General features: G+C 40.8%; 1 protein-coding gene across 1 annotated transcript; it reads right to left on the reverse strand.

Moving 5' to 3' along the window:
• Positions 1–17,080: 17,080 nt before the first annotated feature.
• LOC117283195 (adoMet-dependent rRNA methyltransferase SPB1-like) lies at positions 17,081–45,717 on the reverse strand. The gene is made up of 12 exons (XM_033755874.1): positions 45,619–45,717; positions 39,309–39,385; positions 35,335–36,193; positions 34,507–34,585; positions 32,107–32,315; positions 29,585–29,686; positions 29,087–29,188; positions 28,298–28,397; positions 22,261–22,469; positions 19,664–19,762; positions 17,995–18,096; positions 17,081–17,188 (listed from the first exon to the last, which is right to left on the reverse strand). Exons 1-12 carry the CDS (start codon positions 45,715–45,717, stop codon positions 17,081–17,083), a joined length of 2,145 nt encoding a protein of 714 aa, XP_033611765.1.
• Positions 45,718–72,089: the final 26,372 nt, after the last annotated feature.

Raw genomic sequence — 72,089 nt, forward strand, 5'->3', positions numbered from 1 at the left:
ATCGCACCAAAATTGAAAAAAACATAAATCTAAATGTAAGCCTCCAAAACCCAACTGAAGCGGTTGATGTATTAACAAACTTAACAACTACTCTCACAAAGGCTGCAGAACAGGCAACCCCTAAGCTGCGAACCCATAATCAAGCCTCAAATAACATCTCAATCGAGATAAAAATCTAATAGCAGTTGAAAGAAAAGCAAGAGTCAAATGACAGCGAACACCGCAAGATAAAACAGCCCTAAATAGAGCAACAAATCAGCTAAAAATTAAAATCAAAGCAGAAAAGGACAGGTCATTTCACGATTATATCACCAGTCTTAATAGATTTGACAACACTATCTGGAAACCAATCAAACAACAAAGAAAACCTAAACATCAGGTACCCCCAATAAGAGATGAAACGATACCCAACCCAAATTGGGCCAGAAGCGACGAAGAAAGACAATGTTGTTCGCTCAATATCTCGCAAAGTTATTTACACCAAACGAGACTGAAGTAGATACTGAAGTAGAAGAACAACTGTCAAATATCCCCGCGAACATACCGGGAATTAAAAAAATCACCACAAGGGAAGTACAAAAAGAAATATACAACTTAAAACTACGTAAAGCTCCAGGCATAGACCAAATTACCTCAAAAATGATAAAAGAATTGCCACAAAACGCCGTACTGTTAATTACTTTTATCATCAGTGCTATCTTTAGAATAAACTACTGGCCGAAACAACTAAAAACTGCTGAGAAAATCCTAATTCACAAACCAGGCAAAGACCCAACCAAAGTTGATTCTTACCGACCTATAATCTTACTCCCAGTTATTGCCAAACTCCTCGAAAAACTCCTCATTCAAAGAATAAACAACGATCTCCACACAGAAGATTGGTTACCACGACATCAATTTGGCTTTCGAGAACTACACTCAACTGTACAGCAAACACACAGAGTAGTCTATACCATAAACCAAGCACTCGATCATAAAGAATACTGTACCTCCGCATTCCTAGATATAAAGCAGGCCTTTGATAAAGTTTGGCACACAGGACTACTATATAAAATTAAACAGAAACTCCCCATCACATATTTCAAATTGATGAAGTCCTACATCAACGACAGGAAATTCAGAGTCAGAATCAACCAAGCAAGATCTACTACATTTACTATAAAATCTAGGGTACCGTAAGGCAGTGTACTAGGACCACTCTTATACCTCCTCTACACGGCGGACCTACCAATCGATGAAAACACCATCACCACAGGAACTTTTGCAGATGATACAGTCATCCTAGCAACCCATGCAGATCCAGCAAAGGCCACCAGTATCCTACAAAACCACTTAAACCAAATACAAGCATGGCTACTGAAATGAAAAATTAAAATAAACGAGACTAAATCTGTCCAAGTACACTTCACGATAAGGCGAGAGCACTGCCCATAAGTAAGACTGTATAATAACAATATCCCACAGTCGCCAAGCGTTAAATATCTCGGAATCCATATGGATAGCAGACTCACCTGGAAAGACTACGTAATCAAAAAACGCAAACAGATAGAATTAAAAACCGAGGAGCTAAACTGGTTAATTGGAAGAAGATCCAACCTAGCCATAGAAAACAAAGTCCTGCTTTATAAGACAATAATCAAACCAATCTGGGCTTACGGAATCGAGCTCTGGGGTTGTGCCAGCAAATCAAACATATCAATAATCCAGAGAAGCCAATCCAAAATACTCCGAATTATAAGAAAGGCACCCTGGTACGTAGGCAATCAAACGTTACTCACAGATCTAAATATACCATACATCAAGGACGTCATCAGAGAAAAAAGTACCTCACACCACAACAAACTAGCAAATAACCCAAACGACATCCTACAGCCACTCCTAGAAAAGTAGAACAATCGAAGACTCCGAAGACACTGGCCAGCTGACCTAAAAGAAAACTAATGAGGAACCTCCCACTGGGGAAGGGACTCACCACGTCATTAAAGAGCATCAAGCTCTTACGCCAGCAAACTAGCTTATAGAATTGTAGATTCTGATTGCTTAATAAATAAATAATAAAAAACTCTCCCTACCAATATGACCCTTTTCTCCAGCCGAAGTCCATATCAACTCCTTTAAACGCATTCCCACAAAGCTCCGGGATTCGACCTACTAGTAGGCGTCATACTTAAAACACCTTCTCACAAAAGCAATAGTACTCCTTACAACGATATATAATTGTGTGTTAAGACTTTGTTACTAGTTAGTTAGTTAGTTATTGGAGAGGGTGGGTTTCCCCATGCACTTAGACCAGTATTGGTCCATTGTTCTTCCCTCTATGTTATTCTACCAGTCTCTATACCCTACCGATAAATGGTGCGTACCATCAATCCCGACCGAGCCAGCCAGTTCTCAACTGGCTTGGCGGTGTCTATAATGCTCCCCCCAATCTATCAGAGGCCTTAGAGACTGCTGTTGGGAGGGAAACGTCCTTGAATTTGGCTCAGTGATCTCCTTTGGAGATATGAGGTTCTTTTACGTGCCCTAAAACTACGACACGGGACCCACAGCTTAAAGTCTCTCCAGGAGGACTTGTTCCCTGAATTTTTCCGCTCTTAAAAATTCGACGACCTCCGCCGGGTATTTGAACCCGTGTACTACGAGTCATGAGGTGGGAACGTTACGTCTAGACTGCGGAGGCCGCTTTGTTACTAACCCATACAATGGAAGTTCGCGCAAGTAATTATGATTGCTAAGCCCGGTAAACCACCAACCGAAGCTTCTTCCTATCGGCCAATCAGTCTTTTACCTGTGATGTCCAAGACTTTCGAAAGAGTACTATTAAACAGAATAAAACAAATGATAGCAATAGAAGACATCATTCCCCAATACAGTTCGGATTCAGACACCACCACTCAACAACTTGCCAGTGTCATCGATTGATTAACAAAATAAAGGAAACCCTGGAGGACTAGATGTGTGCATCTGTATTCTTAGATACCCAACAAGTCTTTGATAAAGTATGGTACCAAGGATTACTATACAAATTAAAAAAAAATATCGTGCCTTGTCAAATCTACCTGTTGATAAAATCTTACTTAACTGATCGCCATTTTCAAGTCAAAATTGGAAATACACACTCTGGCTACCACTCCATCAATTCGGGCGTTTCACAGTGTAGTGTTCTTGGCCACTTTTTATATCTAATCTATACATCTGACATGCCCCAAGCACACGGCATAACATTGGCTAAGTTTTGCAGATGGCACTGGAATTCTGTCCTCCAATAGAAACCCTAATAGGGCAGCAAAAAATACACAGTAACACCATATCCGGGCCAAGAGATTACAGCTATCAACAAAAGTGAGAAACATGAGCTGGTTAATTGGCAGAAAATCCCACTTATCTTTTGAAAATAAACTTCTCATTTTATAAGAATATACTCACACCCATACGGACGTACGATATAGAACTGTAAGCCATCAAACACCAAAATCCAACAAACATTCCAGTCAAAAACTCTACGTTACATTACATTACTTACGCTCCATGGTTCGTATCAAATCAGACTCTCCACGATGATCTTGGAGTTCCTTATATAAATGAGGTCATAAACAAGCAAATCACCGGTCACGATAGCCAAGCAGTCTAAGACATGTACTGTCTTCCCTCGCTCTGAACCCGGAATCGTGGGTTCGAATCCCACTCATTGCATGAATGTTTCGTTTGTGTGTCTGCGTTTTTCTGTGTTTGGGTACAGGTAGAGGACTTGCGACGAGCTGATCACTCGTCCAAGGGGTCCTACCGAACGTGAAAGGTCTAGAAAAATCGAAGTGAACGGAGAAGTTCATGCAGGTAGGCCTAGGTCCACTGGGGCTGTAGTGCCAAGGAAAACAAAAACAAACAAGCCATCTAATACAGAAACCGCATTGTGGATCATGAAAGCCAACTAATGAAAGAACTCGCCGTCCAACCCTTAGTGAACAGAAGACTCAAACGTCAATGGCCAGAAGGCCTATTCTAGGCAACGGAGGATAACCCATCAGTGGATGGTACTCCCTACAAGCCACGCAGCACTCTAACATTTGCTTATTACCCTGTATTAGTAAATTAAGAGTAGATTTTAAATATCCTAAAATGAAAAAAGTAGGTATTTAATATCATATATGCTCTTATTTTTTCTTTAGGCTCTATGTCTATGAAGAACAAAGGCAGTGGTTCTTATGTATGATGATGCCAGACATTTAGTATATTGTGAGAAGTGTGAACTGTTTTCTAGTTCTTTTATTCCATCCGTTGTTACTGAGTGATAAAGATTTCATATTACTATCTTATAGGCCCTTTGTTCTCTGATCTGGTATGTATGATGTGCTAATTTTCTTGTTGGAGCTGTCTGATTATTTTCCGATATGGTTCTGATGTGGTCACATGGATTTTTATTGTTTCATTTGAAAGTGCTTTGCAGTAATACTGTTCTACTAACGTTGTAGCAGGGTGTTTTAACATTTCACGGTAGTTTGTTAAGCCATTTATATATATATATATTGTGGAGCATTGGCTCTGTGTAGGAACTGTTGATCCACAGAGGCCTCTGGGCACGCGCACAAAGTGAGAGTTGCGGATTGTATCGGCGCGTTGCTAGGCGACAAAACTGTGACCGGGTGGATTGATCAAGAGTCAGTGCGAGTGACGTCACATATCCCCACTCATCCGGTCTCTACGCAACGCTCCGTAAAACCCCCTCGCGTCAGGCTGTGAGTTCACGCAACAGTAGGGCGTCAATTGCTAGGCAGCTCGTGGATAAACACGTATGACAACAATACCTGATATATGTTACCGAGCAGAACTGTGTTGCCTCTGGAGTCCGTTGCAGGACAATAGGCTGAGTTCTATGTGGTCAGTGAGGAAGCTACATAACGAGAGTATTCGTCAGTGGGCAGGCCCTTACCGACTGACTGACTGACTGACCGTCAGTCGCAATGTGACTTGGACTTGGAACCCCAGACGAAGCGAACCCAGTGTGGAGGCTTAGTCAAGTACCTCCACCGTGACCCTGCGGGTCTTACGAGGCGACGAAAAGGGAAGTCTCAAATCTGAGAGAGTAAAATATGGTTGAGAGTCCCAAGGGACTCAGACCTGAGAAAGACTGTGCTGGCAAGTACCAGCAGCATATATAAAAGGCAGATCGGATTTCTCGTCAGACAGGGGTCCCAAAAAATAGACAGTAACTGTCAAGTAGTAATACATATCTTGCCATGTCATCAAGACTTACTGACTGACTGGCCGTCAGTCGCAAATTGACTTTGACTTTAACTTTGACCAGTCCCGGGACCAAGTCTTACTGACTCACTGACCGACCGTCAGTCGCAATGTGACTTTGACTTTGGCTTTTTGTTGGGCCCGTATCGCGTACTGAGTATTTAGTATGAACATGAGTTATGAGCAGTTGAGTGTGGAGGAAGCAAGCGACGAGGATCAAGGAATATTGAAGGTCGCCTGTGAGGTTGTCAACCGTGATATAGAAGACTTTATATGTGCGACGGTGCGTGCAGCAGTGGTTCAGTTAGTTAGTTATTGGAGAAGGTGGGTTTCCCCATGCACTGAGACCTGTATTGGTCCATTGTGCTTCCCTTTATGAATTCTACCCGTCTCTATATCCTACCGGTACTGGTGCTTACCATCAGTCCCGCCGGGTCTACTAGCTGAGAGGTATCTATAATGCTTCTCCCATCTACCAGAGGTATTAGAGACTGCTCTTGGGCGGGAAACGTCCGTTAATTTGGCTCAGTGATCTGCTTTGGAGATATGAGGTTCTTTTACGTGCCGTAAAGCTACGGCACGGGACCCATGGCTCAAGTCCCTCCCGGAGAATTTGTTCCCTGAATTTTTCCGCCCTAAAAAATTCGACGACCTCCGCCGGGTATTTGAACCAGCGTACTACGAGTCATGAGGTGGGAACGTTACCTCTAGACTACGGAGGCCGCTGCAGCAGTGGGTTAGAAGATCTCTTTTCTTCCGTCTATAAATCAACACAAGGTGGACGATAGTGGCAAGTTTCACGTCTCATTATTTCCGCCTCCAGAGAAAAAAATGCTTGGTACCGTTTTGTTATTGAGCATGCATCTGAACTTATTAATGTATTTCAGCTCTGGAATTGGCTGCTATAATGCCGTGTCCATGTTCACAAGATTATATTATTATTTCCGTCTCACTTAACGACGCTGTCAGTAGTGTAGCGTGAATACTGAATTTCTGAGGATGGGGAAGGAAAAGGGCGAGTCCTAATTAGAAATTTGTTCCCAGAATTTTCCTGAAGGGACTGAGGAAACACATGAAAACTACTGACGACAATAGTCGGTATTCCAGTCGCCATTCGAACCATCTCCAGAATATATGCCAGTAGAATTCTCGCACTAGCCATCTTAATGGGTGAAATATATACAAGAACTGTATTAGTATGCACAATTAAATTCAGTTATGATTAGTTTGACTTGAAAACGCAACAGCCCTAAAGGCCAATAGGAATACACGAATTACTAATACCAGAGATAATGAACTTAACTTAAAATTTTGGACTTCATATTCTCCAGCGGTGAATAAGATAGGATGTGATGTCAAGGCGGGAAATATTTCACCGAAGTTTCAGTGGATCGAACTGTCTCTATCTTCATGGTCAGAGGAAAACCAAACTGCTTATTGCTGATTACTTGTTTTGTGTGCGTAATGACTCAGAATATTTCTCCGAACCCTCCGCGAAATTAGATCGAACTGTACGGCGTTACTTGAAATGGTTTGTTAGAAGGAAAGATAAGTTGACATGAAGTTCAACCGGTACTGTTTTCACGTAGTATGTAGAGTATAGTCGGGGTTTGAATTGATGAAAATGTATATTGACCACTTACAGGTCGTAACTACAAGTGACTGTTATTCCATAGCTATTTCCACAATTTAGAGTTCACTAGAGCACACAGTCTAGTGTTCTCAGTCTGATAGTAGGCGTTTCCTGGTAACGTCTCCAACAGTGACTATTCCTTTGCCTCCGGCTCAGGTCCTTTCCTTTTCACAGACTCCCGTACAGAACTTCCTGCTCTCCTCAATTATCCTCCTCATGCGTCTTCGACACAGACCAAGCAGAGCCTTTCTATTGTTTCGTGTCGATTTCTTGCTACGGGAACTTGTTTACCGAGCCGATGCCTTGGTATAACGGCCCATCTCGGGGTCGTTTCATGGCAACGGCTCAACTGGCTGCAATATTGTGCATCACATACCAATTGTCATAGTTGGGACCTCAGGTCTCACTTTCGCGTTTGTGTTCTCTACCACACTAAGCGGCATCATGTTCCAGACACTGTCAGTATCACAGACACTGCCGTGACGACCCCAAATCCCACTCATAATGATAATAATCTGCCAAATTGTGTGGGATAAATGACAGTGAGAGGCCCAGATCATTGTACCACGCACAACCTCGATGTAATATACACACATACTAATTAAAGAAACAAACATTGATGCTGAGTTCAGTCTCTTGGATTGAATCAGTCAGCCACATATTTTATATTGTAGCATATACAAACGCTGCTGATCAAAGACCGCGAGATAAGGAAATATAAAAGAGCCGTTATTGAGTAAATCCCTCGCAAACTAACCGTTTCTCACGGTGTTGTCGCTTGCAGATTTCTTAAACTTTTTCTTCAAACCTGAAGATGGGGGCGATACGTTCCTCCGAAACGTCGGTTAACACCACATATACACGGTGCCAAATCCCAGAAGACTGCTTTCTTCATAGTCACCGCAGTGAAAGCCTCAAATCTTACAAACATATTCCAATATCAACGAATCCACACGCAACAATATAGGAACTGCTGGAATCTCTACGCTGTCCGTGCCGAAGTTATAGAGCGAGGATAAATGAGGCAATTAATTGGTATTAGCTAAACACGTCAACCCGCGTGTGGAGGCGGGTTCGCAATGTGACTCTAAATTTGTTAATTCAGAAGTCCCTTGTGTGGAGACGGGGTCGAATACCTCCAAGTACCATATCTGAGACAGTGAAACATGGTCTCGAGTCCCAAAGGAATCGGACCCGAGAAAGACTGCGCTGCGAGGGCCAGTATCAGATAAAAATACAGACCCGTCCTCTCGTCAGAGAAAGTGCCCCACGAAAAGAAGACCGTCAACAAGATAACTGTCAAAGAGTAATAAATATGTGATCATGAGCCCCAGATGTGACTCGACATCAAGACTTACTGACTGCCTGACTGTCAGTCGCATTGTGAATTTGATATTTAATTAGCCAATGGGCAACGACGTGAGCACAGAAGCTGAAAAATATTCTTTGTTGAGAGCTGTTACCAAGCAGCGAATAGAGAAGATTGTAAAGGACTGAGGCTTTAGTGTGCTGGAATTATTTGTGAAGTGTTTAGATAAGCCATAGCGCTATAATTACTTGCTGTAACGAGCTGTGTATACCCCACTTTCTGAAAATGGTGGTTCTAACAATTTATATAGTAGGCCAGAGTACCTGGTTGTCAGAGGATTTCTTAGTATCCAAGAATACTGCAGCCATCGGCATATTGTGTGTGACGAGATCCGCTAGCTTCAAACATTGCAGTATCGTGCTGTTACGCGCACGTCAGGCAAACTGATTTTCGCTTGCCTGTATCTTTCTTCAGTGTGTCTATTGACCATTATTTAAAATATATATTTAAAAAATGCACGCAGAGGACAGGAGACTAATCGGACGTAAATTGTAGAGAATTTTCGGGCCCTTGCCAGGCTATGACATAGTTGAGATTTAGCTTCATTCCAAGAGGCAGGGAAGAGACAGATTGGAAACAGAGATCAAACAATTGCGTTATATGAAAAAGACATATTCTTGCAAGGTGCTTGAGACAATGATTTGTATTGGCATCATTGCCGAACAAGCAATGTTGGAAGGTGCTTAAGACAATAATTTGGAATGGCATCAATGCCGAACAAGACATATTGCAAGGTAGTTGAGATAATAATTTGCAATGTTATCAATGCTGAACAAGACATCTTCCAAGGTGGTTGAGATAATAATTTCGACTGGCATCAATGCCGAACATAACATCTTGCAAGGTGGTTGAGACAATAATTTGGAATGGCATCAATACCGAAAAAGACAACTTGCAGGGTGCTTGAGACAATAATTTGGAATGGCATCATTGCCGAATAAGACATCTTGCAAGGTGCTTGATATATTCATTTGGAATGGTATTATTGCCGCAGGCCTTTCATAATTACAGGGGGTCCTATATCTTTCAAAATGTCACATGGTTGAAATTATGTGAGGGATTTTTCGGCTGTATTAGGCAGAGTTTGAACTCGATCCTGAATCCGACTTAGATTGTCAGAATCACATACGAGTAATTCATGCGGCGTGGACTGGTTTACTAAGGGTTCCATCGCATTATCGAATCATATTTCGAATTTACATGGCATCGTCGGGTATATCATATGTCGTAAGTTGGTTTCACTGTGTTGCCCCATTGGAGGAATCTCCGGTTAAAATTAATAGAAAGTTAAATAAAAAAATGAATTCACATACTGTTATGAGTGAACCACATATATTTGCGACATAAACCTGAGAATTGCCATGTAAGTCTAAAATAAATAAAGGAATAAGTGAAATATGACACTGATACAAGGACCATAAAGTTATTCACAACATTTTCAGTGATAAATACCTCAGTATCAACATATATTCATATATCCAAATATCAATTCTTCATTAAATTATATATAATAAAAGGGAAAATTATTATTCCTATATATATAAGGTAGGTGAACCCTGGCTAAAATTGAATGAAGATTTTATTCACGCCAGATAATTTTTAATCAGTAATATGAATCCAAAATATACATATCATGTCAACAACACATATCAAAGAACCACGAACAATATATTAAAATTATGTACAACAAGCAACCCAAATAGTTGTCCAGATATTAATATTTTGTAATATTTTTGCAGAATAAGAACTATGTTAACTGAAATAATGAACTTTAATGCCTCATACTACATAATAATAATAATAATAATAATTATTATTATTATTATTATTATTATTCAATTCATTATTATTTATGTGCCGAGTCAACCGCACCGAGAACAATTACAGAAGGAGCACAGTATAGATAAAAGTATTTACATTATAGATAAACACATTAGGCCAGTAAGGAAGTAATACAATGATCAGTAACAAGACAAATTCATGCTCTCATAATGAATCGAGAAAGTCAGAAGAGAGCAATTAAATTTGGCAAGAATGTCTGTGGGAGTCATTTGAGCAAGCATGAATAGACAATATATGACTTGCAGAAAGAAAAATAGACTTCGGTACTCATTGCATGCTTTCACATTGAAGCTATTTTAAATTTGATGGCCATAATACTAAAAACATTTTGTACTAACAGCAAAACTAGCGCCTACGTAAACAAGGAACAGAGATTCTTGTGGTAACTTTCATACTACCATCTACTGGTCACTGCTGGTGAAGTGAGCGATAGTAGACTTGAAGCAGTCAAAGTTAATGATGTTCTTATTGGCAGCTGTGACACGCCATTCCACAGAATACAAGTTAGCCACCTCTGTCATCATAGTTTCCAGTAGAGTTGCAGATGAAGCACCGGTCGCTACCAAGCACTCAGAAGGGCACGCGTGTCAGAGCGCTTTGTATCACTGTACTGTTTGAAATATATGAAGACATTAGCTGATACCTGGAACTCAGATGCCGATCATAACCTGTTTGACGATGAACACTTACGTATATTACTGAGAATACTCCCGTGTTACCAGCATATACTGCAGCACTTATGTCTTCCTGTACTTGCTCAGCAACAAGGATTCTCTTCGAACATCATATACAATGATCAAGGAATCTAGGTCATCGTTCCCTGTTTCCAGCACAGTTTACACCTAAAGAATCTGTTTGACGATGAACACTGACATATACGAGTATTACTGAGAACACTCCAATATCACCAGCATGTACTGCAGCACTTATGTCTTCCTGTACTTGCTCGGCAACAAGGATATTCTTCTAATATCATGTACAATGATCAAGGAATGCAGGTCATGGAGAAGTATAATAGCCTCTCCCTCTCCCACACAGAAGTCTGAAAGCAAGATCATTGTTGATATAAGTCTCCTGAGCAACTTGCAGTCTACTTGCAGGCTACTTCAACACAAGCTGAAGATTAGTGAGATTGGATGGAATCCGTGAAACAGAAGTTCTTCCTAATATCCCCTGCACAAATATGAAAAAATTCCTTGGATTCCATCCATCTACTTGCTACATGCTACATCATGCCTTCAAAATAAGTCATCAGGAACGCGCAATTTAAGAGCGGGGCACAGGACCAGAAAGGGCAGAGACTGAACTTTGGAGATTGCGATTAATCTGAAAGGTATCTCGTTAAGATTTTATCTAATATACTCGTATTTGTTATATATATATAGTGACGTATTTGCACTATGCAGGACACTCGCTCCCCCGCCAGCGGTTACGTAACACCTTCGGAGCCTTGCCTCTGCTACGGTAATAGGCCAGTCAATACCCCGCCCCCTCCCGCGGTGACGTTACCAAGGGATGCCGCGGTTGCTACATAGCAGTAAACAACCCTCCACAGTGTTGCTAGGCAGGCGGTAAACATGACGTCACGCAACAGGTGAGCCGTGCAACGACTGTTGCTAGAAAATCGGTAAACACGACGGTACTAAACAGCGGTACCTATTACATAACTGTTTTCTGTGTTGTCCGTGCCGAGGTTAAATAAGCAGCAGCGAACACTATTTAGTAGTTAGTTAGTAGTGTGAGAAGCAGATCTTTGGTTCACAAGAGAAGTAATTGGGAATGTGTAATACAGTGACACTTGTACAGGGTTGGCCAGACTTAATTAGGCAGTTTTTGATTAGATGTTATTTCTATTGATAAATGTTAACAATTGCAATGGTTACAAAAACGGAATCGCACACACATAAGTCATCGATTTTCAAGATGCTGGTCAACCTAGGCACCATTTAAGTCAACAAAGGCTTGCAGACGGAAAGCAACATTTTCACACGCCTTTCTACACATATTGACCGGAAATTTATTGAACTCGTGAGCAATCACCTCACGCAGTTGTTTCACACTGTCAATGGGATTAGCGTACACCTTGTCTGTGAGGTAACCTCGAAGGAAAAAGTCTGGTTGGGTGATGTCGGGTGATCGGGCTGGCCACTCCACAGGTCCTCGACTGCCAATCCAGCGTTGAGGAAAAACTTGATGCAAGAACGCCCGAACAATATTGGCGAAGTGCGGTGGGGCACCATCTTGCTGCCACCACAGTTCATCAAAGTTCTCTCTCCTCTGAAGTTCTGGGATGACACTTTCCCTCAGCAACTTTAGGTAGGTTTCCCCCGTGATGCAACATTCAAAGAAGAACGGGCCAATCAGTCCTTCGTACGTCACGCCGCCCCACACCATTACTCCCGGGGACTGGAAATCGTATTCAATGGTGGCACTGGGGTTCTCTGGCCGCCAAAACTCGCAGTTGTGTCTGTTGACCGATTATGATGTGTGAAATTTGGCCTCATCAGTCCAGACAATATTCCGGATAAGGTCAGGGTTCACCTGAAACTTGGTCAGCACCAACTCGGCGAACTCAAGTCGCCTGTCGAAGTCGTCCTCGTTAAGAACATGAATAATCCGTGGATGGTATGACGTCAGCTTCATGTCACTCAAAACTCTCCGCAAAATTATCCTCGAAATATCCAGTAGGGCCGACAAACGGCGGGTAGACTTCGATTTCTGAGGAGATGATGCCAGTTCCTCAGAAACACGTGCTTGTGTGTCAGTAGTTCGGAGAGTTCTCGGGTGACCAGGATGCTTGGGATACAAAGCACTGACAGTTTCATCACACTGCGTGTTTATTCGGACGATTGTGTCCCTGTGTCTGCTGGCGGTCCAAACTTTTCCAACATCCTGCGCTGGACTTCTGATACATTGTTAGTAACTGAGAAAAGGCGCACACATTTTACACGCTGCTCGATAGACAACCGTCTACCGGCCATGACGTTTCCTCTATGCGCACTAAGCAGGCAGAATATTGACCTGGTTCACAGCATACCTTATGATGCTGCCATCTATCGACAACAGAAGGTACTTTCCCATTATCCCGCGTGTTGTTGGATTGGTTAGTTATTCATGATCAAAAACTGCATAATTGAGTCTGGTCCAACCTGCATAGCTCCCACGTAATTAATACGTGAAGACTTCTGAATAGAGATTGAATAGAATATTATGTAGGGTTTGTAAAGTGTGTAAACCCGTAACAGTGTGAAAATTTATTGTAGCCAAGACTTGTAGGTTGTTAAATAAACCAATTAACTATTTGAACGGCGTCTTCAGTAGCAAAACACGTTACAATCATCATCATCATCAGTAATCTGTCAAGACGACAGGTCCACAATCACTTCCAAAACAATTCCTCCACTTAATGCGATCTAGAGCTTTCGTTACAATACTATTCTTAATTATTTGTGTACTCTGAAGTTCGTCATTCCTAACTAAGTTTTGTGTGAACACTTATTACACTTTTCTGCTCAAATTTCGTACAAATTGACGATAAGTGCGAAGGTGGATGCATTTTGTAAAACAGAAGCCATTCCTAATATTGCATGCACAAAAACTAGTAATTATTTTGGACTGTATCTTCATGACGCCACACGATGCTTTCGAAAGAGTAAATCATCGAGGCACTGTTTAAACTCGACCATGAAGGTTTGGAGACAATGCTTGGAACTTTCAATTAATCTAAAAGATATGAGATGAATATTTCGAACTCATACATTTTATAGATATTTAGTATATTTTTAATTAATCCTCTGCTGTCAATGGCCTCGTGATTTATTTATAATAGAGCACACATTTCATGTGAACACTTACTCAAATTTTCTGTTCGAATTTCACATCTATCAAATTTAAGTCATTTCCAAATTAATTTTGTGCAAATAACAAATTTACTTCCCAAGAAAGAGATCCTTATCCAAAGATTCAAAATTATCTAAAACCTATTACATAACTGTTTTCAGTAACCTGCGTGTATATAAGATACACTTACTTAAATTACAACCCACACTTTTGCGTATTAGTTACAATGAGTTAATGACAATAATGCAGGATTAGAGAGGAATGATATCCACAACTATCCTACCTATGATTTTATTAGTGCACGTACCTTGGACGGTTCCTTCCCCTCATATTTCTTTTTCTAGGTTGCATTCTGCTTCTGCCTCTGCCTGCGGACATATCCTTCCTAAATGTAGACAGAAATAAACAAAGAGCTTTCTAATTTGTACAACAAGAATGAAAAAATCATTCTGAGGGGTCCTGATTTTCACCAATATTTACCAGCTTTAATATCTTATATTTAGCTGTCCCAGGAATTGCCAAATGCACGTAATATATAAATGGTCTCATTTCGTGCTTCTTGAGTTCGGCTCTTATCTGCACACAGTGGTCGGAAATTCAGTAGCTACATTTAGATTTAAGCAAAAATGTTGAGCCGTTATTTTTCGAGAACTTGTTTCTTCACACAATTTTGCTCAAAATCAGCTCTGTCTCTACGACTTGCCAAAATTATGCTTTTCTCTCCACTGAAATTCTTCAAGTAGCATGGAGACACGTTAAACCTGAGATACTGTTAGCTCTTTGAGGCTGTGCCAACCCGTGTATGCTGCTTGTGAATGGCAGCATAACTACCTAAATCTGTGTTGCAATTTCATGTATTTGCACAATATGTCTCATATATACCCACCTGCATAATATACGTGTACTGCTTCCAGACTTTCAAAAGGAATCAGTTTTGGCAAAAAGAGTAAGAAGCTGATGATAAATGGACACTGGATGAGTGCAGAAAAGTGGAAGGCCATCGAATATCTCATGAACAAAAATGGATGCTTGCCATCCAGTCAACCTCAAATACTCCCCTTAAGTGCGGGGCAGAATGGGAAGTACGAAAGCTGGGTGGTTACTTTAGATCATAAAGACATTATGCTGGAAAGCGCCCAGGTAATGCATCCTATATTTTATTAACAATAACATCAAATTGTTGTGATGAAAGGGTCTTGGTTATCTCCTTAATTTAAAGCTGAAATTTCATGTGAACACCGAGGAAAAACTTTCTGTTCCAAATTCATATCTCTTGAATTGTATATGTTTTTAGATTTATTCTAAAAATATGCCAACCTCAAAGCAAAAATTCAATGAGTGTTCAACAGTAATTTATTTCTCCCCAAAACGAATTTCTTCAGGGAATGTGTGATATTTTCTACAGATCTAGCACCACTATCTCTTTCTGGGTCCAACAGTTAAATGGAATTGCATTGCTTAATTCGGGCTGGACGACCAAGTGGTCGGAGTTCTTGTGCCGCACAAGGCAAAAATTTTCAATGGTCTATATATAAATCCACCCATACTTGTTTCATTATCCAGTGCTTAATTAGTTAAGTACAAGAAGAACTTTACCTGTCACAACCAAAATATTTACTCACCTGTTGCGTAGTTGTAAATGTGTGAAAGAAATAGGCAATAATCATTAATACTCGTAATTGTCTTGTCAGTTGTTAAAATATTCTCATGAATGCTGGGCTCTTCTTTCGGGACCTATAGGAAAATAAATACATAGGATCGAATATTTACAAGAAATTTTCCAATTTTCAATCTTAAAATTTATAGAAACGGGAAAAATAAAAACACTCGTTGCATCAATTTGTGCTTCTCACTTCATAGCTTTACCTACATTGGATGTAGTAAGAAGGAGATATATCTCACCAGATCTATTCTAATGATTTAGTGGCTGCATTTAAACGTGTTTTGTGTGTTCTACAATTGTTTGAGGTGTATGTCTGTCATTAAAGTAAATGTAGTTCCATCATGTGTCACATCTAATGTATCTGCACAATTTCTCCACATTTCTTAATTATTTGAGTCCTCTGAAATTCGTTATTATTAGTTAGTTAGTTAGTTATTTGGAGAGGGTGGGTGTCCCGATGCACTTAGACCAAGTATTGGCCCATTGTGCGTCACCCTTTACTATTCTACCAGTCTCTATACCCTACCGTTACTGGTGCGTGACTTCAGTCCCGACTCAGTCAGCGAGTTCGGCCTGTACTGGCTCAGCGGTATCTAGATGCTTCTCCCATCTACCAGAGGCGTTAGAAACTACTGTTGGGCGGGAAGTGTCCTGAATTTGGCACAGAGGTCTCCTTGAGACATGGGGTCCTTTTACGGTACCCACGGCTTAAAGTCCCTCCCGGAGGACTTGTTCCCTGAATTTTCCGCCCTTAAAAATTCCACGACCTCCGCCGGGTTTGAACCCACGTACCTTGAGTCATGAGCTGGGAACGTTACCCCTAGACTACGGAGGCCGCTTCGGTATTCTTAACTAAGTTCACAAGAGAAGTTTTGTATGAACACTTATTAAACATTTCTACACAAATTTAGTACAAATTGACGATAAATGCGAAGGCGGATGCTTTTGTAACGCAGAAATCATTCCTAATATTTCACGCACCAAAGTTTGTAACTTTTTGGACTATATATTCATAACGCCACATGATGTTGTCGAAAGAGTAAATTATGGAGGCACTGTTTAAAGGTGAACATGAATGTTTGGAGACAATATTAGGAACTAAAATATAGCCTGAAGGGTGTGTGCTGAATATTTCGAAATTATGCATTTTATATAAAATTATATTATTTTTATGAATTATGTAATATATGCGTTCAATATTTACGTAAGGTCCCACATTTCACGCGAACGCTTAAACAAACATTACCGCTGGAATTTCATATTTATCCAAATTAAGTCGTTTCCAAATTTATTATATGAAAATAGCACAATATGATTCCAAAGAGAGATACGTATGCGAAAGATTAAAAATTTGTCATCGTCTGTTGTAATATACTTATACATAATTTATATGTACTTATATTACATCCCAGAATACTGCATATTAATTACATTGTGTTGATGACAAGAAGAAATAAACCAATGCAGTACTAGAGAGGCATCCCATTCACAATTATCATACCTTTGATTTGATCAATACAGGTATCTTGGAAGGCTTCGCCCCTTTCCAGTCCCTCTTCTTTTTTGTTTGCTGCTCCTGCCTGCCCGCTTGTCCTTCCAAGACCTAGAGATAAAGAAGACAGCGCTATAATTTCATTGATTCATTCATCAGTAATCTGTCAGAAGACAGGTCCACAGTCTCTTCCAAAACAGGTCCTCCACTTAATGCGATCTCAAACTTTCTCCTTCAATTAAAATATCCTCTTCTGTCCCCAAGGTCATCCAGCATCTTCTTACGTCTTCTTCCTCGTCTTTTGGGCACTTCTATCCGCCCCTCCGATTTGTCTTATCATGGGATCTCTGTTTTTGTATAGGGACTACACAGGAAAAGTGATAATGTGGTAGTTTTTCCATTTGCTTTCCACATCGCAGTACAACAGCCGTTCAAACCACTCTGGTCACGTCTTTTGCTATACGCACTTGAACCATCTGGAGCATCATTTGCTCTGTGCTTCAAGTCGCTGCTGATGACGCTGCTTCCGGCATCAATTTCCGGCTCTAATTTATAGAGCACGAATGGAAAAATCATAATATAAGTTTCTGCTAAGACAGTTTCTTCAAAATTTTATACTTAATAGTTCATAATTGGCATTCCCGGCAAAAGCCAAATGCACGTAACACATAAATGACCTCATTTCATGATTCTTGATGTGGTTCTTTCCCGCATCTAGTTGTAGGAAATTCAGTAACTATAGTTAAACTTTAAGATAAAATGGTGAGCCGTAACTTGCCCAGAACGAGGTTCCACACACACTGTTTGTTCAAAATTAGCTCTGCCTACACGGCTTACTATCAGTTATATTTTGTTGACGACAATATGAAATAAACTAATGCTGGATTAGTGAGGTATTCCTATTACAAATATCCTACCTTTGATTTGATCAATACAGGTATCTTGGAAGGCTTCGACCCCTTCCAATCCCTCTTGGGTGTTGCTTGCTGCTCCTGCCTGCGGCATTGTCCTTCCGAGACCTAGAGATAAAAAAACACAGATCTCGAATGTAAAAACCATAATGTGGGTTTATACTAAGAGATTTTCCTCAATAAATTCCTCTTCTAATAGTTCATATATAGCAGTCCCGTCAAAAGCCAACACGTAACACATAAATGGCCTCATTTCATGTATCTTGATTTGGGCTCTTACACACATTCAGTTGTCGGAAATTTAGTAGCTACAGTTCATCTTTAAGCTAAAATGTGGAGCCGTAATTTGCCGAGAACTAGGTTCCACACACACTGTTTGCTCAAAATCAGCTCTGCCTCCACGACTTGCCGAAAATATACTTTGCTCTCTACTGAAATTCTGCAAATACTGTGAAGACACGTCACACCGCAGATACTGTTACCTCTTGGAGGCTGCGCCAACCCGTGTGTGGTGCATATTGATGGGAGCATAAATACCGAAATATTTTTCGAACTTCATGTATTTGCACGATACGAGTATATCTCTTGTATATCCACCTGCGTAATATATGTGAACTGCTTCCAGACTTTCAAAAATGAATCATTTTTTGGCAAAAAAGAAAAGGAAGCTGATGGTAAACGTGCAGTAGCTGTGTGCAGTAAAGTGGGAGGCCATCGAATATCCCACGAAAAACGAGATGTTTACCTTGGAGTCAGCCTCAAATACGCCACGTAAGTGTGGGGCAGAATGGGAAGTACAAAACTGGGTGGTTACGTTAAATTATAAAGATATTCTGCTGGAAAGGCCCCAAATAACTCATTCTATATTTTAGTAAAATTAACATGATACTTGTTGCAAAAAAAGGGGTATTTGTTATCTCCGTAAGATAAATATTTCTGGAATTTTATACATTTTTCGATTTATTGTAAAAATATGCCAACCTAAAAGCAAAAATTAAACGAGTGTTCGACTGTACTTTTAATTCTTTCCAATAAAGAGTTTATTCAGTGAATGTATTGTCACGTATTGGGTGTATAACGCGACAAATAACTTCACGCCGTGTTTGATATAGCGAATTTTATTTCACATTCGCTCTTACAATCACACTGTTAACAATCTGACAATTACTGCCATCGGCAGTATCACAAATACTACACTGCAAATGCCAGAATACAACTGACTGTTTGCTGGCTAACTCGGAACTCTCTCGGAACTAACTCGTAGGTAGCTGCCTTGAGAACTAACTGTGAATAGCCTTCGCTGCTCCTTATGTAGCCTCGTTCCGGACAACACAGAATACGGCCACGTAATAGGCACCCTTGTTGCCTGGCGCCGTGTTGCTAGCAACGCTGTCCGGAGTTGTTTACTGCTGCCTAGTAACCGCGGTATCCCGTGGTGACGTCACAGCCGTTGACTCGCGTTGCATAGCTACCAGGATGCTGGGACTCGGCTAACTTCGGCTCTGCTCGGCGCGTCGCGGCTGGCGAGGGGGAGGGGAGGGAGAATGTTGACCTGCCTATTACCATTGCGCAACACGTCACAGTATTTTTTTTTTCCACAGATTTAACACTAATGTAATAATCTAACTAATATACCCGTACGATTAGAGTGGACTCCCTTCCATAATCCTCTTACCTTTGATTTGACCAATACAGGTATCTTGGAAGACTTCTTGAAGTTGTTCTCGTTGTTTCTTGAATTTTTCTCCTGCCTGCGAACTTGTACATCCGAAATCTAGACAGAAATAAACACCGAGCTCTCTAATCTGTACATAACGCGGGGCTGTAAAATCTATATAAATAAAAACATAAGTGTTGGTTTGGCTCTACTCGAAGATCTCCGAAAGTTCTTCCCCGATTGCTTCGAAATTTTGACACAACGTTGCATTCGAACACGCTTGTGTTTTTATATGCCTATTATGTAGATGTCACACCCGTGACAGGTAAAAACAGGTAAAAGTATTAATTGTATTAAATATTAATGTACTGTAACGTGTTATACGTCGTCCATCGAATACCAACAGATCCTTGCCTAGGAAGAACCGTGGCAACGAACTGTTGAAACAGCGGGTCGTTGCCTTGGAATAACAGTCGCAACGAACTGTTGAAACAACACATCGTTGCCTTGGAAAAACCGTGGCAAAGAACTGTTGAAACAACGGAAATAATGCATTTCTGCGGCAACGAGCACAGAACACGTGAAATGGAACCTTGGGGGGAAAGTGCTCTCTATTGCGTCCGAAACCGGGTTATAATAGTCCAGCTCCGAAGAAATTTATTGTGGTACTGGACGTGATAATAATTGTGCTCTCTGCTGTAAAACTGAGGTTTCAATAACTTATTCGCTGAATCCGAGATGTGCGTGGAAGTTATTTCGTAAGTATAGTTTATTGTTCATTGTTTTTCTTTTCGTTTTCTAAGAACAAGCTGTAACCGAACCATTGAAATCCTTCCCCCCCTCTTTTTATTTCAGTAGTTTACGTATAAAGTAGAATTGTAAGAATTACTAAGAAACAGGAAGACACAGTCAGAACAAACAGATAGTCCGAACTTGCGCGGACAAAGACATCTGTTAGTTCTTGCTTCCAAGCATCTGGGGTTGTTTCGAAAAGGGCAGAAATAATACTTCATGGAACCCCCACTGAGTTTCTTTAGAAATTTAGAAGTTGACTTACGGCGGCGAGCCACTTTGAAATTTCGAGACGTGACATTCGCCACCCGTCATAAGTCAACAGTGGGAGGGCCAGGGTTTCATTAGCGACCCTCCTAAGTTATATCTCTGTCACTTTCGCTGTTTGGGATTTTAGGCCGAAACTGCTTCTAAAACAATCGGTCATTGGCCGGAACCAAAATTAAGCCAACTCCTCTTATTTGAATCCACCTATCCGGGAATTTAGGAGGAGAAGAGAGGAGGCGGATACAATTAAGTTAGGACCTCTGGCTCGGCAGAGAGTCCAGTTTAAGATTAAAGAGTCCGCTAAAAAACTTTCGAACGTGGCGGAGGTAAACCCCGCGAATATACTTGCGCGTTAAACTAAATAATTTGAGCAAGTACAGCACCGGCGGCTTGGAAGCCGAGACTAGGCCTTATAGTGTAGATTTTTGACTCCGAGTGACTGTGTAAAACAATAAAGTGTTCCAGTGCAAAGTGCATTGTGTTGGTCAGAAGTGCTTCACCCTCCTTGTCCGAGCCTGACCCTTAGACGACCTGAGGAGAGAACTCATCGCCAGGAGCTAGCCAAACCCATCGCCAGCTTCCATCCCACTCACACCTTCCCTCCTTTAAAATGAATCACAAAGAGCACCTAGCTGTTTGCTGGCGCCCATAATATCAGGTTCTATGTTGAAATTCCAAACCCGTAATCAGCAACGGAAGGAGGAAGCGGTGGAGCCGGAAGAAGCGGTGGAGCCTGGTCAAGCCGGAACCAGCCACGACCTAACAACTTCAACGGAGGCAGCACCAGGTAGGGCAGTCTAAGTGACAAGTGGCAACCACATTGTGGGCAAGAAGCCTAAAGAGAGGGTGGACGGTTAGAAAGCTTAGGTCGTCGTACTCGCGGAGCGGAAGCAATGCGTCGAGTAATTTAAAATCAAACTAGGGAAGGACGGGCAGACTGAGCCACAGCAAGACGTGGCCGGGCACAGCTAGTATAGAATATAGGAGCATAGGAAAAACAAAGACTCACGCATGGACTGAAATTTCTTTCATGTAAACTGTACCTGTAATCATTGGATGGAGTACCCGTACATTCAATTAATTTTTGAGATAATTTTGACGTCAACATTTGCCCTGATCTGCTGAACAAATACAGTTATTTGCTCAATTTCAAACCTGTATCGTCGGCTATCAAACAATATGAAAGGCTGTTCAGTGAGGCTAGGGATGTAGTGGGACGTGGATGTTTCACACCGCGTCAAGCAACAAGTTGGGAGCTGCATCAAACGAGCGTGATGAACATTCTTAGAAGTGCACCAATACAAATTTGTGTCCGAATTTCACTAATTAACATCAAATATCACTAAAATATACACCTTCATAGTTATTGTGTAGATTCCAGAAATATCAAAAATTAATCAGTGATAAAGAAGACAAAATTATAAGCGAGAATCTGAATGCATTCAGTACAGCAAAAAAAAAACAGAGCACAAGGAAAGGAAGGGTAAGACAATACAACAACGAGGAAGATTTCTCACTTAAATGTAATCCACGGAATATGTGAACACACCACTCACCTGTATATTTTGAACACACATTTTTGGTGTATTATAAGTGTTCGTTTTAGGCTTAATTTGAGTGTAATCGGGGATAGGATAGGTCAAAATAGTACGACGCCTTGGAAACAGTCTATGTCTCAAGGCCATGCTGGAGCCTGGTTTCGAAGATGAACTGTTGGTATGTTCTGGCGGTTCAAACCTCGCCCTGCTGTCAATTGTGGCAATTCCTGCAACATAGAGAGGCAACTATCAGTAATGACGTACTTTTTCATTGCTCCGTGTAATGAAGGCCAGGAGAAAGGCTGAATTCTGCAATTATGTCAATGATTTGTAATCACATCTCCAAAATTCTTCTTGTGTTATCTTATTCTCTTTTGATTCATGGCGTCCTATAAAATATGTTATTAATATTTTCACGTGCATGGTTGACTACAGACGCTGCATGAATGGGTGTGTGGGAACATCCCAAATACTTACACGTTTTTTCGCCGGTCTAACAGACAACACTCACTCCTAGATCAATATCACATTGCCGCACATATTTATTCAGCACTCGATGTCCAACCCACCTCTATTCAAAAGTGAGCGATTGAGCGCTAACATTAAATTGACCCTCCATAAAGCTCTTATTAGATCCATAATGACTTATGCTAGTCCCGCCTGGGAGAGTGTGGTAGACACCCATCTAGTTAAATTGCAGCGCTTGCAAAACAAATTTCTCCGGATCATTGGCGATTTTCGAAGGCGCAAGCCGGTCCGCGAATTGTACATGACATTCAAAATTCCATACGTATATGATTACATAACAAAATTATGCAGGCAACAAGCAGAAGTCATACGAAATCATGATAATGAGAATGATCAACAGGGAGTAAGATTGGACGCTATGTGTAAACCCGGCCTAACCGGGTGACTGTTCTGCTCCTAGTGTACAAGTATATTTGTCATTCAGCTGGGTTGTGTGGGTCGTGTGAGTTAAAGATAAAGTGTTCACTTCCTCGTGCGTTAGCAATAGTTAGGATAGTGCACAGAAACTATACAATGGGTGGTGTGGCTAGTGCATCGGAGGTGGGGTCTTCCCGTCTGCAACGGACAATCAAGCAGGCGAAATGACGGAGCCGACCTTGTTTGAAAAGCGATTGAAAGCAATCGTGGCTTCCTTTGAGAAGAACCACGAAACTTAACAACTAATAATTCTGAGTGCCAGGAAGAAATTGAATTACTGGGCATCGGCTTGCGAACAATAGGACTACTTATCCATACATCGCCCTATATAAATGGAAAGGACACCAATTAATAGCTAAATCCGAGGCCGATAAGACAATGCTCTGTAAGCACCTCGACGGCAAGGCTGTTTTTACATCCATGCTGCGCCCCTATGTTGCCATACACAGGCAAATGCGAGAGTCGCTCCGTCTGGAACAAAAAGAAGAATCAGCTGAGGAATTTCGCGAGCAAAGAAGGTGCAAGCGAAACCCTTCAGAAGAGCAGAAGAAAAAGTCAAAGCCGACACCTGGTCCGAGGGACATTACAATAAAATCCCAGGGTGAAGTACAAATGAAAAAAATCTTTGAGCCCCTGAGGACATCAGGAATGGACGTGGAGGAGACAACGAACAAGCCGGGAGAACAGTAGCTATCGGACAAGTGGGGTAGGCCGCCTCGCACTGTACTAACCTCTACGACTAAGCTTATGCAGTTGCAGAGTAAGGTCAAAGATCTAGTCATGAGTAATTTTGAGTTCCGCAACACCAGGAGCGGGACAAGAATTGTCGCGAAAGAAATGGCGGACTTCTCAGCCATTAAAAAATTCCTAGAGAGTAATAATCTCTCATAATTTACCTACTATCCCAAGTCTGAGAAACAGAATCAAAGCTGTTATCCGTCACCTTCCACAAAATACTACAGCTGAAGGTATCTCTGTCTGGTGAGTCTGGGGTTTGACGCCATTAGCATCAAACAAATGACAACAAGTCGTCGGACTCCTCCAGAAGGAACAAATATCATTAACCTTCCCTTGTTACTTGTCACACTACCTAGAACAGATGAGTCCCAAGAAGTCTTCCGACTCACCAACCTCTGCCACATTGCCATCAAGTTAGAGGCATATAAAGGCAAAGCGGGCTCACGCAGTTCTACAATTGACAGCAGTTCGGCCACGTTTGGGCTTAAATTTAGAGGTAATTCTATTTTTGCAGGTGATATGAAAGTTAAGCACCCATTTTGGAACAGCAGAATTTCAAACCCCTCAGGCGAGAAACTCATGGATTTGTTTGATATGAGTGAATTTGAAATTTCAGAACAGCAGTGCCCCACTCACTTTTCCCCTGCGAGAAACGGTAACGTGCTGGACATTGTGGTTCTCCAAAATCATAGAGCGTCATGTCATCCTCTAATATTTTGGATACAGATTATCTACCAATAGTATTCCACATGCTGGATCACGTTAAGATAAGGAATCTTTCGAAACCTATTGAGAAATTTACAGAATGGGAGTGGTTTGAAAGCCTCGCCTTTGAGATAATATCACCCAAACTAGATATTAAGTCAGGTGCAGAGCCAATAAAACGGCACGCGAATTTGCAGCCTCTATTGCTTCGGCATATAGGTTGTCGACAAGTAAAGTTACACTTTCGGACATAAACAACGATTTACCTGGTCTGGATCATTTGATAAAATATACGCAGAGGCTACGAAAATTGTGGCAAGAAACGAGGTATGCAGCGTGTGAAATGCCAGCAAATTTGGTCACCAAATGAATCAGACGAATGACCCGTAAAAAGGCACCTGGACGGTGGGAAACAGAAAAAGGTAACGCTGAAATCACACCTCAGGTTATATAGCCCATTGCAAAATCTCTCCTTAAGAGAGACGGACCAAAGGCACCAACTGCTATTCATGGTTCTTCTGGCCTAAAATTTCACCCTTCTGAAAAAGCAAACGAAATTGCCAACTGTTTGGAAATTCAGTTCACGTCACATGACCTGTGCGACGGAAACAGCGGGTGGAGGCCAGAGTTCAAACTCTGCTGGAAGCCGTGGATGAAAACCCCCTTCTAAGGATCAGACCATGTGACGTTCAGAAATTAATAAAATCCCTGAAATTAAAAAAGGCCTGTGGAATTGACGGCATCCCAAATGAATGCCTCAGGCACCTTCCAAGGCGACCATTGGTTTACCTAACTCACTTATTCAATCACTGTTTTCGGCTCTCTCACTTTCCAAATACTTGGAAGGAAGCAAAAATAATAACTTTACCTAAACCGGGTAAAGACCCGAAATTTCCTCAAAATTTACGTCCGATCAGCCTCCTGTCCACGACAAGAAAACTATTCGAGAAAGTAATTTTGAAATTCCTCCAAGAACATATTGAAGAAATAGGCCTGCTCAACGCAAGCCAGTTTGGTTTTCGTGCACTTCACAGCTCGACATTGCATTGTACGATTATAAGGCTGTCGGACCACGTGACCCTTAATTTCAACAAAAATTGTTTACGGCTGCGGAATTCTTGGATATCGAAAAAGTCTTGGATACCACGTGGCACTTAGGTTTTCCTGTATAAGTTATCAAAATTGGAATTCTCGAACAGGTTGACCAAACTTATTGGGTCCTTTCTTTCTAAACGTAAATTCAGGGCATCGGTTGAAGGCGAAATGTCAACGCCAAGTGAATGCAAGCAGGGGTGCCGCAAGGTTCTGTTCTTTCCCCTACACTTTTTACTTTGTATGTAAATGATGTCCCAAATCTCATGGTGTCCACCTGGTCCTCTTTGCGGACTGCAGATCGCAAGGAGGGTATTAGTGTTAGAAATCTTCAGCTTGGTCTCAGCTCAATGGAGACCTGATGTGAACATTGGAATATAAAAATTAATGAAGATAAGACTCAGGGGGTCTACTTCTCTCGTGGTCGTCGACCGCCCGAGTTTTGTTTTACTCTAAATGGAAAAAAAACATTCCATTTGTAAATAGTGCAAAATATTTAGTTCTAATCTTCGATAAGATAGTGATATGGAGATTAAACATAGAGACGATCGAAGCCAAAGACTTCAGAACATTCATTATAGTGTATTCCCTATTCAAAAGTGAGCGATTGAGCGCTAACATTAAACTGACCCTCCACAAATTTCTTATTATATCCGTAATGACTATATGCTAGTCCCGCCTAGGAGTTTGCTGCAGACACCCATCTAGTGAAATTTCAGTGCCTGCAAAACAAGGTTCTCCCCACGATTGGCAATTTTCCAATGCGCACACCGGTCCCCGATTTGCACATGGCATTCAAAATCCCGTACCCATATGTCTATATAACAAAATTATTCAGGCAGTGAGCAGAAATCATACAAAATCATGATAATGAGAATGTTGGCAACATCGGACAAGGCGATGCCCGCCACAGAAAGTATGAGAGGCTTAAACTTGGCGGCGGTCAAGCATACGACCTTCAAGTGACTAGACTGCCGTGGTAGCGAACAACACTAGAAATAGGGCAAAATCTGCTGTACTGAGCCTGGACTAACAGAGGCCTTGTATATAATGTACCTAGAAATAAGAATAAGTGTGTATTTGTAAATGTATGTAAATACAGATAGTGGACTTATTAATACAGACTGACTTAGAAATGACAGGCCCGACATCTCTTCTGAGAAGGCGACCCATATAGACAAGACAGTAACTTCATTCAAAAGAAATATCCGATCATGAGCACCAGCTGGGGCTCGACACCAAGACAGACAGACTGACTGACCGTGAGTTGCAACATGACTTCGAATTTAACTGGCAAAAGTCAGTGATCACATTCTGTTGAGAACGATCAGTCATCAGAATCATCAGCTCTTCACTGCGACCAGGAAACTGACGTGGTTGCCGCAAGTCTCCAGCGACCACGCTCTGCGACCAGGCAACTATCGCAGCTGCAGCAACTCGAGCAACCACACCGTAGGCACCTATTTCTACCGGCGCATGCAGCACTACTTCACGGTCCAGCCAGGCTAGCTGAACGGCCGTAAGACTTGGCCTACTACATAGGAGCAAATTCTGCCAGCGCACTCGCTATGCAACTGACTGCCCTTTTGAGGCCCAGCCAAATTTGAATATTTCACATAGCTTCGCAGCTATTCTGTACATTCAATTTATAGAATTTAATATATACATTTGTTATAGTTCTACGTGGTTGTCATTTAGAACATCGACAATCCCACAGTTGAAAATTTTGATGACAACATGTCACGAAATTCTAAGCAATTAAAATGATATAGCTAATGTGATACTCTTTACAACTCATTATATGCTTCGTTTCTACTGCCTATAATATGATCGCTAGACGTTGCTTGGCAACAGATATAAACAACGGTAATTCTTCAGCTTATGTGCTCACGTCAATTCTGTCCGGTGAATATCCTTCAACTGAAATGTAAATTTAAATACGGCACCAACATTCCTCAGCATCCCTAACAGAGCTCAACTGACACATTACCCAATCTCACTCTTTATAATTTCTCGACAAATTGCAAATAGAACATGCAGCTCTGTTGCTTGCGTATTCGATGCAGCGGGAAATGTCTGGCGAGCTCTTCCTAAGAACGACCATTGTCATTCAGCCATTCTAGCAGAAGTTGCATAGCAAAGGTTATACATGATGTAATTATAATTCGACTTATGTTGTGAAAAATCAATAAGCTATTTTCGTTCCGTCAGTTACTAAATGTAATTTAGGTACAACGAGACAATACATCAGCTATTCATAGATAATTAGATAGCCCACGATTCAGTTGGTACATTAATTTGCGCAACATTCTCACAGAATTTTGAGAACCCAGTGAAAATAGTTATGCTTACACGAAAGTGTTTAATGAAACATACTGGATTTTGCGTAAAGGTGCAAATTTTCCGATTCGTTTTCCTATATAAATGGACTAAAACACTGGAGATGCATTATTTCCATTTATACGTATTCTAACGAGAAATCTAATAGAACGACAAAGTTACGTGTCAGAGAACCGCGAGAAAATGCAACTCATTACTGTTCACAGTGATGTTCAGAAGAAATGAAATTACACACCTTTAGTCTCCCTGTCATTGTATTCTTCCAAGTATGCCCTCTGCTCTTTGATTGAGTCCACAGGTGCCGAATTACCATCCTCTGTTGTCCGTTCCGATTTCTGGATGAAAAACACACATACCCATATTGACCACATCTTGATGGACAGTTTGGGGCACATAAGTGTCCTTAAATAACAAATTCAAAGAACGGAGGCTGTGATATCATCTATTACTCGTGGCTTCCAAACGAAAGAAAAAATGTTGGCACGGGGAAATTCAGGGCCTGAAAATATTTTGCAGGGAGTGCTGTATCCTCGACATTTTTGACAACATTCTTTGTGCCGATGGCCAACCGAGGACTGAGTTACATGATTGAAATATTTCAGAGCTCTTCGTGTGGAACAAGAAAAAATTCAACATGAACCAAATGAATCATATCTTCCAGCCGATAACGGGAGAGTAACTAGCTTACATACACGTATGTACCATGATATAAGTCAACACACCACCCAGCTGGAGGTGATGGCTGTCTTTCTTCGGTGTATTATATGTGTTCGTTTTGGATTTAAGTTTAATGTAATCGGATATTGGGTAGCTTAATATAAGACGAACCTTTGGAAATTGGTTTTGCCGCGAGATCTTAGATACTGGCTTCAAATAACTGTTACAACACATTTTTCAGTAACCTACATTAAGATGTATTTACTTAAAATACAACCCAGAATTTTTCGCATTAGTTACATTGTGTTGATGACAATAAATAATACACTAATGCAGGATTAGAGGCATCCCATTCAAACTATCATACCTTTGACTTGATCAATATAGGTATCTTGGAAGGCTTCGCCCCCTTCCAATCCCTCTTGGGCCTTCCTTGCTGCTCCTGCCCTCGGTTTTGTCCTTCCGAGACCTAGAGATAAAAATCACGGCGCTCGAATGTATAAAACACGGATGAAAAAATCATAAGGTGTGGTTCTGCTAAGAGATTTTCCTCGATAATTTCCTCTTTTAATAAATCATATTCAGCAGTCCCGGCAAAAGCCAAATGCACGTAACACATAAATGACCTCATTTCATGATTCCTGATGTGGCTCTTACCCGCATCTAGTTGTCGGAAATTCAGTAACTACAGTTAATCTTTAAGATAAAATGGTGAGCCGTAACTTGCCCAGAACGAGGTTCCACACACAATGTTTGTTCAAAATCAGTTCTGCTTCAACAGCGTGCCATTAGTTACATTGTGTTGATGACAATATGAAATACACTAATACAGGATTAGAGAGGCGTCCAATTACAACTATCGTACCTTTGATTTGATCAATACAGGTATCTTGGAAGGCTTCGACCCCTTCCAATTCCTCATGGGTGTCGCTTGCTGCTCCTGCCTGCGGTCTTGTCCTTCCGAGACCTAGAGAGAAAAAAAAACACAGCACTCGAATGGAAAAATCATAATATGGGGTTCTGCTAAGAGATTTTTCTCAATAATTTCCCCTTTTAATAGTTAATATTAACCGTCCCGGCAAAAGCCAAATGCACGTAACATATAAATGGCCTCATTTCATGTATCTTGATTTGAGCTCTTACACGCATCCAGTTGTGGGGGATTCTGTAGCTACAGTTCATTTTTAAGTTAAAGTATGTAGCCGTAATTTGCCGAGAACGAAGTTCCAAACACACTGTTTGCCCAAAATCAGCTCTGCCTCCACGACTTGCCGAAAATATGCTTTGCTCGCTACTGAAATTCTGCAAATTCTGTGAAGACACGTCACACCGCAGATACTGTTACTTCTTGGAGGCTGCGCCAACCCGTGTGTGGTGTATATTGATGGCAGCATAACTACCGAAATGTTTTTCGAATTTCATGTATTTGCACAATACGAGTATATCTCTTGTATATCCACCTGCGTAATATATGTGTACTGCTTCCAGACTTTCAAAAATGAATCATTTTGGCAAGGAAGCTGATGGTAAACGTGCAGTAGCTGTGTGCAGTAAAGTGGGAGGCCATCGAATATCCCACGAAAAACGAGATGTTTACCTTGGAGTCAGCCTCAAATACGCCACGTAAGTGTGGGGCAGAATGGAAAGTACAAAACTGGGTGGTTACGTTAAATCATAAAGACATTCTGCTGGAAGGCCACCAAATAATCCATTCTATATATTTCAGTTACATTCTTTTTTTAATTATTTAATTATTCAGAACTCAGAATATACATCCTGTAAGCTAATGTTATGGTTTGTAAGTTTTGAGGTTTTCACGGCGATGACAATGAAGAAAGTTGTCTTCTGGGTTTAGGAACCGCGTATTCTTCGTTTTGGCCGACGTTTCGGAGGAACGTAGATGGAGGCGCTACGTTCCTCCGAAACGTCGGCCAAAACGAAGAATACACGGTGCCTAAACCCAGAAGACAACTTTCTTTAATGTTATGGTTGTTTAGATGATGTGATGAGAAGGAATCCAACAGCGAATCCTCAGTATTTCAAATCAGATTAATTGGCCAGTTTCGTTTGAGTCGTCTGCTTTCTTCTCTTGTCGATAGCTTATTAAGGAGTGGGTTTTTATGAGGTATGATTTTCTTGTGATGTCTGGTGCTTTTTTGTTGGATGACGCATTGAACGGAAGACATACCATGATCGGTGTGGAGTATTGCGTTCGAGGCACATATGCTGCGTCGACATTCATTCGTAGTATCTTAGATTCACTTCTTTGGATTATTGCTATGGTAGATTTTCGATTTATGGTTAAAATATGCAAACCTCGAAGCGAAAATGAAATGAGAGTTCAACTGAACATTCATCTTCTCTCCAAGAAGCAATTCATTCCGCAAATATATGATATCCTTTTTCACAGATGTATCACTATTATAATACTATGGCGTATTGGTTCTGTGCAGGAACTCTAAAGCTACATAGGCCTCGAGGCAACCGCGCAACGTGATAGTTGCTGGTTGTATCGGAGCGTCGCTAGGCGATAAGTCTGTGAACTCGTGGATTGCGCAAAACGGAGTGCGAGTGACGTCACATATCCCCACTCATCCAGTCACTACGCAATGCTCAGTAAATAACCCACCCCTTAAAATGTGACGTCACTCAACAGTAGGGCGTCTATTGCTAGGCAATGCGTGGGTAGATACACCTGAAAACATTCAGCCATTGTTCCTCTCCGTGTGGTGGCCTGGTCGAATTCTTCCACAGTGACTGTGCGAGTCGTAGGAGGTGACGAAACGGGAAGTCTCAAATCTGAGAGAGTAAAATATTGTCGCGAGTCTCAAGGGACTGGGACCCAAGAAAGGCCGCGCTGCTAAGGCCCGGCTGCATGTCCAAAGGGACCCGTCGTTTCGTCAAAGAGGGCGTCCCATAAAAATAAGGCCGTAACTGTCAAACGGGAAAAATTAATATCTGGTCATGAGCCCCAGATGAGGCTCGACACCAAGACTTACTGACTGACTGACAGACTGACTGAAGGTCGTTCGCAATGCGACTTTGACTTTGACTTCAGCCAGTATTCAGTATAAGATTGAGTTACACGTAGTTGGGAGTGGCTGAAGAAAGCGAAGCGTATCAGGGAATACAGAAGGTTGCCTGTGAGAATGTGAAGGGTGATTTAGAAGATTTTTATGTGTGCGACGGTGGAGTGATACTGGAATTGTAATTGGAAGTTCTCATGTGCAATATCTGGACTGATTTGATTGACTGATGTTGACACAGGGAATGCGCTCAGTAAAGCAGAAAAGCAGGCCACAGGGAAAGGAAGGGTAAGACGATATAACAACGAGGAAGATTTCTCACTTAAATGTAAACCACGGAATATGTGAATGCACCACTCACCTGGATGTTTTGAACACACGTTTTCGGTATATTAAAAGTGTTCGTTTTATGCTTCACTTGAGTGTAATCGGGGATGGGATAGGTCAAAATAGTACGACCCTTCGGAAACTGTTTATGTCTCAAGGCCATGCTGGATCCTGGTTTCAAAGTTGAACTGTTGGTATTTTCTGGCGGTTCAAACCTCGCCCGGCTGTCAATTGTGGCAATTCCTGTAACAGAGCGAGGCTACTGTTAGTAATTACATACATTTTCAATGTTGCCTGTAACGAATGCCATGGGAATGACTGGGCTCTGCAATTCGGTCATTGATTTTGAATCTCATGTCCAAAATGATGTAGATTTAGCGGCATTACTGACTCTCTGGAATGATTCTGTTACAAATCAATTTTCTGTTTCTGTCCAAAGTATATATCAAAATAACCCCGTCATAACTATATTCACGTGGAACAAAGGAATCACTTCCTTAGTGGTAATGAGTCATAAAAGTTAGGAGAAAGTATTTTTATACAAAAATGTATTCACCAATTCTTTTGCTTCCTTCGTCTCTACGTTGTCTTACTCGCTTTTAATTCATGTTGTCCTATAATAATTTCTTCGTTTGTTTCTTTTGCTTATTTCTTTGCACGATTGTTATCATTAATATTGTCACGTGCAGGGGAGACTACAGACACGGTATGGATTTGTGAATATTTTAATGACAACACGACCAGACGCTACAAGTACTTATAACGACATCGCCGATTTTACTTAGTTTACAAACTAATACATCCTGAGTTTTCTACTGCTTGAAGTATCATCACAGTCTTTCCTTGGCAACAGCTCTCAACAGTGGAGAATATTCGCCTAATGTGCTCACGTCATTACTGTCCGGTCAATATTTCTCACTAAAATATTAACTTAAATACAGTACCATCTGTCCCCAGACCCCATAGCAGAGCTCAGTTGAATGCTGAGTTTATTTTTGGACTTATATGGTGAAAAAGGAAGAAGGTATTTCGCTTTCGTCTCTTACTAAATGTAATTTGGATACAAGGAGATAATACATCAGCTATTCAGCGACAAACAGCCCACGATTCATTTGGTTCATAAATTTACGCAACTTTCTCACAGAAATTTGAGTACCCGGGAAAATAGTTATGCCGACACCAAAGTGTTTAATGAAATATAGTGGAAGTTGAGTAAAGGTGGAAATATTCCGATACGTTTTCCTATATAAATGGACTAAGCATTGGAGTTGTTTTATCTCCATCTATTTTTTAATTTGATTCTTTATAATCCGTTACGTATTTGCAGGAATACAAAGTGGAACTGAAATTAAATGGGACGCATTTGTTGCTAGTTTAACCTGAAAATATAAATATGTTTGCAGATAAGTTCGCTGCCACAAATAAAAACAAAATAATCATATCAGACGCTAGGAAGGAAGTAGGGAAGTAGGAAAATATAGTAACGGTTTGAGATATGTGGATAGAGCCGTATATAGGGATTTTGTTCGTGGGATATTGACGTTTTAAAAATGACGCAAAGCAAAGTGGATATTAAGGACGCCCCATAGCTCAAGCCGTTAGTCGTTGGGGTCCCACCGAGTTGGCCCACGTTTTATCCCGCGTCTGGTAAAGTTGGATTTGTGGTGAGCAAAGTAGCGCTGGGGCAGGTTTTCTCCAAGTACTTCGGTTTACCCTGCCAATCTTCATTCCACCAATTGCTCCACAATCACTAGAGACTTAGTCCCACCCCACTAGCAATAAAAGAACCGTCATAATTCTATCCACGTGTGACGAGTGAAATATTTCGTTTGTGTTAAGGAGGAATAATATTTTGGAAAATAAACCTGAGAACAATTTGTTTAACCATTCCGTTTTCTTCCTTTTGTCTCTACCTTATGTACTCTCCTTGATTCATGGAGTCCTATATAACTTTCCATTTGTCTTTTTTCTTTCTATTTGTACTTTTGCTATCATTAATATTGTCAGTTGCAGGGATGACTATAGAATGAGAATTCGATTCTGAACTACAAACATTTTGACTGTTTAGAAAAGGTAGGCTCTTACAATTGTCCTATTTCACCCGTTCATCTTTATTAGTCAAGTTTTTTTATATGTGTAAAGCAAAGCGGGACTTCTGAAATAACATTGCTCCCTCCGATATTTCCTTCATAACGTGCAGGAATAGTGGAGCCAGAAAAATCGCCCTTTCTAGGCAACGGGAAGGATAACACATCTCAAGGTGTTTCCAATGCTATTTGTGAAGATTAAAATATTCAAAATGTAGTGAAAGAAAATTGGGGGCCAATTCTCCCCTGAAATATTTGTATTTATTTCTTTTACTTAAAAATGGAATTGACTACTCTACCATTAGAATTGATAGAAAAGAATAGCAATATGTAGGCATAAATATTACCTCCACTTTCACATAAGGAGACTGTAGTAAAAGAACTGTCTTCTTCATTCCTTGTTTGTAATTCGTCTTGAGATGGAACCTGGTAAAAATTACATACCGTGTATTAATAATCAGACACAGATTCGAGAACACGACTTTATCTGGCATGCATGGTGAACAGTGTTCGCCGTTTGCTGAAAGAACAGGAAATCAATATAGAGAAGAACAATGCTTTCTCCTCAAATCTTGCAACAGAATGTTCCTAAGAGGAATCGCGGATTAAGGGAAGAAAAATTTGGATCACATAAACAGTGTACGGACGATGGAGGTTATGAGGATAGCAAATTGTTTTTGAAGAAGAAACGAATTCCTTTTGCTAGCACTGTACGGCTGAGATAGTCTGACAATGCCTTGTTGACTTATAATGAAGTGCAATAATAGAATATTCATGTTGAAAATCTTATATCTCTTTATAAGACGTCTTCAATAATTTCGAGATTTTTCTCCTAACATGGTTCCAACTATCTTCGTTTGGCTTTCAGACGAAATACCTCAGAACATTACTTCATTTTTCATTAGAGAGTAAAATCGGACAGAATTAATTGACTTGCGACTGTCATACTATAAGCGTCCTTCCTCGCCTCACTGAAAGAAAACTCAACAGATTTACTCGCGAGTGAAATAATTGGGCCTTTCCATCATCAGGACATTGTGCGTCATGAATTCGCTACTGATGATCAAATAATTAATCAGGAAGCGTGTCTGAATGTTGTGATAAATGTGCTAGGTGTGTTGTGAACGAAAGGATATGAAATGTGATCATTTTTAATGTTAGTAGGAAAACCTCACCTTTTCGATGGCATCATTCTCTGCAACAACTTCATTTGCTTTCAGTGTCAGGACACATAACTTCTGCTCAAAGGAAGTCTTGATTTCCTCCTTTTCCAGCATATCATCATCCTTCTCCTCTCCCTCCAAGGCATTCTTGATTTCCTCCTTTTCCAGCATATCATCATCCTTCTCCTCTCCCTCCAAGGCATTCTTGATTTCCTCCTTTTCCAGCATATCATCATCCTTCTCCTCTCCTGTCAAGGAATCCTTGATTTCCTCCTTTTCCAGCATATCATCATCCTTCTCCTCTCCTGTCAAGGAATCCTTGATTTCCTCCTTTTCCAGCATATCATCATCCTTCTCCTCTCCTGTCAAGGAATCCTTGATTTCCTCCTTTTCCAGCATATCATCATCCTTCTCCTCTCCTGTCAAGGAATCCTTGATTTCCTCCTTTTCCAGCATATCATCATCCTTCTCCTCTCCTGTCAAGGAATCCTTGATTTCCTCCTTTTCCAGCATATCATCATCCTTCTCCTCTCCTGTCAAGGAATCCTTGATTTCCTCCTTTTCCAGCATATCATCATCCTTCTCCTCTCCTGTCAAGGAATCCTTGATTTCCTCCTTTTCCAGCATATCATCATCCTTCTCCTCTCCTGTCAAGGAATCCTTGATTTCCTCCTTTTCCAGCATATCATCATCCTTCTCCTCTCCTGTCAAGGAATCCTTGATTTCCTCCTTTTCCAGCATATCATCATCTTTCTCCTCTCCCGAGGAATATTGTTCATCCTTACACTCGTATTCCATTACGCACTTGTGATCCTCCACGAGATCATTCTCTGAAATAGGAATTCTATCCTCTGCTATGCTGAGCTGTGTACTGAAAGAAGAAAACATACAATTTACCAATTCTGCATGAGGAATGACCTCCCATGTAATAAGAAGAGAGCTCCGGGAAATTCGCAAATTCCATTTGACTGTAGTCTTGCAATATACTCTTCATAGAGAGAGAGAGTTCTATGGAGATTAGATAGCGAACTCACTATAGAGACTGGCTTCGGGCTGGAAGCCCGATAATGTTTGTACCTTATGATAAAGGTGCAAACATAGAGCATACTTTACAAATTCCTGAATAGTTCTCATGAAAATCAATCATTTTCTTAAAGCATTTCATTGTGTATTGGGTTCCAGGTAACTGGAACACATAGGGACTAAAAGACTAATCTAAATGTACGAAGTTCCACACAAAGGTTTGCAAAGCATTGATTAGGACAAATGCTGACTCTAAATGAGCTAAATCAACTGAGGACAATCACAGAAAAATATTTACTGTATATTCCGGCAAGAAAGGTGGTCGTCGTCAGGAAAAAAATTTCCTAGAATCCTGGTTACTTAGCCATTCACGCCTGGTCGTGGCATACTCTACACTTTCCGACACTTTTGTTTCGCTGCTATCTGTTCAACGATTGTTTCACACAATCATCATTTTCATTATCACATTGAAGACTATCGTCGATGCACTAAAGTAATTCATAATTTCACACGTGGTGCATCTCAAATATGACGTCATCCCTAATTCTGAGTACTTAATTCAGAGCCAACTATGCACATCTCAATGGTCTTGTTACTTATTTTTCGCCCACTTTGGCAGAAAGCTGTACTCTCCTTCCAGCTGTCTGACTTCTTGAATTTTATTCAAAACCTGCCTTTGCATTGGGAAAAATCATCTGTTACTTTGTAACCGTTATAACCAACTGTTAGATTACCACTCTGATTTTTCCTTCCAACATTGCGCCACAGGCACATGCCACTTATCCAGTTACGTTCTACGAGTATAAACACTGACTCAGGGCCTCTTCAACGTCTGAATCCGTAATTTTATCCTGTTACTTTTGGGAAGTTCCCTCTTCTCCGTGTCGTGATGCTCATTCGTTTCGCAGATTCTCTCGCAAATGTAAAACTCGCGCAATCTTAAATTTCGACGCTCCAGAAATTTCCGTTTTCTCGCGACTTTGTGTTACGTGGATGCTTCTTAAATTTGAAGTAAGTCAATTTTTGTCTGTGGATGTTACATCTGTCCTAAATATTTCTTCAGGGATCTCAAATTTCAAATGTAAATATCGGTCACACCACACAGTAGACTCACAAACACAGCCGTTGCAAGACTGAGTGCAAGTGTATCTGGGTGATCCAGTGACTCACTGATACAAGCCTGAGAGCAATTGTATCTAGGTGTACATTTATAGAGGCTGAGTCAGTGACTCACTGATACAAGACTGAGAGCAACTCTATCTAGGTGTACATTTATACAGGATGAGTCAGTGACTCACTGATACAAGACTGAGAGCAAGTCTATCTAGGTGTTTATATATACAGGCTGACTCAGTGATACACTGATGACATATTAAATACAAGTGGGCCATGTGACAGTTATTAGACCAATTAAACGGCTTTGTGTTCTAAATAAGCAAAGAGGATTCAGGTTGTAATCTCAATTTCCCTTTGTTCTCTAAATTTAACCTCAAATAAATTGCTGCCCCAATTAATCGGCGATCTTATTAACGGCAATTCATTGTACTCAGACCATGAATAATCAGACAGAAGTCAGTAAACTTCACTAACTCATTTGTGGCGAGAGGACAATCATATTTTTGGAGCCCTGAACCAAGCATAATTCATTATACGAGCGCTATTCCGAAAGTAATGTCCGTTTAGTTTAGGCAGCTAATGTAAGAATAGCCGCATGCAACTTAGCGTCATACGATTTTTGACTCTTATAGCATCACAAAACTTGTCACCTAATATTTGTTTTCGTCTTTTTAGTTATGAGGTGGCCCGTCAGTTACGAATTTCATGCTCCTGTCCACTTTCTTCAAGATAAAACAAACAGTATCTCTTGAAATCCATTGTGAATTTTATTGTGGTTTACAGCTAAATTGTAATGACTGATGGAACTGTAAGACAACGGCATAAAAAGGTTAAAGATTGGCAAGCTGAAGAGCCAAATGCGTTGCCGTCTGTAGTGAGTGATAGACATTTTCAAAGCACTGACCAAACAATATTGGAAGAGCAATGCATTATTTCCTTATATGGGAAGTGCGTTAATTCTGCCGGTGATGACATTGAGAAGTAATTTCAGTATTTACATAACAAGACTTTATTTTCTCAACACTAAATTTTTAACAGCTCCCAGAAAATTACTTTACAAGTAGCCCTCGTATGTAAAAAAACAAGTGAGGACCACTTGATGAGACCCAAAAGGACTTCCTAAGATGGAAATCATTATAAATCCAAAAGAATGTGGGAAACTTTCAGTCTTGCAATGGGTGCAAGTGGCTCTAATCTCATATGAGGAGCATGAGGTGACTGAACAGAAGGAGGTGGAGGAGGAGGAGAGAAAGATATTTCCAGAGGAATAACAAGTGGGAGAAGGGATCGAGGAAGCTGGAAAAAATACGGTGGGTAGCAAATAACACAGCTGCTCTCAGTGCCACAAGGGCAGAATCATTCTCCATATCCAGGACTTCATAACAAACAAGAAATGCACAACTTCAATAATTTTATATGTACGAATGCATGCTAATCTCATAATTTCGCGCCATAGTTCAAGCGGCTAGTAGCTGATTTCCCACCGAGGCGGCCCGGGTTCGATCCCGGGTCTGATCAAGTGAGACTTGTGGTGAACAAAGTGGCGCTGGAGCAGGTTTTCTCAGCGTACTTCGGTTTCCCCTGCCAATCTTCATTCCACCAATTGCTCCACAATCACCCTCACCTAACATCTGGTGCTCGTAAAATAAGCCAGAGTTGGCCGCAGTTCAAGGGACTTAGCCCCACCCCACTAGCAATAAAAAATCTCGTAATTTACTCATCCTACGAAAAGATCATTTCTAAAATAGAGCAAAGATGACATATTAAATTATTTACACAAAATATTTTAATCTTGTTTCAGTTAAAATTCGATTAAATTATTAATGCAGCTGTATGTCACAACTCACCTCTTTGTGTACTGATTTTGCATATTTACACTCGTCACAAGTGCTGTGGGGGCTGTATCTCCAAGTCTTGTAAACATCTGTAAAATAAATAATACTGTCAAAATAATATTTCTGATGCAATCTTGCTGGTTACGTCATCAAAGATTTCCAGGGAAAATAACGATATAAAATTCTGGAAGTCTACATTGAACGTCAAGAGGAATATGTAATTTAATGATATTTCCTGGCTGTCAGTCTTCTTGATAATGAAATCAATCGTTTAGATCACTGATATAAAAATCATTACTTTACAACGAGGAAAGGAAAACTGAGGATAAGTCACATGCACATAGGATAGAGATGCTCACAATTTGAAGTTCTAAGGAAGGGTGTACACAAAATACTTTATACTGTGACAGATTTGTCCGTTTCCAAGTGACGAATTCATCAATATATTCCAATCAAAGAGCATCTAACAATTGAAAGACGTCTGTTGCTAGATAACTAATCGGTAAACACATATCACAGCAACGAATGTGCAAAAATAGGGCGTTCGTTGCTACGCAATGCTCCAATTGCTGGTATGCTAGTAGTAATTCGTTACACGTTTTATTTGTAGACTAGCTATGCCCGGCCACGCCTTGCTGTGGCTCAGTCTGCCCGTTCTTCCTCAGTTTTCTTTGAAATTACTCGATGTATTGCTTCCGCTCCGCGAGTACGACGAGCTAAGTTTGATCTTCTGCGAGGCATTATTTGGATGTACTAAAGCAGAACGATTGCACCGAAGAAGAAGAAAGAAAGTTATAAGAAAAACATGAAATTGCAAAATATTAAAAAAGGAAAGAACACGAACTGGAAAACAATGAAGAAACAAAAAAAAATGTTGACGAAATATTTCAATTCAAACGCAGATCAATCGACACAGCCTAATCCCACCGCCAATTGCACCGCAAAATAAGGGAAACATTTAAGAAAACGAAATGAAAAACAACAAAAAATAAACTATACTCACGAAATGAACGCTACGGTAAACGACTAAGCCCAATTCCAAGGCAATGTAACTCGAAATAATAAAATCAAAACGAAAATTTTGTTGCCACAACAGCTCGTTGCCACGGTTATTCCTAGACAGCGATCCGCTGTTTCAGCAGTTTGTTGCCACGGTTATTCCTAGACAACGACCCGCTGTTTCAAAAGTTCGTTGCCACGGTTATTCCTAGGCAACGATTTGTTGGTATTCGATGGACGACGTATAGCACGTTACAGTACATTATATTGAATATAATTAATACTTTTACCTGTTTTTACCTGTCACGGGTGTGACATCTATATAATAGGTATATGAAAGCACGCACATGTTCGAATGCAACGTTGATCAAAATTTCAAAGCAACCGGTGAAGAACTCTGGGAGATCTTCGATAAGACACAAACCAACATTTACGTTTCTATTTATATAGATTTGTATCTGATGATGTCCATTAATTGATCAAAATATGTATTCATTTTAGAGATATGAATAACAATTAATTACTAATTTTAAATCTATAGATATTGTGTTGCCGGTCACGCTAGCCGAGCCGTCTAAGGCATTTACTGTCTTCGCTCACTTGGAAACCGGGATCGTGGGTTCGAATCCCACTCAGGGCATGGATGTTTAGTTTGTGTGCGGGCGTTTTTCTGTGTTTGTGTACAGGTAGAGACCTTGCGAAGAGCTGATCACCCGCCTAAGGAGTCCTACCGAATGTATAAGATCTAGAAGAACCAATGTGACCGGAGATGTTCATGGAGGTGGGCCTAGAGTCACTGGGGCTGTAGTGCCAAGGAAAAGAGAAAGATACTCTGTTAATATTTAATGAACTGTAAGACCTTCGCTTGCACTCAACCAGACAGAATACACACTGAAGGGATATTTACATATTGAGAGATAGACTGGTTAAGGTATAGGCCATAATGACCCGAAAATAGTCACCGTCTTCGTCCTGCTGTGTATCCCTGTTCCAGGTTTCGAGCCCAACCCGAAATACAGTGCATCAGGTGGAGCTAGATTCTTTGAGTCCTCACAGTATTGTGACATATTTACTTTCTGCAAGAACTGCTGAGCCACAGAAACAGCCAGTGTCAAGTATTACAGGCATGCAACAACACAACAACTTGATTTGTAAAACCGTTCGGTAAACACGCCGAGAATGACTGCGCTGGCGAAACCAGCAGCAACCATAAAGGACACACCCATTCTGCCGTCAGGGCCAGAGCCATACATTAACAAACCTGAAACGGCCTGACAGCTCTAAGAATCTGGTAGTAAGCCCCAGATGGGTGCTTTATTCCAAAACAGAGTGGCTGACTGACCATCTGTCCTAATATAAGACTCAGACTGTATCCTTTCCTGTGCTGGCAGCGTACTCGGCTGCACTTCTGTGTTCGTAGCTAAATACTCGTCGCCGCGGTTTGCGTGTTCCTTCTTAATGTAGAATTAGAAAAACTTCCGGTTCTTGAACAAGGAAGTGAAAAGTGAGTATCGTATCTATGATGGGGGATGTCTCTGTTCGTGGATACCAAACAATTTGGACGAATAAAATTTCAACATTGAAATTCGATACCAGATATTTGTGCAAAAATATCCAGATGCGGACGCACAGCTGAAAAGCTCTTCAAGTTACTGGGCAACATTGAGGACACAAGCAAACCTCGGTGAGGAAATGCAGAATGAGCTGCCTTACCAAACACGAGCAGCAGATAACTCGTCGTTCAATTTGAGCCCCAAATGTAAACTGTTTGCCTCTGGACAAAATATTGAAATAAGTACTAACGGTAGTATAGCAGTCTATGACAGAGTTTAAGTGTGCTATATTAGAGAAGACTGAAATAATGACCACCAGAAAAATTGCCTTAAATCTCATGGAGCAAAATGACCACAAAAATTATATGTTCCACTAAATCATACCATTTAATGCGAATGACATTGCGAAGCAGAGCTATGATCTAAGCAAACAGCTGCAATATTTACATGTAAAAGTAGCTCTATTCTCAGAGACATATTTGTAAATTCATGACAGGATCTTTTTTCCAAATTACCACTTTTATCAAAACAAGAGCGGTTCTTTTTTACAAATGCCTCCCATCGCTGCTAAATTAAATTACTTCTGCTCACCTTGATATAAATTGGCTTCTGTAGTGAAAGTTGAGTTTAATTACAGACTGACTGCTCCTTGTCGAAACTTGGGCTATTTATACCTCGGCGGTTGCTATACAATTCCCTCTGTTGTCTATCACCGGGGAAACGCTGCTTTGTTGATTCCGCTATTCCCACGCAACGACCCATCGTTATTGCGTTATCTCTGTGGGAACACTCCGTGTATTCGTCGTAACCGTGGAGATTCGATGTTCTCGACACCACGGCAAACTGTTGGGATTACAGTATCGATATTGTTACTTCCCAGGCAACGGCCAAATGTTGGGGCTACAATACCGCTATTGTCGCTACCTATGCACGGAAGTGACTCCTGGATTCCGAACACGTGACACGTTTTTACCTGTCACGGGTGTGACATCTACATAATAGGTATACAGAAACACGCGCGTATTCGAATGCAACGTTGTATCAAAATTTCAAAGCAATCGGTGAAGAATTTTCGGGGATTTAAGAATTTTATCAAACGAACATTTACACTTCTGTTTATATAGAAGATTACTGATTTTATCGAAACGGACTTCCACCCGATCAGAAAAGTGGGAACTTCCTTTGCCGTATGAATAAGCATTCTTCATAACCATGTACTTTTAACACCCCTTGTTTCAGTAGGTGTGACAGGGGCGTGCACACCATTTGGAAATGTTGAAATAGTAGTGTTTCATCAATATATATATCTTCGGGCAGTCCCTGAAATGTAGCATTAAGATCAGGCACTTAAACTTGACGGTGTTCAAGCTTACGACCTCTCAATTTACAAAAACTGCCGTTGTAGCATAATATATGTAAGACAGGCATGTTCTGCTTTGTCAATCCTGTACTGACTATGGGCTTGTATATAATGCGAAAGGTAGAATTTTCAGTAACATTCTACATGTGAGAAATAAACACTTGCCGAAAGACCAAGCATCTGTAGGAAACCAAACCCAATTTGTTCTCATAGAGGATGTAAGAAAATGACTATTACGGTAACACTTGAACAGTTACCCACAAATCTAAAATTTAAAAATTGAAATGGAATGAAACCTGGCACGAGGAACTGAAATACTCAGAAAAAGATACTCCAATGTCACTTGATCACCACAAATAACCCGCTAAATGACCTGGAATAAAACACAGGCCGACACTGCTGTGTTGGGAAGTGGTGATTAACTGCAAACACTATCACGTGAACCCAGCCAGGTTGTGCCTAAAACAGAGAAACTGACTGAATAATTCCACGGAGATGACGCCTTTCGAAAAGCCATCTTCTGCAACATTTTACATAACATGGAGGTTCATTGCCGCATTCACAAGGGGCCTTAACCGTTCCTTATCCTGAGGCACATAAATTCAGTTCATACCACCACAAGCTCTTTTTTCTAAGATATATTTAATATTATTATCCAACCTACGTCCATATCTTCCTAGTGGGGTCTTTCTTTCTGGTTCTCCCACAATCATCCTCTATGCATTCATATTCTCCCCACATGTGATGCGTGCTCTGCCTCTTTCGCCCATTTAAATTCATCACACTAATTATATTTTGTGAAAACTAGAAAATCGAAAGTCTTCATTAAACAGTTTTCTCCAACTTCCTGCCTTCCGTCCAAATATTCTCTTCAGCACCCTATTCTGGAACACTTTCCCTCTGTGTTCCTTAATGTTACTGTCCCAGTCTCAGACCCATACGAAAATACAAGCAAATTTTTGTATATATATTCCAACTGTCATATTTTTAGGAAGCAGACGAGAAAACAAAGGATTTTGCACTGAGTGGAAGCAAGCATTACCCGAATTCAATCTCATCTTTATTACTTCATGAATCGTATTTTGATTTACATCTGTCAATCCTAAAAATGTGAAATCGCAACATTTTCAACGTATCTATCAACACTCTTTGTGTAGTGATTCTTCCCAGTATTCATGTGATGAGACATCAGCATACATTTTGTTATCTGTTCTACCTTATATTCTAAACAATATCAGCAGCTGATGTGTCTTGAGCCGTGTCCCTTAACCCTGTGGGTCAAGAACCCAGTTCTCCTACCCACTTAGACCCGTGAACTCCTGTTCAATATGGGTAAGGGACAGGCTCATAAGAACGACTTGCTTGTACGTGATGTACTATGCCTCCCCAAGGTCGAGTAGGGGATCTCTGGAGAGGAAAACGGCTGTCGGCACTATGGGCCAAGCTGGACGGATCTGCTAGTCCGAACTGGTAGGGAATACACAACCCAAGTAAACACAAATACAACTGGCGTTTCCAAACATATAAATAAATGTATATATTGATAACATGAGTATACAGGTGTACTCTGCCTGATGGGCAGGGACTGGTCAAAACATAATCGACAGTTGATGCAGAACTACACTGTGCCTAGCCGCACAGACTCAAGTATGGGCACGCCTCATGGCATCTTTCAACTTCTCTAGGAAAAAACCTGTACTTCGGCAAGCCATAAGGGCACAAGGAAATATACACAGGTTACTTGCACGCCTGAGGGGCGATCGGCTGTTTAAGCCAACTCAACTCCAAGCAAATTAATTAACTTACGCCACATGGCGTCGTGATGAAAAGGAAACCATCTACAACAGTAAGTCACTTACTGGCGTTTCCAGAATTACAAACACAAGATTAACCTCACGACTTGATGCAACCTTGATCACGTCGTGAGGGCACTCTTCCCCCTTCAGACACTGCACAGGCCGAAACAGAATTTCACAAGATCAATTCAACATAAACGAAACTAATTTTGGAAGCAGCGATGTTACCTTGCTGAAGCTAACGGGGAGAGAGAACGATGCATTCGTTCTGAGTAAGCAGGAAACCTCGCATTGCGTCCAGGAGGGGGGAGACAAGGTCAGCTGACCTGACGTCAGCTAAGACATTAGGTGGAAAGAAGGAGGAACGGCTCGCATCCTGGCGTTTCGGGAGGGGGGACTCCAAGGAACTTCACGGAGAAGAACCGTTGCACGGTTCAGTCTCATTTCATTTCAATCCCACTTGGTTCTCCTGGACTTTGCGAGTGGTATATTCTGAGGCAAAGCTGAAAGGAGTGGCAATAATTCAACTCTTTCTTTTCAACACTTTGAACAGGAAATATATCATACAAACATCTAGCTATACAGACTTCTCTATAGGTTTCATTTAAACGTACTTTCATCAGCTTAACTAGTTTCATAGGTACCCAAAATTCTATGACACTCTTGTACAGTACTTCCCTTCTAGCTGAATCATACTCTTCTTTGAAGTCCATGAATAATTCATGTACTATCCCATTATATTCCAGTATTTTCTCCAGTTATGACGAATGCAAACGTATCATCAGTTGTTGATCTGTTATCTCAAGGCCTACAGTCATATTGTCTGTGTATGGACTTAACCTTAAGAAAATAATAATCTCTTTGAAGAAGCTGATTAGAGTGATATTCCTTGACAATTACTGCAGTCAGTATTACTGCCCTTCTTGCAATTGGTTAAATAATGTACTCCTTCCACTCACAAGGCAATCCTTGTTTACGCCAAATTGAATTAATGAGTTTATAGAACTCCAGCCACACATTTTCAAATCCTGCTTGAATCCGTTCTGGCGGAATTTGATTACTACCTGTCGTTTTATACCTGTATAAACATCTCAATAGCAATTTCAGTCTCAGATGTGCTAGGATCAGGTATGAATAGATCAGCTGCTTGTGTAACTAGCTGCCTAACATCACTGATTCCATGTACATTCAATAACTGATAGAATTAATTCTTAGACCTATTCAAAGTGTTGTGTTAATCTGCAAGAAGATCTCCATTCTCAACTATCACTTTTTATTTCAAGTTTCTTAAAAATACTCTTTCACCTTCCCTTTCTAGTCTGTTAATCTCTCTTAGATTAATTTATTTCACTATACAACGCTCACAGCCAGAAAGAATAGACATATCACAGACACAGTACACACCGAATTAACTCCCATTGTGTACGAACCATACTATATGCGAGTTTGAATTGAGACATGTAGATGAATAATCTTAACAAGTTTTAGTATACAGCGATATTGGGTTTTCGGACTTTATCCATCGTCCTGATTTTTAAGATAAGTAATAAGAAACACGACGTTTCGGAAACTGGATCTTTTTCCATCCTCAGATGAGGGAAAACACCTATTCTGTTGGTTCCCTTAGAAAGAGCTAGTCTCAATCACTGGACAACCGATGTCACAAAACACGAGGTTTATAAACACCTGATACCAGGAGATGGAAATATCGGGGTATCTTCTCCAAAGCCTTCCCTGTAAAGATGCCCTTCCATAGTCGACGGACCTCCAAAATTGCATTACGTGCCAATCAGGCACTTCTTGGGGATAGGATACACTATCACTGGCATAAGAAGACTTCTCAACGATATGAAATCAATCAACTGGATGATTTTCTCAAGTCATCTGTAAATATTTCCGACCAACAGCGTATATTTACCGATGTGGAAATTTCTTTCAAGAAAATCTTCAATAAGCAGAAAGATGTTCATATTCGCAAGTTTCCCATCTCAACACCTAACTAAATAGAGCCCCTTCAACCTCAGCCTCAGCATATAAGAAATTAATCCTCAGTCGATCCAAGTACATTTTAACGGGCTATGAAGAAGCAGTCTTTATGAAGGGTTTGAATTTGTCAGTAACACGATCACACTCAGGCTTGGATATGCATGTGCGGTAGAATCTGTTGTTTCGAAGCTTCCTCAATTGCCACACAGGGCAACAGGAAACCCACCCACACTGGCCAGTACCTCAACTTCATTTCTAACCATCCGCAACATGAAAAAAGTAGCTTGATTAAAAGTCTCCATGACAGAGCCTCCACCATATGCCAAGATCGACGAGATTTGGTCAAAGAAATTAACAACATGAGACACGATTTTCAGTTGAACGGTTATCCCAAAGGCTTCATTGACTCGGTCATTAATTCCAAGGGCAGTAGTCGTCAGAAGAAAGAGAAAAACCCTCTGTGTTCTGTATATATTCCATATGTGAAGGGTGTTTCTGAAAAGTTTAAGCGGATAGGTAATCGATATAATATTAGGACAATCTTCTGTACGAAACATACTCTTATGAACTCCCTTATGAAAACTAGACCGAAAAGATATCCGAAACAGACGGCACAGTGCGTCTATAGCATTCCCTGTGAATGTGGCAGAAGCTACATTGACGAAACAGGCAGACCTCTGGCCGTGCGGCTCCGGGAACACAGGCATAACTTCAAAGAAGGTCTTCTAGAAAAACCTGAACTAGCCCAACATGCCTATGAAGAGGGACATAGAGTAGGCTGGGACAAAGCTAAGATTTTTGGATATTGAAAGCCACATCAAGTATAGGAAATACAAAGAAGTGGCCCATATGGCATGCTCGGCCAACCCAATTAGCCAACCCTGTTGGGACTTTTCTCCCATTTGGATCCCCATTATCTGCAATGGAGTCACCAATTCACATAGAAGATCTGTATGACGAGATATATGTTTTTATTGATTTCTATTAGGTTCTAAATTAGACGTGATTTACTCAATTGTTGACGCTAGTTAGACACTATTAGTTTTTTTACTAGTTCTCTTTCCATTCTATGCCATGGGGTCATGGACCTGATTATTAGTTTGGTTTCGTGACATAAATTTCTACGGCTCTATCCTGGTTCCACGATTGTATGTGTTTGTAACAATTGTTATGAATATTTTTCTAATTAGCTCTCATGGACTTAGCCTGGTCTCAGGTGTTTATAATCCTAGTGTTTTGTGACATCGGTTGTCCAATGATTGAGACTAGTAATTGAATCAGTTTCCGAAAAGTCGTGTTTTTTATTAGTTATCTTAAAAACCAGGACAATGGATAAACTCCGAAAACCCAATATCCCTGTGTGTTATACACCATCGTTAGAATCCTATAGTAAGTTTTAGTATTGTAACGTGTTGGGTTACTGAATACGCCGTAGAGATCTTTAATTGGTTTATTTAACAACCTACAAGTAACGGCTACCATTAATTATAACACAGTTGCGGGTTTCCACACTTTACAAACCCTACGACCAAAGTCTTCACGTACTAATAACGCGGGAGCTATACAAGTCTCCCTGAATTACGCACTTTCACTCGTAACACGCCGCTGGCTAGATTCCAACTCTGTTCGCAGGCTGCTGCGAGCAGAGTTGCACTGGCTCGACTACTATTTAACTCGGCGACTGTCACATTACAACTGACTCGCAGCAGCTGTGCAGTTCCCTTATATAGCCGCGGTGCTTGCCTGTTGCGTAATGAGTGCCACGTCATCCTGTTACGTCACCGCGCGGAGAGTGGCGGGGTGACGACTCGCCTATTACGCGAGCGCTAAGTTACCGCCACGTGCCGCTGGGGAGGTAAGGATCCTCCGTTGCGTAACATGTCACACTGCTGCCTCCTTAAGTCTGTTCGTCCCGAATAGCCTAACGGTGCATCCCCGTTCCTTTGCTTCGGAGGCTGTTCTTGCAGCCTCTGTTCTCCGGCTGTTACAATCGCTCCCTTCTTAAGACCAACTCGTCTCGAGCGGTTTCCTTTCAGCTCGCCAGAAGATCCAGTTGTATTCCATTCATCCATCGCTTTCTCCCATGGCACATTCACTTTCTCTTGGAAGGCCGGTTCTTCTACATTACCGGTTCCTCCTATGCTTGAAGTCTCTTTTTCCGTTTTGGAGGGGTTCGTCCCCTCCACAGTGTCCAGTCCTGGTTTATGTCTTCCATGATAATTTCCTTATGTCGACGTAACAGCCCTTGATGCGTTGTTTGCACTTGCTGACGTCGTCGTTCCTCCTGGTCCTCCCGCCACTTGCTGGCATGAGACCATGGCGCCAAGTCCTCTTTCCGGCATCCGAAGGTTCCCTGGGGAGTTTCCTTCTTGAAGGCATTTCTCAAACGTCGTGCCACTGTCGCGCGACGGGATATCTTCCTGCAGATGGCAGCCAACTTCATCCTGGGACTCGAAAGCCTGGCGAGGAGAAAAGGCGGCGGCCGACAAGGAAGAATTGAAGGCCGAAATGCGATCTATGCGGTCAGAGTTGGATGATCAAATCCAACATAGAGTCGAAAACATTTTGGCGATCGTTGAACACGACAAACAGACTCTCCGGTCAGAAATAACTGAGCAGATTGAAGTGTCCCTCTGCGCGCGGACAGATAAACTCCAGGAAAACCTGAGGAAAACTACAACGAAACCTGCGCACCAATTGACGAAACCAAACGCGAGTTCCAGGCCCGGTTGGACATAGTGCAAATGAAGGCCGAGGGGGGAAATACGTCAACGATCGTCGCGAGCACAACTCAGCCACCGACGGGAATTCAACGTGGAGCGTGTTCCGGTGACAATTCGAGACCGTGGCAGAACACAACCAATGGTCGGACCGGGAAAAATCCACATACCTTATTACTGCCCTGAAGGGTCGGGCGGCGGAAATACTACCCGGCATTCCGACAAATACGACTTATGAGGAAACACTTCAGGCTCTAGAGGACCGTTTCGGGGACCAAAACTTTGCAGCTGCTTACCACTGCCAATTAAGAACGAGGACGCAGAGACCTGGAGAATCCCTGCAAGACTTTGCCACGGCCATTGAACTCCTTTCCCGTCGTGCCTACACAAATGTACCTGCTGACCACATAGGAAGAGAGGAGGAAAGAGAAGTAAGAGATGGAGGAATGTAGGAGGAAAGAGAAGGAAGAGATGGAGGAATCTAGGAGGAAAGACAAAGAAGATTTCCTGGCCAAATTAGACTCCTGTCAAGAAAAGGCGGAGATCAGCCACAAGGAACTCCTAGCCAGAATGGCCGCCTGGCGAGAGAAGACTTCGGCTGAGATGAGAGCAACCCAAGCAAGGGCGGCACAAAAAGAAGAGGTCTCCATAGTGATACCGGTGGGAGAGACGATGGCCTGCCAAGAAATGGAGGCACGTCTAGAAGATGAAGAGCCGGCCTCAGTGCACAGGAAACCTGAGGCGGCAGAACAACGAGAGATACCCATAATAGACGCCGAAGTAATGCCGGTCGGAGAACCGAAGAAGAAAAGGCGCAGGGACCGAAAGCGACGAATTATGAAGAACCCGACACGGAAAAATTGCGGACTCCAAAATAAATTGGCCGTCGTCAGCAAGAAGGTGTCCCGCCATGCAAGAGTGGCATGGAGCAAGAGGAACATCTTCAGGAAATCTTGGACCCTAAGAGATCATGCGCCCCAGATGAAGTTGGCTGCCATCTGAAAGGCTGAAAGGAAACCGCTCGAGACGAGTTGGTCTTAAGAAGGGAGCGGTTGTAACAGCCGGAGAACAGATGCTGCAAGAACAGCCTCCGAAGCAAAGGAACGGGGATGCACCGTCAGGCTATTCGGGACGAACAGACTTAAGGAGGCAGCAGTGTGACATGTTACGCAACGGAGGACCCTTACCTCCCCAGCGGCACGTGGCAGTAACTTAGCGCTCGCGTAATAGGCGAGTCGTCACCCCGCCACTCTCCGCGCGGTGACGTAACAGGATGACGTGGCACTCATTACGCAACAGGCAAGCACCGCGGCTATATAAGGGAACTGCACAGCTGCTGCGAGTCAGTTGTAATATGACAGTCGCCGAGTTAAATAGTAGTCGAGCTACTGCTGCGAGCAGAGTTGGAATCTAGCCAGCGGCGTGTTACGAGTGAAAGTGCGTAATTCAGGGAGACTTGTATAGCTCCCGCGTTATTAGTACGTGAAGACTTTGGTCGTAGGGTTTGTAAAGTGTGGAAACCCGCAACTGTGTTATAATTAATGGTAGCCGTTACTTGTAGGTTGTTAAATAAACCAATTAACGATCTCTACAAATATTATTATTGTTGGCGAATAATGTGCTTTTTGGATAGTTTTATGAAAGACACAACGGCAAACAATGTAATAGCTTANATGACAGTCGCCGAGTTAAATAGTAGTCGAGCTACTGCTGCGAGCAGAGTTGGAATCTAGCCAGCGGCGTGTTACGAGTGAAAGTGCGTAATTCAGGGAGACTTGTATAGCTCCCGCGTTATTAGTACGTGAAGACTTTGGTCGTAGGGTTTGTAAAGTGTGGAAACCCGCAACTGTGTTATAATTAATGGTAGCCGTTACTTGTAGGTTGTTAAATAAACCAATTAACGATCTCTACAAATATTATTATTGTTGGCGAATAATGTGCTTTTTGGATAGTTTTATGAAAGACACAACGGCAAACAATGTAATAGCTTAGCGTAAGTGACGAACATGAAGATGGCACTATATTGCCGAAACATGTAGTAAGAAGTGACATATGAAATTGAGTGCACTACAAGACGGTCATTACATACATATTATGGATACATGCCTCTAATTTTCTTGTTCTTACTGTTCTCTTAAATTTATCGATTTTGTCTTTAAGATATTCTCACTTTTTATTCTCATAATGCCTGTTGGCTTCAAACTGTTCAGGTTATTTCAATTTACTTGGTTTCCTTTCGGTAACCACTGGAATTATGCTTATTCCTTTTGAGCTAATAATTCTGAACATCCTCTGTTTTCATTGATTTACGCTTCTTCAGTATTTACTAGCGTGGACTTTCTTTGGCTGTAATTTTGTTAGTCCATAATACAGCTTCCCAACCTCTATTAATATCCATGTCTTTTCCCAAGTTCTCCAAATATCAGAACCTGCGTGGCATTTCAACCTGATTCTGTTATGTTTCATCTACTTCATTTAGCTTCTTGGAACTGAACCTCTCCATTTTAGTGGCAGAGCTTAACACCCGTTTCCATGTTATGACTTACAACTAATATGAACTTACATTTTACATATTAGATTTGGTCGAAGGTTATGCCCAGAGGGGCCCAATTATTTGCTTCGCTTCGTGTTCATGGAAGATTCACCCACATTTCTGTAATCTGACTTAAATTCTATAATTTTTCTGCATTTATCTGTTCCAATTCTAAGAAAAACATCATTAATAGCCGGCAATATCGAAGCTAAAGGAATGTGCTCTGTCCTACAAAACAAGAGTAGACTAATTAATTTGATTATTTACCATTTTCTTTCTTTTCTTCTACGCCATTAGAAAAATTCCCATCAAAGTTTTCAATGCTTTGTGACACCCTGCCCATTATGTCCAATATTCTTTTAAGTAATCACACCGACTAGTTCAGGCAACCTCTCTTCATAACAACAATGCCACAACTATACAGTCCAGGAACACAAATTGACATATGGTGAATTTTTGTTGGGAATGATGTGGTTCATAATTTATACTCCTGAGAAGATATTATTATACTGAAAATATCAAGAATGGTAAAATGTATAGGGCATGTAAACTGCACAGGAGAGAAGTGAATGCAAGCTTTGTTGGTGAAACTTGATTTCTTTAATTCACGTATATAGAAAAATTTCCTAGGCAATGCGAAATCCGGCCCTGAAAAATATTATATTATTTTCAAACGAAATATATAACCACTACTCAGCTGAATGACCAATTAGCATATCATATGCGTGTTTCCTTGTTTTGAAAGTAATCAACACAAGCACAATTCACAATCCCTCCTAACGAACTATCTTTCTTAAACATTCTCAAGATCTGTCTTAAGCCTCTGCTGAAATGGAAATACGTATGTTCCAGATCAATAGAGAAGCCCAATGAATAACCGACACATACTATAAAGGAAATGAGTACAAGAAACATTTGGGAATTAATTCGTACATGTAATTCCCTGAGACTCAAAAAAAGAGATCTACATTTCAACTGTGCTCTTGCGGTAATAGTCCTTACATAATATTCTCTGACGTGAAAACTAGAGAAAAGAAAAATGGTACCTAAAAGTTGGTTATGCCACCAGGAAAGAACCCGCTTACCAAATCTAGCTTTCGATAACAACCCTGATAGCTACGGGATGCTGAGAAGTTCATCTTTTTATTTATCAAGTACAGGAATTCGGAAAAAAGCGGCCTTGACTTAATCTTGGCACATTTTTAGCATTCTTTACACTTACCTTGCCTTTTTTTCTGTTTCGACTGAAAAGTGTGGAAAAACTCTTCCTTATACTTCCTAGTAAGTACTGATTTTCTTAAACGCTAACAACAGCACGATGCCAGTATAAAGTTTCCTAGTAAGTACTCGTATTGTTAAAGCGCTAACAATAGCACGATGCCTGTGTAACATTTCCTAATTATATTTATATTAAGAAAGCGCTGACAACAGCAAGTTACCTGCATAAATTTTCCTAAGAAGTACTGATATTTTTAAAACGCTAACAACAGCATTTTACCTGTATAAAGGTTCCTAGCAAGTACTAATATTGTTAAAGCGCTGACAACAGAACACTGCCTGCAAAACTTTGTCATTAATTGAAGCTTTTTTATGACGATGGAAACGACGCAAAAATTGTGAAGTATCTTTGCAACCCAGTTGAAATTTTCACAGCTCTGACAACCGCACGTTGCCTGTATAAAGTCGACTGCAACTGATGCTACGATTTATCTATGGTAACGAAGCAAGGAATACAGACTTTTACGTTGCATAGCCGTCGTACTATTTTGAACGCTGTCAACCTCAGTTTGACTGCACCACTTTGCCGATAATCGAAACATATACACCGTGCTGCTGTCAGCGCTGTAAGAGTAACACCGGGGTTGCTGTGAAACCGTCAGTATTTGTTGCTTCATTACCATGTATTTTAGTCGCTTAGGTAGTACGGTTTTCGCGCTGCAAGATTAATGGGACAAGCGATTGTGAATAATGAAACTCAAAGTATCAGAGAATACACAAGTGAAAATACACGCCCAGTTCATTATAGTGCCATGAATGTGACAATAATTATTATGAAGATTAAGGTATTTTAAAACTCCGTGGCCTAATGTCCGCAAGCGAATTACATCTACCAAAGGACCACCATTTGTTGGCCAAGTTGTTGTCCAATTTTGCGGGAAGTGGGTGTCGCGTGTTCTGTGCAACGGATTCCCAAGACCTATAATCTCAGTTTTGTAGTGCGGAGCCGCTATTTCCTTAAAATGACTCCTCACTTATCATCACGAGGCTGAGTGGACCCTGTTTCAGAGCCACTACTTCTCCTAAAATCTGGGAACGCCGGGAATCGATCCCGGAACCTCTGAATCTGTAGCCCGGAACTCTGAACAATTGACCACAGAGGTGGTGCGAAAATTGGGGGTTTTCTTTGAAAATGTAGACAGTTAATTCAATTCAAGTCAGTTTCTATACGAAGCCATTGTCTGTTCAGAGCTCCAAAAAACATAAGCTGTAATTGTTGGACGAAGCTTCATTGTATTTTAGGTACCAGACATTAGTGCAAAAATAGTCCATCAGGGTCTATCTCTAAAGGTTCCATTTTAATATTGTCCTATGACTTGAATTTTCCACTGGTCTCTGTCGTTCTGGCTTACCCACCAATATCCCATATTCATTTTTCTTCTCGCCAATTCGCTCTACATACTCTGCCCATCCCATCCTCCTTGAATTCATCAATCTTAATATAATTATTATGAAACAAATCATTACGCAGTTTTCTCCAACTTTCCGTCACTTCATCTCTCTTTCGTCAGAATATTCTCCTCGACACTCTGTTCTCACACCATCAGTCTACACATATGCACCTCCCTTAATATCAGAGACCAAGTTTCACACCAATACAGAACCACAGGCAAAATTATAGTTTTGTATATTTTAATTTTTATATTTTTGGACAGCAGACGATAAGACAGAAGATTCTGGACTGAATGGTAGCAAGCATTACCCGAGTTCATTCTCCTCTGGACTGGATGGTAGCAAGCATTACTCGAATTCATTCACCTCTTAATTTCTTCCTGAATGACGTTCTTATTATTATATTCGTTCAGAAATATCTGAAATGTGACACATTTTCAAAACGCCTGCTACACCTTATATGTCATGATTTTGCCCTACACTTTGGTGACGAGATAGTAAATTATACTTAGTTTTCTCTGTGACTATTTCTAGACCACCCACTTATTACCGACAATTAAAGATTGTGTGCTTCCATCTATTACACCTATATTATCACCCAGTAGATTTACATCATTGGCATAGACCAACAGCTGATGTGTCCCATTTATTTTCAGTCCCACCTGGATTTCTTTAACTTTCCTAATGATATATTCTAAAATAAATTTGAGAAACATTAGTGATAAATATCCCATTTTTTTACCAACCTGCATAGGACGGTAAACAAGCAAGTATTTACTTATACGAAATTTACCGTTTATTTCGTTTAAATACATTTTAATTAGCCTAATTAGTGTCATGTATACACAAACCCTGTCAGTACAGTGTACAATTCTCATTTCCTAACTGAATCATAGGCTTTCTAGAAGTCTATGAATAGCTGATGTACTCTCTCATTGTACTCCCAGTTTTCCAGTATCTGACCAATGTAAGGGACCTGATTAGTAGTTGATCTGTTACGTTAAAACCCACACTGATGATCACCAATAATTTCATGTACGTATCGACTTAAATTTCAAGGGAAAATATTGAACAAAATTTTGAATTAAGATGATAGCAATGATATCGCACAATTATTACTACAGCCAGTTTCATCACCCTTCTTGTTAAATGGTACAAAACGCAATCCTTCCAATGATGAGGCAATTCATCCTTATTCCTAATAGAAAGAATTCCTTTAATGATTTAGAAAGCAATATTTCACATCCTGCTTTAATGTGTTCTCCGGGAATTTGATCACTACCTGGCGATTTATACACGTATCTTTTCAAATATGCAAAAACATTCTCAACCACGAAAGGGCGAGGATCAGGAACTAACGGCACAGCTGACTGTATTTCTATATGCCTCGCATCACTGACACAATATTGTGACATGTTGCACAACGAAGGACACCTACCTCCCCAGCGGCACGTGGCGGTAACGTAGCGCTCGCGTAATAGGCGAGTCATCACCCCGCCACTCTCCCCGCGGTGACGTCACGAGCGGAGCCGAAGTGAGCCGAGCGGAGCCGAAGTTAGCCAAGCCCCCGCAACCTGGTAGCTATGCAAGGCGCGTCAACAGCGGAGACGTAACAGGATGACGTGGCACTAATTACGCAACAGGCAAACACTGCGGCTATATAAGTGAGCCGCACAGCAGCTGCGAGTGAGTTTTAAAGTAACAGTCGCCGAGTCGAGTTGTAACGTGGCCATCGCCGAAGATAGTTCCGAGCAAGTTACGAGCTACAGACGCGTGTGCGAGAATCAGTGATAGTTTGTGATAACCAGTTATATCTGGAGTGTGTAATTCAGGTAGACTTGTATAGCTCCCGCGCTCTTAATACGTGAAGACTCTGGAAGATAGTGTTAAGAGATTTTGTTGTAGGGTTTGTAAAGTGTGGAAACCCGTAACATTGTGATAATTAATTGTAGCCGTTATTTGTAGATTGTTAAATAAACCAATTAACCATCTTTACGGCGTATTCAGTAACGAAACGCCTTACACTGGTGTCAGAAGTGGGATTTGGACTTACACACGTGACCAACGAGATTCGAACTCAAGACACGTTACAATATACAGACAATTAAAAGTGTACTTCTTCCACATATGCAAAATGTTATGGGAATCTGCAATCAGTTTGCCATTCTCATCCTTCACTATGTCATCTCAAATCTTACAAATTACATCTATGTTGGCAATCCATTTTGAAGCTATTTATACCTCTATATAGTTCTGTAAATCTTTTTGATCTCATTGGTCATTGAAATCTCATCAATATTGCAGTTCATATATTTCCTCTTTTGTTCCTTAATGCCTGCTAGTTTCACGTCTTATGTTGTTTACATTATCCCCATTTATTTTGATCGCGCCCTGTGAACAATGCAATTTTGTTTGTTTCGTTTGTCAACTAATTCTGAACTTCCTTGATCCAACCATAAATTATGTTTCTTAAGTTAATAAGAACCTAGAATCTCTTTGTTAGTCATTTCTTATTCTGTCTAATAGTTTCTCAATGTTTCATTATCATCCAACGCAGTGTCTAAATTTTTCTTAACTGCGAACCTGAAATCAAAAAACTTATAGCAGATAAAAGACGGGCTAGGAAGACATGGCAACTAAGTCATGCCCCAGCAGACAGAACTGTGTATAACAGGGCCACCAATAAGCTAAGAGCAGAAATCAAGAAGTCCAGAGAGCTGACACTACACAATTACCTCAGAAACCTCAATCGCTACGACAACTCCATTTGGACACCGGTGAAGTCAACTAAGAAACCTATAGTTCCTGTATCGCCTTTAAAAATCCAGATAGATGGTCGTCCAGATCGATGGGCTCGTAGCGATAAAGAAAAAGCGGAACTCTTCGCAGCACATTTATCGAAAGTCTTTATGCCAAATGCCAGTCATCCTGATCAAGAGATTGAGAACGATATTACCACATTACCGCCAAATATTCCGACAATAAAAATATTCAGCCCAAAAGAAATCAAAGAAGAAATTGGGTTCTTAAATATCAAAAAAGNAAATATATATATATATAAAAACTGTGAACCTATTTGACCATGTTAGGTTGGGTCCTTGTCACCACGACATGACGCGTCACAAGGTTACGGATAGAGAAGACGTCCTCCTCACAAGGAATGTAGCTGCGATTATGGAATAATTAATTGCGGACCGCCGACACAGAGTGGACCTCCAACTTTGGTTTGGTCGTGGGGCTAACAACTCCTCACCTTAAAAAATAATCTTATTACAAAAACGAACACAAAGCCACAGACCTGGACGGATTCCTTGGATAAACTACCTAAGCAAAAGAAAATGGATATTACATTTGGTACTTGGAATGTTAGAAGTATGCATAGGGCAGGTTCGATCACGGCAGCGGTGGAAGATATCTCAAAATATAACTCAAGATGTGTTACCAACGTAAAAGTAACTTGTAAGATTTGTGATACCTTAGTGAAGGATGAGAATGGTGATCTGATTGCAGATTCCCACAATATATTCAATATGTGGAAGAACTACATTTTTCAGTTATTGAATATATGTAGTGTCAGTATTGTTAAGCAGATAGAAATACGGAGAGCTGAGCCGTTACTACCTGATCCTAGCCCTTTTGATTTTGAAGTTGCTATTGCAAATTTGAAAAAGTATAAATCGTCAGGTAGTGATCAATTTTCGGCAGAACTTATTCAAGCAGGAGGAGAAATTATATGTTCTAAGATACATAAGCTAATTAATTTTATTTGAAATAAGGCAAAATTGCCTGATAAATGGAGGAATTCTATTGTCACGTGAAGTGGGTACACGTGACGAAATGACGGTTTTTCTTTCGGATTATTAGATTTATTAATAGCTTGGTTAAACCAACTCTCTCAGTTACACTCTAATACAGCTCTATCGCTGACTTATACATATAAGATCTCTAATGCACTGTTTCACGCACCGTCGCAAATTAAAATCTTCTATATCACAGTTGACATCCTCACAGGCGACCTTCTGTATTCATTCATCCGCGTCGCTCACAACTGATCATAACTCATATTCATCCTGAATACTGAATATTCAATTTTTGTCCAACATTGACAAATACTCTCATTATGTAGCTTCCCCACTGACCACACAGAAATCAGCCTATTGAACAGCAACCGACTCCCTAGAAAACATGTTGCTGCTCGTCAACAGGTAACAGTTATTGTTGTCAGGTGTGATTACCCACTCACTGCCTAGCAATAGACGTCCTACCGTTGTGTACGTCACAGCCTAACGGGGCGAGGGTGTTTACCGAAAGTTGCATAGTGACTGGATGAGTGGCGATATGTGACGTCACTCTCAATTCCTGTTGCGCCATCCAAGCGTTCTCAGAGTTGTCGCCTAGCAACACGCCGATACACATCCTAACTCTCCCGTTCCGCTTGTGTCCCGAGGCATCGGTGCCTCAACAGTTCCTGCATAGAGCCAATACCCCACCTTATTATTTTTCAAGTTCAGAAGAAGTGTGATAAAAGTGACTGTAGTAATTATCTTGGGCTATAAACATCATACAAAATTTTTATCCAATATTGTTCTCTCAAGGTTAAGTCCATATATTGATGAAATAATTGGGGAATATCTGTGTGGGTTTCAACATAACAGATTACCTACAAAATAAGATCTTTTGCATTCGTCAAATATTGGAGAGAAATGGGAATACAATGAGAAAGTACATCAGCTACCCATAGATTTTAAGAAAGTCTATGATTCAGTAAGGAGGGAAGTATTGTACAATATTAAAATATGTTCAAAAGAAACGTATAGTAAAGTCCGTAAAAATAAATATTTGTTTCATAAATTTCCTACCTACAATGGTCTTAAACAAGTAGATATTTTATCGCCACTCATTTTCAACTTTACTTTAGAATATGCCATTAAGAAGGTCCAGGAAAACCAAGTGCGACTGAAATTTAACGGGACACATCAGCTGCTGGCCTATGCCGAAGATGTGAATCTACTATGTGATAACGTAGACACCATAAAAAACACACAAACTTTAATTGATGCAAGTAAAGAGGTTGGTCTTGAAATAAACACAGAGAAAACTAATTATATGTTGCTGACTCGTTCACCAAATTCAGGACAAAATGATTATAGAGTGATAGGAAACGGGTGTTTTGTGAATGTGGCACAGTTCAGATATTTGGGAACGACAATAACAAATCAAATCCTGATTCAGAAGGAGTTTAAGAGGAGATTGTACTCGGGTAATACTTGCTACTATTCAGTCCAGAATTTTGTTCTTCCGGTCTGTTTCGAAAAACATAAAAATTAGTGCGTAAAGAACTATAATTTTGTCGGTAGTTCTGTATCGGTGTGAAACTTGATCTCTGGCATTAAGGGAGGAACATAGACTGAGAGAATTTGAGAACAGGTTGTTTGAGGGGAGTATTTGAACCGAAGAGGGATGAAGTGACAGGAGGTTGGAGAAAACTGCATAATGAGGAGCTTCATAATGTAACCGATCTGCCAAAAACAGGTTGATTTGATTTAGTAGCATGTTTTGATCCATGTAAATTAACATTTTCAATTTGGTTTACTTGTAACATACAGCAATTGGTTATCTCCTGCTCTCAAGAAGGGGTTTAGCCCAAACTCTCGAAAGAAAAAGACCAAAAAAAAAACGACTGGTCAACGCAGATGCGAAGCCAAACAGGAAGGCCACCCGCAGCTTGGTCCTATTGAAAGTTACGCAAAATGTTACTTGTTGGCGTCCTTCGAAAATACGACACGTGACAGTTTTGAACATCGTAACTTAAAGATGGGTTGTCTTTCAACCCCAAGCCAAGCTTAACATTTGTCAAGCTACTTACAGAAATAAAGTTAAGTCTTCGGAACCTAAATTCCCTGTAATCCCTAAACGGATTTGGGCAATAATTAAATAATGTACTCACATTTTTAAAAAATGACCAATCCTCATAAATTTTGGAGTTGACTTGTGGACCGAGGAGCCTCCGGAATTAAGAAGGGGTCAATTTGCTAAATCAGTTGATTCACGACTCAAGCATCATACGGACGTAAAACCTGCATCACTCCGAAATTTGAAATAAAATTGTTGCACGACTCGAGAACTATACGGACGAAAAATTTTCATCACTCCGAAATTTATGATTAATTACCGAAATTTGTGGACTTTCCGTGCTTAAGTGACCAAAGTATCAACTGTTTGTGCTAAAGTGTGATTAAATGGAAAATTAAAGTGCCAGCTGTGGAATTTGTAATATAGAAATGAATATCGAAAACCAGTAACACAGTTCAATATTCAGACAAAAATCAGTGTTACAAATAATTTAACAGGCAAGTGTAACCCAGTGTTTATAGTTCAATCACGAACAAGCTAATAGTAATAAACTGTCTTGTGGAACAAAGTGTGCCTGTGTGTAATAAGAAGGGTCCCCACTTCCTTTCCTGAACGAAACCCTGCCAAACGATCTGAGAACTGAATCTTAGCTCTACCGGAGAACTAGCTACCCGGGGAAGACCAAGTCGTAGGTGGGTGGACAATATTGAAATGGATCTTAGAGGATGGGATGGTATAGATTGGATTGGGTTGGCTTAGAATAGGGACAAGTGGAGGACACTTTTGAACACGGTAATGCACTTGGGATTCCATAAAATGCTGGGAAATTCTTGTGTAGCTGCAGAATTGGCGACTCCTAAAGATTTGCTCAGCTCCCTGAGAAAGTAGGTAAGTATTTAAAAAAAAATTGTAAGGAAGTATGTGTGAAAAATATTAAGAATAATATCCCAGAATTAAATTAAGAGATGTGTTAAAAACGGGGGGGGGTGGATTATAATTGAATACAATACGAGGTGGCATAGTTGGTTGAGGCACTATGCTACAAGCCGGAAGATCGCGGGTTCAATTCCCGATGAGGTCATTGGGTTTTCTCAATCTACCTAAGCCTTCCAGCCACACGATAACCCTATGGTCGACTCAGCCTCTAACAGAAATGAGTACCAGGAATTAATTAGTTAATTTTCCTGGAGTTTAAAGCGGAGCCTGACGTAAGGATAATAATCTTACCGACAACATTTAGCCGATAGTCTAGAAAATCTGGGACCCCCAGTCACTCAGACCCCCAATGGACCTTTAAGGCCTGTTACAGGAATAGCTTTACTTTTCTACTTTTACAGTACAGTCCAATTATTTCTTCTTCCTGAAAGTAAAGGGGATGGTGACGTCACGCATAACGCATTGGACGGGTCAGCCTGGTCGTGCGTCGAGCAATGAATATATTAATGGGTTTTTTATGTTACGTCTGCGAGTAGTGTAACAAATTGTTCATCAGATTAAAAGGAATGCCCAGGGCATAAACTGAAGTGTGATCAGAGAATAGAGATGAAAACTTCGTATTAAGTATCTCTGTCCACAGTAAAATCGTAATGACGCTACGAGAGATTGTGGCACCACATTCCACAGATAGAGCTCTGCATAGTGTGATGTCACGTAGTACGTACTTATTCACTGGAAGAAATGCTTGGACATACATGCTCGAGTTGAAGGCGTGGATTTTTCGCTTCGTAAACTCTACAAATAGTGAGCCATCTTCAACGGTTCAAGTTATTAAGTGAAGTGTGAATTATTTATTAGTGCGATCCGTGGTGAAAGCTTTCGCAAACTCAGGAACTACAACCCATAAACTCTAATAGTAATGACTTAAGCTATACCTGCCTCTCTGTGGCGCAGTGCCCTCTCCAGTTGAGTGGATTAGAAAATTACACAGCACTGAAGGAACAAGAAACATCACCTTCTCAGCAACCCCAGGTAAGCACACAGCTGGAAATAACGTTGAAGCTCTTACTTTCAGGCAAGATGATGGGGGGCCCTTCACCCCCCACGGCAAGAGAAACTTTGAGATAATACGGGACAATTTATGACAATGGAATTGTATGGGCTGTAAGAAACGTCCATCACGGAATATGACCTAGTGATCCCAATCACGAAAAGAGTGTGGCAGGTCACAATCTCTTCGCGAGATGCTCCCAAACATACCTTAAAAAGTAGATTTTAAAGGGTACAGACCATGGTCTATAACACACACAATTGCCGGGGTTTTTGGCTTTTGGACCTGAATAATTCGACTTTTGTTTTGACGTGTTTCTGCCATGTCCGCGTGCAAGTTATACGTTTCGTCGTCAATGTAATTTTCACTGATTTTGTCCGGTTTATTTTGATTTTCGATCTTCTCTACCATTGCTATAGGAATGTTTAAGTGATGTTGAAGAGGTTTTGATGCTACTACTGGATCATTACTTGCTGTTAGCAACGCTTTGTCATCCACGAAGGTTGCGATTGTAGTGTTGATCATTGTGGGCAAGTCTGCACTATACATGAAGTATAGTAGAGGCCCCATCAAGCTTCCTCGCGATACACCGGATTCACCCGGTACCAATCTGGATCTTAATTATTATATTTTATTTGAAAGTGTCTTCCAATGACGTATCACTATAGAATCAAGTAGTATGGTGTGGGGTATGCTTTTTTGATTAAATTGGAGAATTTGAAAACGGAAATGGAGAAGAATGAGGTGTCTGTTCTAGGTGTCAGCGAAGTGCGATGGAAAGGACAAGGCGAAATAAGAAGTGGTGATTATATGCTGTATTATTCTGGAGGTGAACGGGCTGAAAGAGGTGTGGCAATAGTGGTGCATAAGAGTGTAGTGAGGAGTGTTGTTAAAAAGATTGTTTGTAATGGCAGAATTATTGTTCTGAAGTTAAAGGCGGATACACTGATTATGCAAGTGTACATGCCAACATCAGAGTATGAAGATGATGAAGTGGAAAAAGTGTATGACACAACTGAAGAAATTCTTCAGGAAGATGGAAGAGGTGACACAAACAGCATCATATTGGGAGACTGGAATAGCATTGTTGGAGATGAACCATANATGCAAGAGACCCTAGAAGAGACACTCGGTGCAATTGAAGGCGAAAGCGGAAATGCTGAAGCGCAGTGGAACAATATAAAAGAATGCATGTTAGATACTATCAGTGATTTGGTAGGTAAAGTTGAGAAGATAGCAAGAAAACCATGGGTTACACAGGAGATGATGAGTAAAGTGGAGGAGCGAAGAAAATGGAAGAATGTCAACAATGAAGAAGGCAGGAGGAAATACAGGAGACTGAGGAATGAATTGAAAAGAGCACGGACAGGGCCAAAAACGAATATCTTGAGAAGATATTAATGAGATTATAGAATTTCAAAGAACAGGTCGTTACGATTTGATGTACATGAAGACAAAAGAACTAGGATGGAAAGAGAATCATGGGATTCAAAATGTTGGCATCAAAGACTCCCAGGGGAATAGAATAGTAGATCAGAGGAAAGTGCTGAAAATTTGGGAAAATTATATTACAGAACTATATGATCGACCTAATCGGTTAGAAACCTTAGAAGTTGAACCGGAAGAAGAAGTAGCTACAGATGGGAAAGGACCATATATTTTACAAAGTGAGGTGGAAAAAGCTATCAAGGAAACGAGGAAGGGAAAGGTTACAAGAAATGATGATGTTCCTGGAGATGTGCTTAAGTTACTGGAAGAAGGAGGTTTGAAAACACTGACAGAACTAATGACCACCATATATGAAACTGGGGAGTGGCCCAAGGACTTTACAGAAGTTACAATGATTGCCTTAAAGAACAAGACAAAAGCTACAAAATGCAGCGACCATCGCTGCATTTTGTAGAAGAATTGAAAGGAAAATAGAGGATTTACTTGGAGAAGATCAGTTTGGATTTAGAAGAGGAAAAGGAACCAGGGATGCAATTGGGATGATGAGAATTATAGCGGAACGAACTTTGGAGATAGATGAAGAACTGTGTGTTTGCTTCATAGACTGGCAGAAGGCATTTGACCGGGTAAACTGGACCAAATTAATGCAGATCCTAAAAGAAACAGGTATCGATTGGCATGAAAGAAGATTGATTAGCAAATTGTACATGGATCAGAAAGTTAGAGTATCACTGGGCAGAGGGGAGACAGGAAGTGTGCAGATTGGAAGAGAAGTTTGACAAGGATGCTGTTTATCACCAATTCTGTTCAACTTGTACTGCGAATGCCTTACCAAGGAAGCTCTGGATGGGCTAGGAGACTTCAAAGTAGGAGGGCAAATTATTCAAACTGTGAAATAGGCAGATGACCTTGTGTTAATGGCTAAGGAAGAAACTGTGCTACAGGGCATGATTGATAGACTAATTGAAATTGGAAGGTGCTATGGCATGGAAATGAATGTGGACAAAACAAAAGTAATGAAAATTTCGAGACAACCAACCCCAGTCACAATAAAGATAGACCAAAAACAACTGGAGAACGTGAAATATTTTAAATATTTGGGTAGCTTGTTAACAGATGATGGAAGGTATTCTAGTGAAATTAAGTTGATTTTATCAACAGGTAGATTTGACAAGGCAAGATATTTTTTAATTTGTATAGTAATCCCTGGTACCATACTTTATCAAAGGCTTGTTGGGTATCTAAGAATACAGATGCACACATCATCTTGTCCTCCAGGGTTTTCTTTATTTTGTTAATCTCCGGGGAAACGTGTTTGTTGTTTCGGCAATTCCTATGCAAATGTTATTGCGTTTCCATGGAAGTATACTTTCCTGATTCACTCGTGGCCGGGTACAGCTAGTAGGTATATAAAAACACGCCCGTATTTGAATGCAACGTTGTGTCAAAATTTCGAAGCAATCGGTGAAGAACTTTCGGAGATTTTCGAGGGCTAACAAACGAACATTTACATGTTTATTTATATAGATTAGTGAAACACATTATTTTGATTTACTTATTACATCTTTAATGCCACAAAAAGTACAGTAATGTATGCTGTAGTGCTATGGAGAATAAAAATATCCAGCTTTCAGCCAGATATATTTATTTAGACTCTGGTTTCCTGTTTCAGTGCTGCCATTTGTCAATAAGTCTACATTTTGATAATTTATAAAGATATTACATTGCAGCAAAAAGCTTTTTGAAGACTGAAATTCTAGTACAATTATCTGTATAAATTCACTGAATTTATTGATGTTTTGCTCTTTTAAAATGTATGAGAAGTTTAAGCTAGAAAACAAGAAAGTCACTGAATGAAAAAATTATGCAAGACAAATTCTGTCTCGGCTCTAGATGCACCAATTGTCAACACTTGGATGTTTCTTTATAAAAGCCTGATATCTGTTTCAGCTACATTTTTTCAGTCCCTCAGTAGACTAATACATGCTTCTAAGAAGAGTAAGCAGTGGCACTAAGTTCAGCCTGGTTAATGTTTCTGTCAGTAATTTGCTCAGCAATCTTTCAGAAAATGGGTTACATGCTTAAGAAAGTTGTAGAGGCATGCAGATTTGCAAAGAACATATCTGGAAAATATGTGCTTTCCATTTGACTGTGTTTTCTTAAGCTTATGATATGAAACGTTATTTTAATGCAGTCGGGATCTCAGCTGTTAGCATTCACTGAGCCTGTAGATTCTACAGAATGAAAATGATAAAAGAATATCAAAAGTTCTGCTCTGTGGAATGTGGAATTGGTCTACAAATGACACAGTAGAAAAAGAATTGCCATTATACATGGTTTTACATTTGGTCTGTTCAAGGTGTTAAGATTTTTTATATGCTTTAATAATCTGTTCAACTTTATGGAAACAGTGTTGTGCATATGGATTTCCTGATTATTAGCTATTGTGATGCTTCTTGTTACTGTGTACATTTTACTTCTAGCTTAAGAATGGTATGTTGTATTAAAGCAAGGGAGATGTCAACTTCTTCTGTCTTTTTATAAAGAGAAATGTGTGCATGGGCTTGGTAGCTTCTCACTCAAGTATTCAAAGTTCCTTCTGACCGTCTGTATGTAACACACTTTGGCGGCGACAAAGCAGCTGGTCTGAAACCATACGAAGAATGCAAAGAAATTTGGATCAGCATAGGGTATATGTAATCATTTTAGTACATTGGCTCATGTACTTTATGGAATGCTAAGATAGAATATTTTATGCATAGTGCTGCATATTTTAAGATCTGAACACCATGATCAATTGGTTGTTATTCCTTCATATTTTTGGTGCTCATGTTTAAATTTTGAGACAGAGCTTGGCTGTAATAATGGACTTTTCATGGCTTTCTTCAGGCCTTCAGGCATATTTGAGAGTATTATGTTAAAAACAACAATGCTTCTTTTCATATTTTCTCCATTTGGTGTTTCACTTACTATCTTATCATTTCTAACTTTCAACTTTATTTTTGTTCATAACTGAATTGCAATACAATTGGACATGTCAAGAAATATGTAGGCAAGTCAAATGAAAACCTTAAACATTTTTTTGAGTATTATTTATTGTGCACAAGTGGTACAAAGCTGTATCACTTTTCAACATAGTCTCCCCCATGCTCAGTGCAAGTCCTCCAGCTTACAAAGTGCATGAATTCCTTTAGAAAAATTTCTTTTGATAGTCTGTGGTTACTCATGCACTGCGTGGTGCACCTCTTCATCAGAACGGAACATCTTTCCTCCCATTGCTTCTTTGAATGGTCCAAACATATGGAAATCTCTTGGGGCAAGGTCTAGTGAGTATGCTGGATGAGGAAGACACTCAAAATGCAGGTCATTTATTGTCGTAACTGTTGTATGGGCAGTATGGGGCCTTGCATTTTCATGTTGCAAAAGGATACCTGTGGACAGTAATAAGATGGCGGACTTTAGTGCTGAGAGCACTGTCAGTAAGAAGACATCTTATTGTATGCATATCCAGCCAAACAGTTCACACTTATGTAATTTCTTCAAAGCTACTTTTATATACAGTGAACATGGGCTCTGACAGACAAAAGAGCATAAGCAGTGGATATTCTCCACAAAATATTAAATAACGACATTAGACACCCTGAAAGCAGAAGCGTTAGAAGAAAATCATGGCACATTATTTTGGACTTTATCCATTATATGATGTAAGACATAAGATTCTAAAAATTATTTTTCAGACATCCCATCGCCTCCTTGAAGAGGCAGAGGAAGCCAGTGTCCGAAACAATGGAACTTCCAGAACTGCATACTTCAAACTAGACAATGTATGAAGACCAACGAATGTCTCAAAGTAACAGTATGTTAGTGTCATTAAATTTTTGAAAGGTATCATAAAGAACGTAGTTTAAAACAAGGATACAGTATTAAGTACATGGATAATAGGAATTGTGGTTCGATATTTCAACCAACAACTTTAGGATTGCATTCTTTTGTGGGAACATCCCACATTATCACGCATTTCTGCAACGCTCGCTCTTCACATCTCTTCACCATCACGCGCGCTAACCAATCAGATTGCTACAAACGATCGCATTTATACTACGCTCGGCGCTAGCCCGCGTCTACACCATTACGCGCGCTAGCCAATCAATTCTTCCTCCTCACTTTCGAGTTTGGCTCCGCCCCACCGACCAGCGTATAAAAAGGAGCGACTCCAGAGCCGAGATATTCAGTTCATCGATTCAGTTCATTGATTCAGTTCATCATCAGTCTACGAGCTAGTCACATCAAGCAACTTCAACCAGCAGGCTTCGTCGCCAGCAGCCACGGTCTTCGGAGACATCGGCAGGCTGCGCCGGGCACGACTGCCTCGGCCCTCCAGCGCTCTCACACCCGACTCACTGGGGCACCGCGCCTGGACTCGCCGGTGGTCGTGTTACGGTCCGACCCACTGGGCCTCTGGCGTAGCCACTGCCTCATGGCTCCTACGACCGCACTCGACTAGCCTTTCACCACCAGCAGCAACCTCCGCCATTTGCCGCGCAGCGATCAAGAAACCTCCAACTCACGCTGCCGCACGGCAACCAAGCAACCTCCAGCCACGGCCGCACTGCGGCCAGGCCACTCGCCATTCACTAGCCTTTCTCCTTACCGGCGCGCGCCGCGCTACCTCACCGGTCAATCATCTCAGCAGCCACGGTCCTTTTCAGGGCCAACAAACTGTTCCGAAGAAGTGGGTTGTCATCGGAGTATTGACAAGACTACACACATATCAAGAGAGCCCCACATTGGTGACCCCGACGTGATTTGAAGCGCGTGTGGTGAACATCAAGTAACGACTCCTACGTTGGATCATCACGGCCCAGCATAGACGCCGCATACACTTCGCAAGCAGCATCACTTCTCGCAAGGGGGGGGAGTGATGTGGGAACATCCCACATTATCACGCATTTCTGCAACGCTCGCTCTTCACATCTCTTCACCATCACGCGCGCTAACCAATCAGATTGCTACAAACGATCGCATTTATACTACGCTCGGCGCTAGCCCGCGTCTACACCATTACGCGCGCTAGCCAATCAATTCTTCCTCCTCACTTTCGAGTTTGGCTCCGCCCCACCGACCAGCGTATAAAAAGGAGCGACTCCAGAGCCGAGATATTCAGTTCATCGATTCAGTTCAATTCAGTTCATCGTCAGCCTACGAGCTAGCCACATCAAGCAACTTCAGCCAGCAGGCTTCGTCGCCAGCGCTCGGTCTTCGGAACAGTTTGTTGGCCCTGAAAAGGACCATGGCTGCTGAGATGATTGACCGGTGAGGTAGCGCGGCGCGCGCCGGTCACACTTTGTTTATTTAGTTACACGTTTTCAGCACCATGGGTTATACAGCATCAATAAAGCATAAGAATGCAAATGACTAGTCAGGAAATACTCCTACATGGAAGTGGTGATTCATTCTAAGGTATGGTGAACAGACGTATTGTGAGAGCTAAGAGGTTACCGATCTGAAGTTCCAAGTGAGACAGAGAGTTAACTACAGTGCTCAGTTGAAAATCAAAACGTATTAGCAATACAACCAATTACAATGTATTCAGTGGCGACTTGTAAGAGTCGAATCAAATCAGAAGAAACCTAAATATGGACCAGAAATGCTACCAGCCAGCAATGGACCAGGATGCAACAACTTTCAAATGTATCAACCTGTAAGTACCCAGTGGCAACCAACAATCATTAGTCAAGTAACTCCACCAACACAAATTCCAATACACATGCAAAACCAACATTTCTTACCTAACGCATTCAACCTCCCATGCAATTCCCAACCGACTATAGATGAAGCAATGTCATTACCAAATCAATGCAAACAACTGCACAGAACAACTCCCACCACTGATGATGAACAAGACGGGGACATCACTGAAACTACTAACACTACAGCATGGCAAAAAGTAAGAGGCACCAAACGAAGGAAAACAAAGAAAGTCATCCAAAACAACAATCCTCCAGAAGCAACAGTAACAACAAACAACAGATATGACCTACTTCCAAATGAAACAGTAAATGAAGAAGAAACAGAGAACGCAAACACAACAAAAAAGATTCCCAGGCCTCCACCAATATTCCTATACGGCGTCATAAATTATCCCCAGATGATAAATCACTTAGCCGTGGTAACAGCAGAAGAGAATTACAGCACCAGGTCAGTGGCAAACAACATAATCAAAATAAACTGCAACTCCCCAGAAACATACAGAAAGATGATAAAATTTATGAGAGAAAACAACAACATATTCCATTCGTACCAACCAAGAGACGAAAGGGCCTATAAAATAGTCATAAAGGAAACTGTAACAACGCTGGGCCTTTGCACCAGAATTATAGTAGTGAAAGCAACAGTCATGTCAACAAAACCATGAGTATTGATGGTGTCTTTTACATATGTTTATAAACTGTCAATTGGTTTGCTTTTTGCTGAAGATTTTCCTTACCTATATGCTATCCCATTCCTCCAAATCATCATTGATAATAACTTCAGGCTCCACAAAGCATTATGTTAGCCATGCTGATTAAAACACCATTTTATAAGCATACTTTTATTATTTTATAGAAAGTTGATAGGCTTATAGAACCATCACGCCCATGCATTTGTCTCTTCACCTCACTCTATGTAGTCTGGCAATAAAGTTCCCACACTGATGCCACAGCATTCCCATTAGGTGGTGGTGAAAGGAGCTACAGCCAAATACTAAGTGTAATCCTATGAGGAATAGTCAGTAAATAGGTCACAAATTGATACAAAACATAAAAACATGGAAAAAACATTTGTTGCTCAGCATATCCTCCACCAGCATTGATACACTTGTCCCATTGCTTTACCATTTCATCAGAAACTGCAGCATAAAAGTATTCTTTCTACTGTTGCCTCAGCTACTTCCGCACCTGGTTGGGAGACATCTGCGAATTTCAAGTACCCTTCAGACAATTTCTCGACCCACTTGCCAACCACTTCACTTGAAGAACACATCCTACTATAAATGGGAAACATTTCCTTATGAATATTATCTGCATTGAGTTCTTTTGTCGGCAAGAAAGCACACAACAGAACAGTGCTCTTTGGTAGTGTCTCCCTCAAGCATGGTCACCATTTTGACTACTGAAACCAGCTTCTGAACATGCACAGGCATGTCTGCTTCCTAGGCTGTCATGTACCTATTGATACAAATAGGAAACCTACTACATCCATTTCACCTGTTTCATTTCCATTTCTGACCTATTTATTGACCCTCCCTCATATCTATACCAACAAAGCAGTGGTCAGAAAATGCAATCACTGACAGTTCACGAGCAGCAGCTCGGTAAGTCGGTTGTGTTTTTAACTACTGTCACTTTTTAGCCATGGGGCAATGAATAAATACCAAATTTTATATATGAACTAGATAAAACGCCGAAAGAAACTTACGACATGTTGCAAACCTCTCTAGGGTGATGAAGCTGTAAGTCATAACAGTGTATCTCAATGATTTAAACAATTCAAAGATGGGCATGACAATCATCAGTATGATCCAAGAAGCAGGTGTCCTTCAACTGCTCGAAATGCAGACAGAATAGCAGTTGTCTTTGAAATGACAATGCAAGATCGTCGATGAGCTCTCAGAATGATGGCGAATGAATTATACATCAATAAGAAGACTATTTATCTGGTCCTCCATGAATATTTACAGAAAAGGAAAATATGCCAAAAGTTCATGCCACACAGAAGAGCAGAAACATTGGAGATTCACATCACACCAAGACTTCATTCAGATTTGTCAAGATAATCCCAATTGGCTGCATTTCTGGCGTTTATTTATTTATTTGTTCACTTCATATCCATGGATCATTATACATG

The sequence above is a fragment of the Cryptotermes secundus genome, unplaced genomic scaffold (assembly GCF_002891405.2).
Source record: "Cryptotermes secundus unplaced genomic scaffold, Csec_1.0 scaffold1792, whole genome shotgun sequence".
Lineage (NCBI taxonomy): Eukaryota > Metazoa > Arthropoda > Insecta > Blattodea > Kalotermitidae > Cryptotermes > Cryptotermes secundus.

Excerpts from the sequence above, each read along its gene's own strand:
- LOC117283195 (XM_033755874.1), bottom strand. The coding sequence starts at position 45,717 with ATGGACTTCAAAGAAGAGTATGATTCAGCTAGAAGGGAAGTACTGTAC. Across the intron at positions 39,386-45,618 it reads AACTAGTTAAGCTGATGAAA|ATGTTTACAAGACTTGGAGA; the intron begins GTACGTTTAAAT and ends TTTATTTTACAG. Across the intron at positions 17,189-17,994 it reads CTGTATTGATCAAATCAAAG|GTCTTGGAAGGACAAGCGGG; the intron begins GTAGGATATTTG and ends CTTTATCTCTAG.